Consider the following 72089-nt stretch of genomic DNA (forward strand, 5'->3'; position numbering starts at 1 on the left):
TGATAAGCTACCTCCACGGACTTAGCCTGGAAGGATTTGATGTTTGGGATTTTGAAGACTTGTCTTTAGTTATAAGTTTTATTTTGTTATTTTTGAGATTTCATGTAAACATTCAAGCCTAGGGCTTAACTTGTAAATGAGTTAGTACTCATCCTTTTTGTGTCCAAGTGTTAGCTTGGAAATATGTAAGCCCTTAGGGCATTTATTTTGATGTTGCAGGATGTTACATGTAATGTCTTTCAATAAGAATACTCTGATGAATAACTCAAATGATTCATTTTCTTTTATCAATGCATGTTAATGTTATGGTTATTATGGGTTTATTTTGAGGGCGTGACAACTTGGTATCAGAGCGTACCGGGTTTGAATACTTTGGGTACGTGGGAAGTGATTAGTATCACATTGGGTTCGTCTCGTTTGATAGAGACTTAGTGTAATGTTATATGCTTATGTGATAACATGTTAATGTGATTATGTGGGTATGGAATGTAGTTTCTAGGATGTTGATTGGACCCTTGAGTTTCTAGTAGTCTTGTTGGAAAGGCACTTGATCACTGCTGCTTCCAACCGGAACTATAGTAACGCATTGGGACTATCATTATCCGGGAATGAAATTCGTAGGTGCTTATGTGACTATGTGCTTACGTGGAATGAATTATTGTTGTCCAATGCATTAGGACGTGAGTGTTTAGCTTCAGCACATTTATTAATGTGCTAATGTCTTTGTTTCCTTTATTAGGATGTCAGGACGAGGACGAGGACGCGGTAGGCGTGGTAGGCCGGGTAGGCAGGAGGTGCCTGTGCCAGAGGAGATTCCGGCAGTTCAGGAGGGAATTGGCCAGGCTAATGTGGCCGAGCCAGTAGGCCAGCAGGCCATAGGCGCTTTAGCTCGAGAGATAGCAGGGGCATTCAGGGAGTCAGTAGGCATCCTCAGAGCTGAGAATCAAGCTCGGGATGTTGCTGCTGATGCAGGACCTTCCTTTCTGAAGAGGGAGTTCTTCCGGTCTAATCCGGATGAATTTGTGGGTGATCCTAAAGAGCCGCTTAAGGCAGATGAATGGCTCGAACAGACAACGAAGACGTTTGAGATGCTTGGCATCGAAGACGAGGGGTTGAAAGTGACCTTGGCATCTTTCCAGTTGAAGGGGGATGCAGGTCAGTGGTGGAAGTTTACTAAGGGGCGTATAGGAGGTACGTGGGAGGCTTTTGTGAATGCTTTCCAGGAGAAGTTCTTATCTCCAGCAGTCAGGGAAAAGCTGAGAGACCAGTTTTGTCAGCTTAAGCAGTCGAGTTCTTCAGTGGCCGAGTTTGAGGCTGCATTCACTAGTTTGTCCAGGTTTGCACCTGAGTTGGTGGCGTCTGAAGAACGCCGTTGTATTGAGTTTGAGAGGAAGTTGAGGCGTGGCCTCAAGCTGAGAGTTGGGGGAACTATGATTCGGGATTATGGGCGTATGGTTGATGCTGCAGCCCACATGGAAATCATGATGCAGGAGGAGGAGGAAGGACAGAAGGGCTCCAAGAGGAGTCAGGATGGTCAGAATGATGGTAGGAGATAGAAGGGTTTTAATCCCCAGCAGTCTCAGGGTAGCTTTTCTAGATCGACTTTTCCTGTATCGAGTGCTAGTTCGGGGAAAGGCAGTCAGGGAGACATTACCTGTTTCAAGTGTGGCCAGCTGGGCCACAAGTCTCCAGTTTGTCCTCAGAAGGGAGGAGTTCAGAGAGCAGCATCTTCTTCGGCTCGATCTCAGAGCCAGAGTCAGGGTAGAGGTCAGCCACTCTCGTGTTATCAGTGTGGTCAGCCAGGGCATATGAAGAGGTATTGCCCGCAGTTGGGTGGCACATCTGGTGCATCTGGCTTGAGGCCGATTCAGGGTCAGCAGCCAGCTCAGTCGGGTCAGGCCTCGAGGGCCAATCAGGGGGCTTCATCGTCCCAGTCAGTGCAGCAATCTTATGCTCCTAGGGTTGAGCAAGTTGATCAGAGGTCGTCTGGGCGCGTGTATGCTGTTACCGCGCAGGATCTTGTGCCAGCACCATCAGTTGTGAGAGGTACCTTCTTGTTTTGCAACTCGGTTGCTAATGTTTTGATTGATACGGGTGCATCTCATTCCTTTGTGTCTGCTGCATTTGCATCTGTTTTGGAGTTGGAGTTAGCACAGCTAGCATCTCCTATTTGTGTAGTGTCACCTCTTGGGGGTGAATTGATTTTGAAACAAGGCGTTAGGGGTTGTGATATAGAGGTTGATTATCATAGAATTCCATTTTCCTTTGTAGTTATGCCTATGAGGGGTTTCGATGTTATTTTGGGTATGGACTGGTTATCGTCATACCGAGCAGTTATTGATTGCTACCGTCAGAGGGTCACTTGTTGTACCGTGAGCGGAGAGTATTTTCATTTTCTGGGGGACCGGGTTGGTGATGTGTTGCCACCGGGGTATGTTCCGCGAGGACGGAGTGAGCTTAGTGGGCTACTTGCTAACCTTTCGATTAGTGAGGATAATGAGACTCAAATTGTGTTGCCAAGAGTGGTTTGTGAGTACTCGGATGTCTTTCCCGAGGATCTTGTTGGTTTGCCACCGCATCGGGAGATTGAGTTCTCTATTGACCTAGTGCCCGGCACGGCGCCGATTTCCATGGCACCTTATCGTTTTGCCCCAGCCGAGTTAGTTGAGTTGAAGATCCAACTCCAGGAGTTACTAGATAAGGGCTTTATACGTCCTAGTGTTTCGCCGTGGGGAGCACCGGCCCTCTTTGTTAAAAAGAAAGGTGGTGCTTTGAGACTTTGTATAGATTACCGGAAGTTGAATCGGGCTACGGTCAAGAATAAGTACCCTATGCCCCGTATAGATGACCTGTTTGACCAGTTGAAGGGTTCCCGTTGTTTCTCTAAGATAGACTTGAGATCGGGTTACCACCAGTTGAGGGTCAGGGAAGAGGATATTTCGAAGACGGCATTCCGTACGCGGTATGGCCATTATGAGTTTCTGGTGATGCCATTTGGACTCACCAATGCACCGGCAGTCTTTATGGACTTGATGAACCGGATCTTCCGGGAATTCTTGGATCGGTTTGTAGTCGTTTTTGTGGACGACATCCTTATCTATTCGCCTTCTGAGGAGGAGCACGAGGCACACTTGAGGGTGGTGCTTGAGTTACTTAGAGCCCATAGGCTGTATGCCAAGTTTGGGAAGTGTGAGTTCTGGCTGAGAGAAGTCAAATTCTTAGGCCATGTGGTATCCGGTGAAGGAGTGTCTGTTGATACATCCAAGGTAGAGGCAGTGCAGGATTGGGCACAGCCTAAGAGTGTATTTGAGATTCGCAGTTTTCTGGGATTAGCTGGGTATTACCGTCGGTTTGTGAAAGATTTCTCCAGATTAGCTTCGCTTTTGACTAGATTGACTCGGAAGGGAGTCAAATTTGTTTGGAGTGAGACTTGTGAAAAGTCGTTTCAGGAGTTAAAAGTTAGACTGACTACCGCTCCAGTATTGATTATTCCGGAGAGAGGGTTGGGTTATGCAGTCTATTGTGACGCCTCACGAGAGGGTCTTGGTTGTGTGTTGATGCAAGAGGGGAAAGTGGTTGCCTATGGCTCACGTCAGTTAAAAGTTCACGAGAAGAATTACCCTACGCATGATTTAGAGTTAGCAGCTGTGATATTTGCCTTGAAGATTTGGAGACATTATCTTTACGGTGAGAGGTTCGAGGTATTCTCGGATCATAAGAGTCTGAAATATCTGTTCACACAAAAAGACTTGAACTTGAGGCAGCGGAGGTGGATGGAATTTATTGAGGATTATGACTTTGAATTGCATTATCATCCGGGAAAGGCCAATGTGGTGGCCGACGCCCTTAGCAGGAAACCTGTTGGTGACATAGCTAGTATAGCCATCTGAGAGTGGGAGATGTTAGGTGCACTTGGAGAGTTTGATTTGCTTCTGGGTGAATCCGTTGAGACTGCGGCCTTGTTTTCTGTTGTTGCGCAACCTACACTTGTGACTCGAGTGTTAGAGGCTCAGAGGGGCGACCTTGAGGTAGAATCTCTCCGTGAAAAGATTTCTGGTGGGAAGGTTGAGAAAGGTTTGACGGTGTATCCCGACCTGAGTGTGAGATACCGAGACCGTCTGTTTGTGCCGGAGTCTCATCGAGAGGAAGTACTCCGAGAGTTTCATCATTCACGCCTTGCGGTGCATCCGGGAGGCACTAAGATGTATCGAGATTTGGGTCGCCAGTTCTGGTGGCGGGGTATGAAGAGAGATGTGGCAGCTTTCGTATCTAAGTGCCTTACTTGTCAGCAAGTGAAGGCCGAGCATCAGAGGCCAGCGGGTTTGTTGCAACCCTTGCCTATTGCCGAGTGGAAGTGGGAGCATGTCACTATGGACTTCGTTGTAGGTCTTCCGAGGACTCAGTGGGGTAGTGATGCTATTTGGGTGGTTGTAGACCGGTTGACCAAGTCGGTGCACTTTATTCCTATGCGCGTGAGAGATTCGGTAGATCATCTTGCCGACTTGTATATTCGGGACATAGTGAGATTGCACGGGATCCCAGTGACGATCGTCTCAGATAGAGATCCTCGTTTTACTGCCAGGTTGTGGCAGAGTTTGCAGAGTGCCTTAGGCACTAAGTTGACCTTTAGCACGGCTTATCATCCTCAGACTGACGGACAGTCCGAGCGTACTATTTAGATACTTGAGGATATGCTTCGGGGTTGTGTTCTAGACTTTAGTGGGTCGTGGGAGAGGCACTTGCCGTTGGTGGAGTTTGCCTACAACAACAGTTTCCAGTCTAGTATCGGTATGGCACCATTTGAGGCCTTGTATGGCCGACCGTGTAGATCTCCTGTGTGTTGGGCCGAGGTGGGTGATGCACCTCTGTTGGGTCCAGAGTTGGTGAGGGAAACGACGGAGAAAGTTGAGCTTATCCGTAAGAGGCTTGTTACAGCACAGAGTCGTCAGAAATCGTATGCCGACCGTAGGAGGAGACCTTTGGTGTTTGAGGTGAGTGATCATGTCTTTTTGAAGATATCACCAAGACGGGGATTGATGAGGTTTGGGAAGAGCGGGAAGTTGTCCCCTCGATTCATTGGTCCTTTTGAGATCCTTGAGAGGATTGGCGATACTGCTTATCGTTTAGCTTTGCCGCCGCAGTTGTCCGGAGTACATGACGTGTTTCATGTGAGTATGCTTCGGAAGTATGAGCCGGATCCATCACATGTATTGGATTGGACCGATTTAGTAGTTGATGAGGATGTCTCGTATGAGGAGAGACCGGTTAGGGTCTTGGATAAGCGGGATCAAGTCTTGCGAGGCAAGACCATTCCTTTGGTGAAAGTTTTGTGGAAACATCACGGGGTGGAGGAAGCCACATGGGAATGTGAGTTGGAAGTCCGCGAGAAATATCCGGACATGTTTATTGATTTGTAATCTTGTAGTTAGATTTTGTAATATTGTCGAACTTTAAAGCTTTTTATATATGCCTTAAGCTGTAAAACATTTAGAATGTTTTGGTTAATGGAAATATTTTGGAACTTGCCTCGAAATGGAAGTTTAATGGAACATTGTATATATTGAATATATTGAAAATTGTTGAAATTGAAAGAAAATTGCATAGTGTTAATGCAGGTTGAAATATATGGTTGTTTTGCATAATTGTGGCATGCCTCTTTGTTAAGAGATGGAATGGCCGGTGTTGGGTCAAGTTGTTTATTAGTGAGTTATCATATTGTTGGAATTTGAGAAAAACTTGTTTTCGAAACCTTGTGCTTAATTTCGGGGACGAAATTCTTTTAAGGAGGGGAGGTTATAGCGACCCCGGTCTTTTCTCTTTAAATTATTGTATCCGGACTTAGGTTCCGTGGATCCTGTCATTACTTATTGGTTGTTGTTGTCCTTTAATCTCTTTGTATTTGAAGTATAGGTTGTGTTGGGCGGGTCTGTTACAGGTTGGTTGATTTTAGATGCCGATAGGTGATGTCCAGATTTTGGTCTTCACGCTCGAGCGGAAGTTTTAACGCTCGAGCGGTCCCTTCGTTGTTGCTTCTCCGCTCGAGCGGAAATTTTGACGCTCGAGCGTGATTTTCCATCTTCCAGTATTTTGCTCTGCAGTTCTTCCGCTCGAGCGGTAGTTTTTACGCTCGAGCGTGATCCCTTGTTTTTGCTCCTCCGCTCGAGCGGGGAGTTTGACGCTCGAGCGGGTGCCAGCGCCTGCAAAACTTCTGGAAGGGTGCAATCGACGCTCGAGCGGCTTTCTTCACGCTCGAGCATGATTCTGTGTCTTACGCTCGAGCGGGGCTTTCTACGCTCGAGCGTAGAGTCGATTATATCAGTCTGTGATTTCACTTTTTGGATCACTTTTTGACCTACTTTTCCTTCATAACTTTTTAAAAACCGCCCCTGGAGTGTTTTTATCTCTCTCTCTCCCTCTACACACCTTCTCTCTTACGATTGATCTACTTAGAGTGAGTTTCTCCCTTAGATCCTTTATTAAAAAGTTAGAGTGAGTTGAGGGCTTCGTTTTAATCTGAGAAACTTGGGATTTGGAGCACGTTGGTCTTTGGTCTTCATCTCCATCTTCTCCATACGGGTTATTTTCTTCGAGGTAGGGATTTTCCTACTCCATTTTATATGCTTTGTTCTAAGTTTGGTATTTTGATAGGTTGGGGACACTTTGAAAATTTTGGGAAAAAACCCTAGTTGAATTGCTAAATTGATTTGAGTAATTAATTTAAGGAAATTGGGGAATTTGGTTAAATCCATGAAATTGGGGAATTTATTGATTAAATGGTGTAGTTGGATAATATAAATCACTCGCCTATTGAATTGTTGGTATATTTATTTTTCGAGTCTAGAAATAACTGTTTTGGGCTATCGGTGGAGGATAGTCGTGCTTGTTGTAGACATTGCATGCGGATTAGGGAAAATTGAAATTAATCAATTCGTTTAAGTCATAAATTTAGACTATTGAATTAATACAGAAATTACATGTATTGAATGAGCATTGCATATGCATATTGTTTGGGAGGAGATAGGGGATGTACTCCACGGTTTAGGGGAAGATAGGGGATGTACTCCACGGTTTAGGGGAAGATAGGGGATGGACCTCTAAACCGGATTTTTGTTTGGGAGGAGATAGGGGATGGACTCCATTAGCACCATTTTTATGTGTGCTTATTATATTGAAGTGTTTTTACATGATTATTGATACAGCACTAAAATGTGTATCAAATGGGAAGTATGAAGTGTTTTGATATGAGCATGAGTCTCATTTGTTTTGTTGATATTGGAAGTAATGTGAATATGATATATAATTCACTGTTGTAAGTTTGGCCAGGTTCTGAGTCATGTTGATAATAATGGAAAGTGAAATGTGTCTTAGACATTAGTGTCATGAGACTGTTTAATGATAAAATTGATTATCTTGGTTAACCATCTATTGAATGCTATAGCTTTATTCAATGCTTATATTTGGTTTAGTATTTTTCTACTGGGCTGTGGCTCACCCTTTATGGGAACATCATTTTCAGGTTCAGGTGATAAGCTACCTCCACGGACTTAGCCTGGAAGGATTTGATGTTTGGGATTTTGAAGACTTGTCTTTAGTTATAAGTTTTATTTTGTTATTTTTGAGATTTCATGTAAACATTCAAGCCTAGGGCTTAACTTGTAAATGAGTTAGTACTCATCCTTTTTGTGTCCAAGTGTTAGCTTGGAAAGATGTAAGCCCTTAGGGCATTTATTTTGATGTTGCAGGATGTTACATATAATGTCTTTCAATAAGAATACTCTGATGAATAACTCAAATGATTCGTTTTCTTTTATCAATGCATGTTAATGTTATGGTTATTATGGGTTTATTTTGAGGGCGTGACATGATTAAAGTTAGATAAATATAAACTCTTACAAAAATAAAAATGTGATTGTAATTAGTTGAATGATTCTTTTTTTAATGTGATTGTAGTTAGTTTAATATTAATGTTATTTAATCTTTTTATTTAATTTTTTAATTTTATTTTTAATTTTTTAATATGATTAAAGTTGGATAAATATAAACTCTCACAAAAAGAAAAATGTGATTATAATTAGTTGAATGATTCTTTTTTTTTAATGTGATTGTAGTTAGTTTAATAGTTAAAAAATGTGATTAACTAATTTTTAATGTTATTTAATCTTTTTATTTACTGTTTTAATTTTATTTTTAATTTTTTAATATGATTAAAGTTAGATAAAAAAAAATGTGATTAACTAATTTTTAATGTTATTTAATCTTTTTATTTACTATTTTAATTTTATTTTAAGAATATGATTATAATTAGTTGAATGATTCTTTTTTTTAATGTGATTGTAGTTAGTTTAATAGTTAAAAAAATGTGATTAACTAATTTTTAATGTTATTTAATCTTTTTATTCGCTATTTTAATTTTATTTTTAATTTTTTAATATGATTAAAGTTAGATAAATATAAACTCTCACAAAAATAAAAATGTGATTGTAATTAGTTGAATGATTCTTTTTTTAATGTGATTGTAGTTAGTTTAATGTGATTAACTAATTTTTAATGTTATCTAATCTTTTTATTTACTATTTTAATTTTATTTTTAATTTTTTAATTTTTTAATATGATTAAAGTTAGATAAATATAAACTCTTACAAAAATAAAAAAGTGATTGTAATTAGTTGAATAATTCTTTTTTTAATGTGATTGTAGTTAGTTTAATATTAATGTTATTTAATCTTTTTATTTACTATTTTAATTTTATTTTTAATTTTTTAATATGATTAAAGTTGGATAAATATAAACTCTCGCAAAAAGAAAAATGTGATCATAATTAGTTGAATGATTCTTTTTTTTAATGTGATTGTAGTTAGTTTAATAGTTAAAAAAACGTGATTAACTAATTTTTAATGTTATTTAATCTTTTTATTTACTATTTTAATTTTATTTTTAATTTTTTAATATGATTAAAGTTATATAAAAAAAATGTGATTAACTAATTTTTAATGTTATTTAATCTTTTTATTTACTGTTTTAATTTTATTTTAAGAATATGATTATAATTAGTTGAATGATTCTTTTTTTAATGTGATTGTAGTTAGTTTAATAGTTAAAAAAATGTGATTGACTAATTTTTAATGTTATTTAATCTTTTTATTTACTATTTTAATTTTATTTTTAATTTTTTAATATGATTAAAGTTAGATAAATATAAACTCTCACAAAAATAAAAATGTGATTGTAATTAGTTGAATGATTCTTTTTTTAATGTGATTGCAGTTAGTTTAATGTGATTAACTAATTTTTAATGTTATTTAATCTTTTTATTTACTATTTTAATTTTATTTTTAATTTTTTAATTTTTTAATACGATTAAAGTTAGATAAATATAAACTCTTACAAAAATAAAAATGTGATTGTAATTAGTTGAATGATTCTTTTTTTAATGTGATTGTAGTTAGTTTAATATTAATGTTATTTAATCTTTTTATTTACTATTTTAATTTTATTTTTAATTTTTTAATATGATTAAAGTTGGATAAATATAAACTCTCACAAAAAGAAAAATGTGATTATAATTAGTTGAATGATTCTTTTTTTTAATGTGATTGTAGTTAGTTTAATAGTTAAAAAAATGTGATTAACTAATTTTTAATGTTATTTAATCTTTTTATTTACTATTTTAATTTTATTTTTAATTTTTTAATATGATTAAAGTTAGATAAATATAAACTCTCACAAAAATAAAAATGTGATTGTAATTAGTTGAATGATTCTTTTTTTATTGTGATTGTAGTTAGTTTAATAGTTAAAAAAAATGTGATTAACTAATTTTTAATGTTATTTAATCTTTTTATTTACTATTTAATCTTTTTTTTAAAATATGTTTAACATAACTATGAATGGTTTTTTTTTTATTTAAATTTAATCCCGTGCATAGGACGGGTGATATGCTAGTCTATACTATATATTAAGCAAAAGGGGGTTTTTAACTCAACGCCTTGTGGGAGCTCCAATCTCCCAATCTAAATTTTTTGATTTTTTTATTTAAAAAAAAAATCTTGTAGCATTTATTATTTATAATTTACCCAATAAATTAAATATAATAAGCACACATTTATGCATTATATTTGTTTGAAAAATGTATATATGTTCAATAAATTTATTCCCTTAAATTTTAAAACTCAATAATTAAATTATAATTCATTTGCATTTTATTCCCTTCAACTTTAAAACTCAATGGTTAATCATTTCAAAGTATTATCTTATTATAGTTAATCTTTTTTTGTTAGGATTCTATTACGAATTTACACAATTAGCTAATGTGTAAAGTAGAAGTAGTGTTTTTTTTTTTTTACTTAGGTGACATATTCTAAAGGTTTACTTTATTTTAAAAAATCTACATCAACATGCCTTTTTTTATTTATATATAAAATTTTACACAAACTCAATTTCAATTATAATAACTAATTTTATATGTAATCTATTTGCGAAATATTTATTTTTCACATATATAATTATAATTTAATTATTATAATATTTGAAAAATATTATCTCGATATACAAATAAATAAGACAAAATGTACTTAATTATGTGTATTGTATGGATTAAATTAATTTTTTTATATATTTTTTATTTTTTCCCTATCTTATTGATTTTTTTTAAAAAAAGTGGCACGTAACATACCTTATATTTAATTATTTCTAAAATATAATATTTATTTATTTTTTACTTAATCTAAATTACCCATAAATAAAATTTAAAATAATTATATGTACTACAAAATACTTTACGAATTAATTTTCTTCTACTTTTTTCACTTTTATTCAAGTATTCAATTTTTATATTAAAATTAATTATATATTTTTTTTCTATGTTATTTATATTTTATTAGTAATTTATATTGAATTTCCTATTTAACATGAAGTTGTTTATTATGAAAAATTTATATTTAATTTAAAATTTATATACATATATATAATTATATATAAAATGTGTAAACAATATTCAAATATGTATTAAAGAAAAATTAATACTCAACATAATTAATTTATCTTTTTTTTTTTTGTTAATCTAACCATAGCATACTTATATTTAATTTTTTAAAATAAATTTTTTTATAATTTTTTTTTTTGATTTCCAACTGAATAAAAAAAAATAATAATTAGAATCACTTTGAATCGTATGTAAGGGTGTAATAATGGCCCGGGCTGGCCCATTCGAGCTTTGTGGGCTTGCGATTTTTTAGCGGCCCGGCCTGGCCCGTGGGCTAAAATGTGGGGCCCAGGCCCAAGCCCAAGCCCAAGCCCACTCATAAATAGGGCCTAGGGCTGGGCTCGAGCCTAGGGCCGCAGGCCGGGCCTAGTCGGGCTTTTTTTTTTAATAATAGAAATAAAAAATTAAAAAAAAATTATACTAAAGTATTTTAATTACGATTAATGAGATATTTTGTTTGGTTATGTAATGTTTTATAGTGATATTTAAATTTAATTATATATGACTTATGTTTTTTTAATTGTGAACTTATAACTAAAAAAGTATATAATTATGTAAATTTTTTTCTTTTGAAATGAATAATTTTATATATATGAAATTGAAACTTTCAATATTACAATATTAAATTATTTATATAACATTTATTGAATGAATAATTTTTATTTCAAAATGAAATAAAATATTACAAAAATTGATATTATTGAATAAATTAGGTGTAGATTACTGATGATTGTATAGCAATTGCATCACTATAGGTCAAGTACACCCCAACAAGGTTGGCACCTACTAGCCTACCAATTATTTGCATTATACTCCACTTCAATAATCTAATACAAAAAAAATAAATAAAAACAAAACAAAAACAAAAACTAAGAAAAAAACGAAATGAAATGAAATAGTAAAAAATAAATTGTTGATTAATTATCGGAGGAGACAGACATTTCAGTCGCGTTGCTCGATGATATGTCATCCAAATCATATCGAATTCGCTCATTTTCACTAAAATTTTATCTTCTTGTAAGCGAGTACATATGATCCTTGGATATCATCAATGTCTCAACCATTTCGGATGAAAGCCTGCTCCTATAGTCACTCAGCACCCGTCCACCTGCACTAAAAGCTGTTTCTGAAGCAACTGTAGAAATATGAACGGTTAATATATCACGGGCCATCTGTGAAAGCATAGGCAACATAGATTCATTTTGTTTCCACCATTCCAAAATGTCAAAATTATCGAAATCATCCACTGACGGGCTTTCCAAATAACGTTGCAGTTCAGAACTACTTACACTTGTATGTTGAGATATTCTTCTACTTTTTATTGCTGTGAAAATACTTAATCTTCCGCCTCGAGATTGTTGGACTGCTAGTGTAGTGTGTGTAGGTGTATTAATAAATGCAGATGTAGCTGTAGCTGCAGCTGCCCTGTATTCTTGAAATAATCTGTTGTATGTTTGCATAATAGGAGAAAACTGTATTTGATCATCAAAAATACGCTCTAAAAATTCTTGTAAACCAACTTCTTTACTCAAAGGATTAATTATTATAGCTAAACCTAATAGATGAGGCAAATGATGAAAATATTTATCAAATTTTTCTTTCATTGAAGTAATAATGGTTACATAAAGTTCATTACCCATATATTTTATGAAAACTTTAATTATTTCTGCTAGCATGTGTAAAACAAATGGTGAAGTAGGAATATATATATATAAAAATAATTTTGTTGAAGTATCGAAAACTTTTAAAAAAAAATCTTTATACAAGGCTACTTGGCGCCAGTTAGGTTTAGTGGGTGTCAGTACTCCTCCTATTGATGTTGTTGCAAAAAATAAATCTATTGCTCTTCTTTGTTTACAAGCTATTTTTAACATATTTTATGTTAAATTCCACCTACTATCTACATCTAAAATTAATTTTTTAAATGACATATTTTCTTGTTGACAAATTTTTTTATATTCTGAAATTCGATTACCAGAAGACATAATAGTAACAACTGTATTTTTTATTACAAGTACAGAAGTTTCGTATACATGCATAGCTTCTTTAACAATCAAATTTGAAATATGGGCACAACAACGAACATGAAATAAATCACCATCAACAAGTAATTGTAAAGTTAATTTTAAATGAGTTACAGTTTGATTATAATATGATGCATTATATAAACTAATCTTAAATATTTTATTTTGTAAAGCCCACTCATATAATACATTTCTTATTTTTATACCAAGCGAATGACTAGTGTATGGAAGTTCAATTAATTTAAATGAAATAATTCTTTTATTTAATTTTCAATCATTATCAATAAAATGTGCAGTGATACATTGATATTCAAAACCATTATTTGACCATAGATCAGATGTTAAACAAACTCTTCCATTCAAATTCTTAAAGATATCAAATAATTAACTTTTAATATCCTCAAATTTCTTTAAAAACCTGTTTCTAGTAGTATTTCTTAAAAACTTTGATATTGCGGTGCAAAACTTTTGTGAATCATTTCGGTAAAATAAAGACATTCACTAGTACTAAAAGGTTGTTCTTTTTTTAATAATATAATCAACTACAGAATTTTGTGCACGTGTAGGATCATATGAAAATGTTTACAAATTACCAGTTGATGAAGTCCCCTAATTGCATTTGACTTCGAATATCAGGTTGTTTACTTTGTAAATGTTTGTCAGAATACCTTTTTAAATGACTAGTACCCCCTGCAGATGCAGCACTAAGTAAACGTGCACAATATTTACATTTTGCTTTAAACGTAATTGTGCCATCAGGATTATTTATAGATATTTTTTCAAAATGTTCCCAAACACTACTACTTCTGCTCCTAGATGATGATGCAACTGTTGGAACAGGGATATTAGAAGGATAATCAACTGATTCATGTGGTGTAGTATATGTATCAACATTGACATAAACATTAGGCATATTAGGATCCATAGTAATGTAAGTAAAACAATATATAAGAATTAACAATTAATTTAAATAATGTGTAAATTCAATCAGTAAAAAATAATAATTAATATATGTACATAAATTTAATTAAACTAATTAATGTTACCGACTGGCGAATGCGATATAGAAATTTTCTTTTTCTGTTAAAAGTTTCTTGTTGCACAATTGCAATAGCCACTTAGGGATGGCGCTTCAAAATTAATTGAGAGTCGAGAGAGATTGAGAGAGTTGAAGAGAGAGAGAGAATGATTTGTTGTGAAATATATTTTGAAAACTAAAATATATTTGTACTAGTTTAAAATCTATATATCCGTTTGAATTATTATGACCGTTTTATATATATCCGTTTGAGTTTGCAACGGCTTAAAATTGAGGCTACGCTAGGAAATGGTTGCCTCCTTCTTGGGCAACCATTTGGACGGTGCTCTTTGGCTAGTGGGAGCCATCACGGGTCCCGTTTTGTTAATCGGAACCGTTCAATGTGTATAACTCGTCGAGTATTATATGTTTGTAAAAAATCACATTGATCGGATATCTATAACTATCTGATCGAATTAGTTTTTTTTTGTAAACCATTAACTGTAACACCATGCATTTTTATACCAAATTGATTTGATCATGTAGTTAGCGATATTCGATTAACGTTATTTTTTTACAAGCATATAGTAATGGAAGAGTTCTACACATTGAACGGTTCGGATTATCAAAATGGGACTCGTGGTGAGCCCCTACAAGCCCAGTATTACCTTCCAACTTAGTATATATATATATATATATATAATTTTTTTTTCTTTCACGTGAGCTTAGGACCTTAGGTGCACTTTCCTATATATATTATTAGGTGCACTTTCCCACTTTCCCAGCCACACACATAGACTGTGTTGCTGTGCACACAGTGATACATCATATCATCATTTTCCATTAAATAATTCATAATTTGATTTTAATTTAATAAATTATTATTAATTTTTTTTTATTTTTAAATTATTAATGTTATTTATTTAATTATATTAATTTTTATTTAATTTTTTTATGTTTTTATTTTTATAAGATCAATCTTTTTATTTATTTATTTATTTTATTTTTTATTTTTATAAGATCAATTATTTTATTTTTTTTATTTTTATAAGATCAATCTTTTTATTTATTTAATTATTTTATTTTTTTATTTTTATAAGATCAATTATTTTATTTTTATAAGATCAATCTTTTTATTTATTTAATTATTTTATTTTTATAAGATCAATCTTTTTATTTTTTTATTTTTATAAGATCAATTATTTTATTTTTTTAAGATCAATCTTTTTATTTATTTATTTTTAATTATTTAACTATTGTAAGTTGTTTTTTATTTTTATTTTTTGAAATTTGCTTGGCCAGGCCCCAAAATGGAAGGCCCAGGCCCAGGCCCAAGGTACTAGGCTGGGATCGGGCCAGGGCTTAACCGGGCCGAAACGAGCAGGGCTCGCCGCGGGCTTCGGCCCGCCCACGGGCCTCGGTCCATTTTTACACCCCTAATTGTATGTTACTATTTTTCTTCCCAATTTAACTATTATTATTAATGTCAAATTAAGTGTTGATTTTACTATGTTATAATTTAATATCATATAAAATTATTATATATTTATTTTAATTACACTTTTATAACACGATAGGATTAAGATTATTAAATTACACATAAATAATTTAATAGATCACATTATTCATATATTGTTATTATATTTCATGATAAAAAAAAATAAGTGGAACATTATTCAAACTATTTTCTATGGGACCAAAAAAAAGAAGAAAAAATAGTAAAACGAAGCAAAACGGTGCCGCATTAGCTCACAGTAGCGTCCCCTAACCCAGTCTATTCACGTTAGATTATATATATATATATATATATATATTGTGGAGAAGTGGTTCGGAAATACTCTTTAGATCCTGTGGGACACTCGTGATCCTCAAGAAGTCACCTGAAAAGGAATGAACACTCTGGTCGGGGTGGCTAGAATTAGCACTCCAACGGATAAGTTAGTGTATACTCTCTTGATTGCTTATAACTCAAGTTAGACTTACTTGTACTCACATACCTCTCTTTGGTTGCTGTACTTTTATTTATATATGCTCCTGGTCCTCAGGGTAGGGCCCACTATTAATCCGTCGTGTGATTGTTCACTCGGCCCTCCTTTTGTTGTATTCCAACTTTCAATCGGCCCTTCGCTCAACTGACTTTGTGGCCAATTAAGATATTCCGCATCCAGAATCGTACGAGACGGGGCTGAGTATAATATATACCGATTGTCTAAATATGTACTTGGCCTATCTGCGTCCCCTATTATTCGGCTCCCACAATTGCCCCCTAAACACCCCACTAACACTAGTTAGTCGACGTGTTTGGTTTCGAACTTGAAAAGTCAAAAATTCGGCGGTTAACCTCATTCCAATGTGTGTCAGAACGCACACGTTTTCTGGTCATCATTACAAGTTCCCGCCTCTTCGTACGCTTCCTCCATTTAATGTGATTTAAAACTTTGTCTCTTCGAATGTATATTTTGAATGCTCAAAGTTTCTGGCTCGCCTTCTAGTACAACTCCTTCACTTCGCGACCTCTGCAACTTTCTCCTGTTTCTCATTATCCCTTCTGCTTCCTGTAAGTTTTCTTCTTCTTCACTCCCAATACCATTTCCTTGTTTACTTTTAGTTTTGCATAATCCTTAGGCTGGCTACGATGGAAAAAAATTTGAAAGAGCTCCTTTCTGCGGATCGAATTTCCGGCTTCCAACGCCATTATTCCATCCCCGATGACGTCCATTTGTCACTTGTGGCGGATAGCACCACTGATATGGAGAGGATCGATTAGAGTACAATCATCTTTCCTCTCCTATCGATTGTTGAGGGTGGAGTCCGTTTTCCCTTCACCCATTTTTAAGGGCCGTCCTTCGACACTGGGGTCTAATTCCTTCCTAGCCTAACGTGAACTTTTTCCGTATCATAATGGGGATTATAGAGTTGAACCATTGTCTTAGGATTAACCTAGGTATACCTGCAATTCGGTATTGTATCCCTTAGCCAAGTCCACTGGCCGACTGGGACGCTATTTTCTCAGGGCCAAGGATACCGATCATCATTTAGTGACTATGCTTGCCAGTTCTGGCAAGCGTGTTGACGACGTGATGGTCGTTGTTCGAGGCAACTAGAAATTCGGCGAGGTTGAAGATTGCCTAGATCCAGTGCCAAGGCGAAAAGGTGAACCAGGTGGTCGTATAGCTCACTCTAGTTGCTTTTATTTCCATATATGTATTCGGCTCTCCTTTCATGTACTTACCGTTTTGTTTATGCAGGCAACGATTTGAAAAAAGTGTTAGTTTCAGCCAATGACGCTATACTTGCAGAAATTAAAATCGCTCTACAGTTCGCTGGCCGTCCAAACCTTCAGAAACAAGGGAAGGCAGCCCACAGTCTCTTGCGATACGCGCTGACTTACGCAACGTTTTCGGTGACAGACCACATTCCAATTCCAAGAGGCGAAGATCATCTTACAGCCCTTATCTTCCCCAGCTTTAAAAGCCTAAAGGAGATTGGTTTAGAAGCCTCTAATTCGGAACACGTGGAAGAACAAGCTGCCGATCCAGTCACCGAGGACCCGAACCAGTTAGAAGCCAAGGTAGATGAAGCTCTTAACTCGGCGTTTGAGGAAGCTAGACTGAATTTGTCCGACCCTCCATCCACATCAAGCCGAGGGGATGTCTCTTTCGAAGACACTTTTTTGAGCTTAGGAGACCTTCCCGGCACTTATCCTGAGGATATGGCTGGGGAATCGCTGTAGCAACTTGCACGGAAGAAAAACGCCAAAATGATGGCCGCCAGGAGGAGAGCTGAGGTCGTTCGATCGGAAACTCCACCCGCCATGGTCGCTAAGTCTACTCCTCCTGTTATTGCGAAAGAAACGACTTAGATCGAAACGGCCGAGATGGAGCAGGTAAGACGGGCGGATGAGGTTAAGCAAAGGGGAGAAAAGTGCCCCGCCAAGCAAGAAGCCGTGCACAATGAGGACCAAAGCGACAAACGACCATGCGTTGAGGAATCAGACTTAGTTGTTTCGTTCACGATTCAACCAAGGATAAGGAATATGCCGATTGCCTCTGATTCGTCAGCTTTGAAGGACCCGGCTGTGGCCTTGTGTATGGCCTCCTCAATATCCCTACCAGTTGCCTCTAATGCTAATTGCTTTGGCCGCTCAATCGGCCTTATTGGTACATTACTTGCCTTATCTGTAGTCTTCCGTCTAAATACATATATATGTATAAATATTTTTCTTATTATTTGTTTGATGTAACTCTATTTCCTTGTTCTATAGACGGTGGGCAGGATAGCCGAGATCAGCCGCCGTCAACATGACGCCATAGAACAGATCGGCCTCTTAAAAACCGAAATTAACAATGAAAAGAACAAGGTTGTGGTAGCCTCTCAAAGAGCCGATTATGAGGCAGCGCAAGCAGCGGAGGAATGAGCGAGAGCCGACTTTGAGGCCGAGCGAGCGAGGAATTCTGACCAATTAAGGCTGGCCGCCAAGGAGAGGGTAAAGGCAAGCGAGGATGCACTCAAGGTAGCCCAGGAGGCAATCGCCAAGCTAGAAGCCGACTTGGAAGAATCGAAGAAGGCAAAGGAAAAAGCCGACTTCGAGGTTTCCAAAATGTTCTAAGCTGGGAAGGATGCCGCCGTGGAAAGCTACGTGGTAGAAGTGCCGAAGTTCGAGAATCGGGACTTCAAACACGGCTGGGTCAAAGCCCTCACTGCTGCGAATGTGACATTGGCACAGCCGATTCCATACGAGCAGGTGGACGTTGAGCCGCTGGCGTCTGACCCTGAAGATTGATTAAGGCATATTTTGGTTTTTGGTAGGCATCTTAGATGCACAGTTTTTGTAGGTTTTTGTTAGTAGATTTTCATTTCTTTGAATGTAAGCTAATTTTCATGTGTAAAATGACTGCTATTAGCGCTCAATATATTAATGAAAATTTTCTATGCTCTCGAGTTTACTACATATACTATTTGTCTTTAATTCATTAATGACAATTCCTTATGCTCTTCTATTTGTTAAATGAGTAAATAGTATATCCGATAGGTTAACCGAATCAATTAAACATCCTCTGCCTCTTTGCTCTTTAGCCGAATAACTAAAAGAATCAGTAGTTAACAATTTGTAAATGTGTATGAAAGTTCTACCAAGTAAAACGGCTTAAGTCTTCAGCATTTGGCCGATTCTAGCTGATTAGATTAATGAATCTGCCCTTGCCCTAGCTGGTGCATGAATTGGGGCGCCGAATGATATTAGCTCATGGAGCGGCTGGGGCACTCAACCTGTTTGGCCCAAGGGCTTGCCCTATGGCCGATTAGATTAATGAATCTGCCCTTGCCCCAGCTGGTGTATGAACTGGAGCGCCGAATGATATTAGCTAATGGAGCGGCTAGGGCACTCAACCTGTTCGGCCCAGGGGCTTGCGGCTGGGGCACTCAACCTGTTTGGCCCAAGGGATTGCCCTATGGCCGATTGGGTTAATGAATCTGCCCCTGCCCCAGCTGGTGCATGAATTGGGGCACCAAATGACATTAGCTCATGGAGCGGCTGGGGCACTCAACCTATTTGGCCCAGGGGCTTGCGGCTGGGGCACTCAACCTGTTCGGCCCAAGGGCTTGTCCTATGGCCGATTAGATTAATGAATCTGCCCTTGCCCCAGCTAGTGCATGAACTGGAGTGCCGAGTGATATTAGCTCATGGAGCGGTTGGGGCACTCAACCTGTTCGGCCTAGGGCCTTGGAGTTGGGGCACTCAACCTGTTCGGTCCAAGGGCTTGCCCTATGACCGATTAGGTTAATGAATTTTCCCCTGTCCCAGCTGGTGCATGAATTGGGGCGCCGAATGATATTAGCTCATGGTGCGGATGGGGCACTCAACCCGATTGGCGTGAGGGCTTGCCCTATGGCCGATTAGATTAATGAATCTTTCCTTGCCCTATTTGGTGCATGAATTGGGGCGTCGAATATCGGTGGCTCATGGTTGGGGCACATGATTCAATCGGCGCCAGGCTATTGAAGTTTTAGCATTAATGAGATCGCCTCGGAGGTGCTGCACTTGTAGGGAATAAATGTAGTGAGTGCTGGGTGCACGTAGGTCCCATTAGTGTGTTCAAACTCGACTTACCCCAGTCTATTGAGGAAGGTTAGATAACTGTGAATGTCAAATAGACTATTCTTCAACAGCAGAGGAGAGGGAAGGACATTGGATGAGCTGGACGCAGAGATGAATCGAAGTGACGAGCCCATGCGCACGGGCAATTGGATGTCGAGGGAGCGGGAGAGACGCTAGTCCCCATGTCGTCGAAGTAGGTCACCCAGAAGGGAAAAACATCAATGGGGCAACTCCCCTCAGCCGCGCTCAAGGGGAGAATCTGGTGCTACACCTCGCCCGTTGAGTTTTACGATTTTTGTGGGGAACAAACCTATGACGGAAGCGGATTCAATTGTGAACGACCCAAATGTGGCAGTCGAGTTCGCTCGACAGATTTTCCCACCAGAAGTCCAGCAGTCGATGGTCAGTCGACGGGATTTCGAAGTGTTTTGGGAAGGCATCCATAGAGCATTGAAAGGGCGGTATACCACCTATGAAGTCGACATGCGTCTACGTGCCATACGACAGGAGATAGAGCAGAAGGATGAAAGCATTCGGAACTTAGAAGCTCGCGCGGAGAAGGCTAAGCGTAAACTGAGGAAGGCCAAGATCGCCGAGACACATTCGGCCGGCCCAGCTAACCCAATTGTGGAGGAAAGGATGACCCAACAGTTGATAAGTCCTGTGATTGCCGATCGAGATACGGCAAGTATGTTTGCAATAGAGACTGCGAAGGCCACGGCCTATGAATGAGGCTTCCACGACGGCCGAAAAGTTGGGATTGACAAGACGAAGGAAAAGCTTGCCGAGGAGGTTTACCAATGCGAGAATCAGGGGTTCAAGCACGGGTGGGTTAAGGCCCTCTGTACCGCGGAGGCTCTCCGGGCAACAGGCGTTGACTCGGCGTCGCCGTTATACCGGTGTAACGATTTTCCTTTTGCGGCTTACGAAGTTGAAAAAAGCGACGACGAAGGTGACGTCGAATAAAGATGAATCTATTGTAGCGTTTTTAACGCAAGTTGAATGTAAATTATGTAATCTCGATCAATTTTATAAAACGTATCATTTTAATTATTAGAATGTTGTTTCTGCTATTTACCATTTTTCGTCCATTGCGTCTATGCTCGTTAATCATAATACAAATGAAAGAAATGCCGAGTTCCGAGGCTGTAACGACCCCACCACATATAATGATTAGTACTTAATTAATTAAGAAGATTTGAAATTTAATTGCCGAGTATTATAATTTAATTTGAGATTTATGAGAATTATGGAATCTGACTTGTATATGATTCTATTAAAGATTTATTTTGGAATTAGAAATTAAGGGTCCAAATGGTTTAAGGAAGTGAAATTAAGAAGTTGAGTCAATTTAATTTTAACTACGGACCCATTTGGGAGTTTAATTAAATATTCGATTCAGTTTAGTAACATTGAGATCCGATTAATTAGGTCCGAATTGGATATGTAATTTATTGACGGAAATTTGAAGCCTGATTAGAAATTGAAGGCCCAAATGGCTTGAGAAATCAAAATTGATAATTGAAATATGTTTAACTTAATATATGGAACCTTTTGGGAGTTTAATTAAAAATCTGATTCAGAATGATAAATTAAATGAAATTAATTGGGCCCTGATGGAAGTCAAATTAGACTGATTAAATTATGTGGGATTTATGATTAGTCATAATTAATTTAATGATGTGCTAATTGAAATTTATTAAGATTAAGTGTTGCTTAATTAAATAAATCCTAAACATAAATTGAATCTAGGATTAAGAATGTGTGTGGGTGTGGGTGTGCAAAGAAACTTCTGTGGGTGTGTGCATGTGTTGTGCTGGAAGTGTTACAAGAATGCATGTGTGCACGTGTTATGAGGTCAAAAATAGGAGATGTGAATAATATGTGTGTGATGAATTGAAGAGTAGAGTACACCATTAAGTCCAAGAAGTCAAACAAAAAAGAAAAAAAAAAAAAAAAGAAAGAAAGAAAACCGGGAGAGAGAGAGAGAGACACTACAAGAATTTACACATTTGGCGACCACTTTTGCCGACCAAAAAGTTTTTGGTCGCAAAAAAATGACATTTGCCGACCAAAATATTAATTAGTCGCGAATGATCAATATTTTTGGCGACCAAAATGAGTTAGTCGCAGAAGGTCACATTTTGGCGACCAAAAATGAGTTAGTCGCAGAAATTGGTATGCTTTTGGCGACCAACTTCAAATTTGGTTGCGGAAGGTTACATTTTGGCGACCAAAAAATTTAGTCGCCAAATTTGTACTTTTAGCGACTAATATTTTAGTCGCAATTGATTGAGATTTAGCGACTAAAAAAATTTGTTGCCGAAGGTAGTTTTTTTGCGACTAATATGGTGTTTTGGTCGCCAAAAGTGTTTGGGAGGGAAATTTCAAACAGGGAGGGGGGAAATGAAATTTTTTGGCGACAAAAAAAAATTGGTTGCCAAAGTAAAAACGACGTCGTTTTGTACCTGGAAAAAAAAAATAAAAGAAGGCCCTGATCTCGTCTGTCTCCTACTCTCCCTCTCACTGTGTTCTCTCTCTCAATCGGCTTGCAACTACTCAAGAATTGCAGCCAATTCCAATCCAGATTCCAACATTTCTTCCTCAATCTTCTCTCTCGTCTCCTGATCCTCGGCCCTGGCTAGACGAGTACACCACACAATCTTCAATTGGTTCTGCAACAAACACTTAACAAGGCTGAAATTATCGAATTGGAGATGACCCAAAAGCTTGGTCTCAACTTTAAGATCATCATCATCAAAACCATTCTGTTCTTCTTCCTCGTCAAACACAACTGTAAAACCCATTCTCTTCCTCCTGTTCTTCTTCCTCGTCAAACACAACAGTAAAACCCACATTATCATCAATCATAACATTGTCTTCTTCTTCTTGGAAATCAGTGATTAGGTTCCCAAAGGAAACCATCTGATCGAAATCATGATTCGACATAGGGTTCAACAATTTCTCAATCTCCTCCCTCTTTTTGGGGTTATTGTTCTTCAAAACACCCAAAACCTCATCAGCGGCGGCGGCGACTGTTCCGGGAGGCTGACCACCGCCCAATTGCTGCTGTACGAGGCTAAGGTTACGACATGACTTATTTTCATTTTGTTTTGTTTTTCCTCAAATTTTCATTTTGTTTTTTTGTTTTTCCTCAGCAATCAAACAGAGGGTTATATTGTCTTAAGGTTCTTGGGAAATTCTTGATTTATCAATTGTTTATGTTGTTTTATTTTATTATTGTTGCTGGTGAACAACTTCTTTCACTTGGTAAATTGTTTAGAAATAGCAGGTAGAGTGTTGTTTTTGTATTTAATGGACAAATTCATGATAGAGCCTAGCTTTGGCAGATTATACATCTAGAAAGTAGAATTAGTGGGAAGGTGCTTAGTGCTCACAATTCGGTCATTAGCCAACTGCGATTTCTTTTTATATGTTGTGTAGGTGCATAGAGATGAATTTTTTTACCTTGTTCTTTAGTGTAGTTAACAGTGTTGTTGGCTCCTCATATTGATGCACTTTATGGATGATTCATTAATTAAACAGGCTTATATAACAATCTTAACTCATGACATCACGAGCTTTGACGAGAAGACTCCACCATGGGGATGTCGATGGGAAAAATACTTGTGAAGGAAATTCGTTTGTTAAGGTAACTCATTAAGGTAACTCGTTAAGGAAATTCATATTGATGCACTTTATGGATGATTCATTAAGGTAACTCGTTTGTTAAAACTCAAATTTGAACATACTTGTGAAGGAAATTCATGATCGATTTTGGTATCACATCAGTAGGTGGTGAAAGATGTGAGGAATCTGTGACTTGCAATCTATCTACAAAGCAAAATGACATTAGGGTTCCAAATATCCTCAACTAACCTTTGGAAAGAATATTTGTTTGGGATACATTGATTTTGGTTTTTTGACATAAAATGTATGATTATGTAATTGAAATCTAGGTGGGCTTGCTGGTTTCTATTGTATGGAGTCATTGGCAATAATTATTAATTAAACTGCCTGGAATTTTGGAAGGACTATTAATTTGGATGTCCTGGATTAGACTCTCTTGGTATTGTGCTTGAACTTAATGATACACGTGATTTGTTGGTAACTGACTATTTGGGTTAGTGTTAATGGATAAGATTAACACTAAATGTTGGCAGAGATATGCTTTTAGGACGGTGCACAGTGAGCATTCCCTTTTGACATTGTTGATTAGTGCTTTTAATTTGTTTTACAAATTAGAGAGAGGTTGCTTTAGCCATTAGTTTATGCAATGTCCCAGGTGCTAAAAAGAGAAAATTGGACTAATGTGGAAGCCATTTACTTGGTACATAAGGATATGGGGATCTACACCTAGGATTGAGTAAAGCCATGTTTTCACGAAAAGTTTTGTCTAATGTGGCTCAGTTGTAAATGAGTTGAGTTTTGAGTTGTTTAAATGAAGTTGAGTTTGAGTTATTTGGGTTATTTATTTATATTTTTTAAAATATATATAGGTTTTCATTTTTTATTTTTTTAAATATATATACAGTTTTATGGTGAAAGTTAAGCTTAAAAAATTCATGAGTTTTAAAATATGTTCAAATTTGACTTAATTATATGATAAGCTTAAACGAATTTTTAACGATTTAATGTAAGTTGAACTCGAGTTAGCGATCCTACCCTACAGAAATGCTAATTGCACCATGGGAGAGATTTATAACTCTTAGTCTCATATGTTATTTTTACCAATCAAACATAACCATCACTTTAAACAGACTTGGAAAATTAATTAGTATACAAATAGATGATGTGATACAATTTTATAATTTTGAAATGATAATATTATAATATTGTGAAACCAATATATTGTGAACCAATATATTGTGAACATTCATATCTAAAATTGTCTTCCTTTTCTCTGCTGCTTCTTTCTCTAGCTATACTTGTACGACATCACACATCTCTACCGGTTGGCATAATTGAATTTATTAAGGATATGTGTTGTGCTTGTGTAGTTCAATATCATAATCATCATTAATCAATTTATATATGTTGTGTGTTGTCAATAAACTAAAGCTGCTGAATTGGCAGTATAAGTTGGGTAAGGTTATTGGACTCAGCGCCTACGGTATTGTTCAAAAAGGTCTTAATCTTGAGACTAATCAAATTGTAGCAATAAAGAGACTGCATACTTTTTTTTTACTGCAAAAATGGTGTCCCATATGCAACAATCCTGGAAATCTTTATGCTGACAGAGATGGATCACATAAATATTGCCAAGTAAGTTATTTCTTTGGAGTTCTGATTAAAAAAAACCCATTAAAAATCTGCATGAGCATGTAATCTGCCAATCAATGGCAAAGAAGCAGTTGAGGCGTCATTTAAAATATTTGCTCCTCGGGGTATTAGTAAGTACATGATTTTAATGCATGTTACCCTGTTTATCTGCATGAGCATGTAATCTACCAATCAATGGCTCTCAATTAGGACTGACCTTAAGCCTAGTGTGGGCCTCTGATTTGATCACTGAATTTGCTGTCGTTATGATGGCCCATGCCAATGAAGTTCAAAAAAAAAACACTAGAGAAACTAACATCAATCTTGCCTAACACAAAAGACAACTCTAAACTTCAAATGGTTTTGCTTGGGAAGTTTTCTTGTTCCACACAAGGGCAAAAAAATTAATTAAAGATCAGGATTTGAACATCTAACGTCTTCAGAATTCAGCTATAGAATGGTTTAAAAAATGGCTTGATACGGTACATATAATTAATTAACTTGCATCTGTTTGAAGTCAGTCATCTCAGTTAAGTTTAGATTAATCATGTCTTCATCTCATAACCTCACTGCCTATATATTTTTTTTAGCAACATCAATGTGGATTAAATCACTCCTTCTTATAGATGCATTAACTATTTATGTTTCACATTTCCATACCATCTCAAAGACTCAAAACAGATTTCGTCATAATAACCCTATATGCTTTTCGTAAGTGAATAAACACTATATGGAAATATTTGTTCTTTTCCCTATATTTTTTCATTAGTCGATTAAGTAGAAAAATAGCTTCCATAGTGGATCTTTGCGGCATCAAGCCATATTACTCATTTAAAACTATTGCTGCATATCCTAATCTCTGTTCAACTACTCTCTTCCATAGTTTCATGAGTAGTTTTAGAAGTTTGTGTGGGCGACAAAAGGGAGAGCAATATGGGACACTTTATCATTATTATTAGAAAAATAAAATGGGACATTTGGAGGATTCTATGACCTTTAAGGAAAAAGCGAAGAAAATTGTATTGTGCGGTAGATCTTATTGTTTCGATGTTATATAAATCTGAATTTTGTGTAAGCAAGATTTTCCTACATTTTGTTAAGTTGTGACTGATCTATCTACATTTTTCATATTTGATTTTCACACACTTTTTGATGAATTTTAGCATTTTGGAATCTAGCTTGAAAAGTTCCTTATTCTGCCCATTATTTAAGTTTATCTTTCCATTCATTTTCAGATCATATTTTAATGCGTGTTAATTGCAAATGATGTTTGGTGTTGGAAAGATGTTAGAAACAAAATATATAAGCACATGTTGCATAATCAACCATTTCTTTGTAAGTTTTTTATTTGATTCAGGTAACTATTGTTTCTGTACATGATGGTGAATACCACTGGTAATATAGAATTTCATTCCTTTGACAGGATATGATATTCCCCTGAAATGATTGACGGAAAAAGAGTTTGGAAAATTGATCGGTTAGTACCCTGACTAGTATTCTCAGCATCTTCATTATAAAGTTCGTCATTGGGTATTTTTCCATGCTGCCTTTCATTTATTTTTTGCAAGTAGAGACACTCGTGCATTTGCAATATCAGTGGGATGTACCAGTTTATGTATTCTTGGTGGTACTTTGGAAATTTGTTGTATACATGAGAGAAAATATTGCAATTCAACTAGTACATTTTCTATGGAATAAACTTTAAATCTGTTTGGTATCATTTTCATTTTTCTGTTTTCATATTTCGAAAAATATGGAAAACTTTTTTTTTATTAAAGAAACACTAAAAAGAGTTTGCTAGAGAGTGTGAATGCAAGATGAACAACTAAGAAAGCAAAGGAGAAATAAAGAAAAGAAAGGAAACTCAAGAACTTGTGAAGAGCTTCAATCATTCAATAACTCTAGGTAAGATTTCTAACTCCAATCTTGTAGTAAATCCTTCCTTACATCTCAAATCAAGATCAAATATAATTTAATTGTATGTAAATCTACATATAATGAAAAGAAAAGAATTAAGTCAAGAACTAAGAAATTAATTTGGAAAATTTATCATGTGGGTTTAATTTGTGTTATTCCTCATGAATTTGGACTTCATCTTTACATGCATCAATGAATTTTAAGAGATTTGAAGAATTAATTTCATGTTTGGGTATAAGAAGAACAAGTTTTGGTAAATTATACATTCATGAACATTTTGAGCTTAATTTTGAATTAAAGGGATTTTGATGTAGATGGTTTGATTTTGATTATAATTTCACACATGCAAATACTTTTTAAGAGTTTTATAATTTCAATTTAATAATTTGAGGAGAATAGAAAAGAGTTAGAAATCAATTTTATGGGATTAGAAGGAAATTGACAAGAAAATGATGAATTGGGGCTAAGATCAAGTTTATGAAAATTAATTTAGAAATTAATTATCTTTGGCTTGATTTTGTAGAATCATCCTATAATACTTGAGATTTGAGATTAAATTCGTGGAATTAGGTTGAAATTAGGTTTTAAACATAAAATGAGTTACATGCATGTTCATGATTAAGGAAGCTAATTATTTTGGATTTGCTTTTGAATATCTTACATGAGTTAGAGTCTAGTTCCTACATGCATGAACAAATTCTACAATTTTGATATTCTAATTGTACATGCATCATGAATTAAGAAAGTTATGAAATTAGTCTCATGGATTTTGTAAGAAATAAGGTTTTAAGTAAGAAATTAAGTAGACTCATAGTTGCGGAAATTAATTTGGAAAATTAATTGTTTTTGATTTGATTTTATAGTATTTTCTTGTGATAAATGAGTTTTAAGGGAATTGAGCCATTCAAGTTCATATTTTGAAGAGATATAGGAAATGTTTTAAGAAAATCAAGTTTATGGAAATTTGGAATTAATCCTAAAGTTCTGATTTTATAATTAGATTTTTAATCCATGCATGTAATGTAATTTCAAGAGTTTGGAAAGTCTAATTCATATTTTAAAATAGTGGGTTTGATATAAAGAAAATGAGTTAAACTAATATTGGACAATTGGAGCATGATTTTGAATAAATGGTTTCTAATTGAAAGTGTTTACTAAATTATACAATGGTTCTCCATATTTGTGTACCAAAAATGCAAGTTTTGAGGCTTTGAATATAAAATATGAACTTCAATTACAATTTTGAGGAATTCACACTGTCCGCTCGAGCGAGGAAAGTCTCACTCGAGCGTGAAAATCGAGCTCCCAGAAGTTTTTCAAATTTTACAGTCCGCTCGAGCGACCAAGTGAGCGAAGACCCTATTTTCAGCATATTTTGGAAAATTACATTTAGTTCACATTTTTATTCTCATCTCTTTCCAAGGCATTCTAGACATGATTTATGGCTCAATAAAGATTAATAAGTTAACAATCAACCTTAATTAGTTGATTAAAAGAATAAGTCATTAACTTAGTAGTACTTGATTAAGAAGCCAAGTGAGAATTAGTTTATTCAGAAAAGAATGATTTAGTAATAAAAGGAGTTTATGAAATAAGAATCCGATTCATTTGACTAAAGAAATAATAAGCGTAGTGGACCTTCGAATTATTTAGGCAGAAAACAAGAAAGTCAAGTTTGATCAAGGGAGTAATATTGTGCTTCCATGTGTCTATGCTATGTGTTTGTGTAGGTCACGCGCTATTGTCTACTTGATCTGTCTGATCTGCTTCTGCTGCTAGCTGTGAGTAATAACTTTGTAAAGCTGTGTTCAATTATAAGTATTTTCTGAATGATATAAGATGATCTGTTCCTGAAATATTATTTTCTGTATGAATGAATGGTTGTCCAATGTTTCTGAAATGTATTCGTGGCATTCTTAGCTTCAAATGATATCCATTATTTGTTCTGTTACGTCCCACTTATGGGCCAACTACACATCTCATGAGCTAACTGTACCATCTCCGTGCACGTGAGTCAACTGTATGCCTTTATGGCCGTCCCTTTATGGGTCAACTGTATGCCTTTATGGCCATCCCTTTATGGGTCAACTGTTTCTGCTATTGCTAGTGCTATGATTAACAGCAAATTCTGATTATGAATATGATTCTGAATCTGTAACTGTTATGAACTATGATTTCTGAACATGATTATGAATCCATTTCTGATAACTACTGAATTCTATTTTCTGTAACTGTTATGGACAACATTCATTAAACCCTTTACTTTGTTATTATTCACTGGGCTCCAGCTCACTGTATTAATTATGTATGTAGGTGATCAGGGGTGTGCCCAGGCTTAGAGGCGTTTACTTGGAATCTGTTTTTGTCAGCCAACCTATGTGCCTCCCGTGGAGGTTCCGGGCATGTCTAGTGGTTATGGCTAAGTGCATCAATTGAAGTTTTGTTTTCCTGTTCAATTAGACAAGTCTTTGTCTATTTTGTAAATAGGGCTAGGTCCCTTTTTGTCTAGCTTATATATATGTTTATATATGATGATGTGTATATGTATATATGATGACGTAGGGATGATGTGTAGATATACATATAAAAATTTTAAAATTTTTCCATCTCATATAAGTCTGCACAGCTCAATGGATGTTGTATATTTGTTATTTGCTTCCGCAGCCCCTGACTTATATGTTATTCTGTTAAGAGGCCTTTGGTAATCCAAGGATTACTGGCTGGTTACGACGCTAAACCTATGGGGGCGGGTTTGGGTCGTGACAGAGGCGTCTTGTCTCGGTCAATCGTGACTTTTATGAAGGGTCTCCGCATCCGGTAGCTCATTCGGAGACTTGTTTTGGCCAATCGTGATACTCACGAAGGGCGCTCCGAATCCGGAGACTTATTTGGCCCAAGCGTGTCTTGCGCGGATGGGGTTCCGAATCCGGGGGCTTATATCTTGGCCAATCGTGATATCCACGAAGGGCGCTCCAAATTCGGAGACTTATTCGGCCCAAAAAGTGTCATTCACCAATGGGGCTCCAAATCCGGAGGCTTATATCTTGGCCAATCGTGATATCCACGAAGGCGCTCCGAATCCGGAGACTTATTCGGCCCAAAAGTGTCATTCACTGATGGGGCTCCAAATCCGAAGGCTTATATCTTGGCCAATCGTGATATTCACGAAGGGCGCTTTGAATTCGGAGACTTATTCGGCTCAAAAGTGTCATTTACTGATGGGGCTCCGAATCCGAAGGCTTATATCTTGGCCAATCATGATATCCACGAAGGGCGCTCCAAATCCGGAGATTTATTCAGCCCAAAAAGTGTCATTTACCAATGGGGCTTCGAATCCGGAGGCTTATATCTTGGCCAATCGTGATATCTACGAAGGCGCTCCGAATCCGGAGACTTATTCGGCCCAAAAGTGTCATTCATTGATGGGGCTCCGAATTTGGAGGCTTATATCTTGGCCAATCGTGATATCCATGAAGGGCGCTCCGCATCCGAAGACTTATTCGGCCCAAAAGTGTCATTCACTAATGGGGCTCCGAATCCGGAGGCTTATATCTTGATGAACTAAATTTCACAGTGAGGAAATAAGAGACTTTGCATTGCAAAAATGAAATTTGTACACGGTGAACACTCAAAACAAGTATCATGCCCCACAAGTCGGGTTAATGATAGAATTTACGCAAATGCGTGGAATTCCAAGGGAGTGGCAGACTCCTCCCAGACATGTCTTTGAGCCGATAGGCCCCTATGCCGGCGATTGACACAATCTGATAGGAGCCGTCCTAGTTGGGACCTAGCTTTCCGTCGGCGGGGTTCATAGTAGCGGGAAGAACTTTCTTCAGGACCAGTTCTCTGGGTATATAACGTCGCAGATGCACACGTTGATTGTATGATTTAGCGAGCTGCTGCTGATATCGTGCTATAGAAGCGAGGGCTTGGTCTCGCCGCTCTTCAATCAGAGTTAGATCCAAAGCTAGCATCATGTCGTTACGACCTAAGTCAAAAACCTTCATTTTCAGAGTGGGTAGGCCGATCTCCAGGGGGATAATTGCCTGAGTCCTAAAGCACAGAGCGAACGGCGTTTCTCCAGTTAATCACCTTGGTGTAGTGCGATGAGCCCACAATACACTAGGGAGCTCTTCAACACACTTTCCTTTAGCTTTCTCCAACCGTTGTTGATGCCGTCCAAAATAGCTTTGTTGGAGGCTTCAGCTTGACCATTGCTCTGTGGATAAGCCGGGGTGGAGAAATAGGGCCGCATACCATACTTACGGCACAATTCTCAGTAGACGCCACAGTCAAATTGGGTGCCGTTGTCTGAAATAAGTGCTCTTGGAATGTCGAATTGTGTTATGATATTTCTCCATACAAAACGCTTCACATCAGTATCTCGAATGTGCGTTAGTGCCTCCGTTTCAACCCATTTCGTGAAGTAATCTGTCACGATAATCAAAAATCACTTATTGCCCGAGGCACGAGGTAATGGTCCGACGATGTCAAGTCCCCATTGGGCGAATGACCAAGGACTGGTTATGGAGCTTAACTCTTCAGCAGGGAAATGGGTCAAAGGGGAGAACTTCTGGCACTGTTCACATTTCTTTACATAACACTCGGGATCAGCTCTCATTGTTGGCCAATAATACCCTTGTGTCACAGCTCGATGAGCCAAAGAGCGTCCGCCAGAATGGGCACCACAACTACCTTCATGTATTTCAGTCAAGAGTTCCTCGACTTTATCCGGATGAACGCATTCGAGGTACGGACCAGAAAGGGATTTTTTTGTAGAGCTTTCCTTGTGGATCCAACTAATATCGCAGGGTTTTATTTCGCAGCTTGTGTGCTTCTTTCTTATCCGTCGGGAGCTGTTCGAAAGATAGGAATGAACCGATAGGGCCCATCCAACTCGGACCTGATTCTATGACATTGATCTAGGCCGACTCCGAAGGGCCAATGCTTGGCTTAGGGATGAATCCTACTTCAATTGTCCGTTTAATCTCTGAGTTGATGTCAGAGGCTAGGCAAACTAGGATGTTTGCATGTGTGTTCTGATCTCGGGTTATTTGGTTCAATTTATGATGGTCCAATTTTGCCAGCAAGGAACTCGCCGTTTTCATGTAAGCTGCCATATGGTCGTTTTTGGCCGCGTATTTACGTTTAACTGATTGATGACTAGCTTTGAGTTGTAAAAAATAAGCAGACACCGAGGGCCCAAGAGATGTGCATTCTGTAAGCCAATTAGCAGTGCTTCATATTCGACCTCATTGTTCGATGCTTCAAAGCCGAGTTTGACTGCCTGCTCAATTATTGCCTCGTTAGGAGCCATGATCACAATGCCGGCCCCACTGCCATGTTGGTTGGATGACCCGTCACAGTAAAATTGCCAAATGTCCCCAACGAATATCCTCTAGTTCGGTTTAGGTTGAATTTGATCGGACTTAAAGTCGGCAAGACACTCGGTGAATTCGGCAACAAAATCGGCGAGCACTTGCCCCTTGATTGAGGTTCTGGGTAAGAACTAGATATCATATTGGCCGAGTTCTAGAGCCCATTTTGAAATGCGCCCCGATGCTTTTGCACTACAGAGTACTAACCGGAGGGGGTAGTCCGTTAGTACCCCAATGGTATGCCCCTAAAAATAATGCATCAGTTTTCTTGCTGCCATGACGAGGACTAGGACGAGTTTTTCCAACGGAAGGTAGCGTGTTTCGGCGCCAACCATTGCTTTGCTCACATAATAAACTGGCCGCTGCTCCCCAAGTTCTTTTTTTAACAGTACAACGCTGACGGCCCGGTTGGAAACTGCCAGATATAAAATGAGCGGATCACTTGCTGAAGGTGTTGTCAAGAGTAGAACTGACCGGAGGTAAGTCTTCAAACCTTCCAAAGCGGCTTGACAGTCGGGGGTCTATTCAAAAGCTTTACCTTGCCGAAGGGTGTGAAAAAATTGCCGGCAGCGATCTGTGGAATGGTTGATGAATCTATTGAGTGCGGCGGCCATTCCCATCAGGTTCTGAACCTCTTTGGTCGACCGAGGAGAGCCGAGTTATAGAATTTATGTGATTTACCTCGGGTTGGCTTCGATGCCGCGGTGGTTAACAATGTAGCCAAGGAATTTACCAAATCCGATGCCGAAGGCACACTTGGAAGCATTCAGCTTCATTTTGTATTTACGAAGAATGCCGAATGTCTCTTCCAGATCGGCTAGATGATTTTTCTTTTCTTTGGACTTGACCACCATATCATTGATGTACACTTCCATAGTGTGGCGAGTTGCTCTTTGAACATAGCAGTAACTAGTCTTTGGTAGGTTGCCCCCCCATTCTTCAGCCCAAAAGGCATAACCTTATAGCAATAGGTTCCTCTTGGGGTGAGGAATGTAATTTTATCTTGGTCCTCTGGATGCATGGCAATTTGATGGTAGCCTCTGTAGGCATCCAGGAAGCTCATGCGTTAATGATGTGCCGTGGCATCGACAAGTTGGTCTATTCTGGAGAGAAGAAAATAGTCCTTGGGACAAGCTTTGTTTAAGTCCGTGAAATCTACACAAACACGCCAAGTCCCATTTTTCTTATTTACAACCACCGTATTCGACAGCCATGTAGGATAGGTCACTTCCCGGATTGCCCCGGCATCAAGCAACCGGTCAACTTCTTCAACGACGGCAGCGGTATGTTCTGCGGCTAATCGCTGGCTTTTCTGAATAATCGGCTTGCATTTGGGGTCAACGTTTAAACGGTGCTGAGAAACAGATGGATCCACACCCGACATCTCATATGGTGTCCACGCAAATACATCAAGGTTGTCGAGCAAGAAGGAGATTAGCTGCTGCTTGTCGGCTTTATTCAGGGAGGCGCCGACCATGAAGAACCTGTTTGGATTCCTGTCAATTTCAACACGATCCAGGGCTTCCGTTGCCTTTTCACTTGGGAGAAAGCTTGCTTGAGCGGAGAAAGCCACGCTCGAGCGAGGCCCCTGTTTTCAGCAAATTTTGAAAAGTGTTTAAAAGCACATTTTTGCATCATCATTCTATCTTAGGCATTCCTAGGCCATGTTTAAGGCATCTTAATGAGGATAATGTTATAGAACCACACCAAGTCAAGTTAAGGGGCTAAGTTATTAATCCCAAGTGTGTAACTTAGTGTGTGTTCGTTCTGCAACTGTGTAGGGTTGGCACCCGAGGACGCTGATTAGCCTGTCTATAGCCCAGTAATCTGTGAGTAACAATGTTGTAAAGATATGTTCAATTATAATTATTTTCTAAGCAATTGACTGTACTGCTTTCTGAAGTGACATTGTTTACTGAATGAATATTCGTCCTATTTTATGAATTATACTCGTGGCATCTGTAGCAACTTATTGTTACTATTACTGCTACTGCTACTGTACTGTTACTGTTACTGCTACTATTACAGAGATCTCTGTTGGCTCCAATGTTTAGAACCAATACTGTATACTGTTTGATGGCCATCAACTGACTATTCGGTCTATTAAGACCTACTGTACTGTTTTGCTATTGGATGTACCACATATGATTGCTATGATTTTCAATTGACTGATATGTCATGTAATATGAGCCACTGATTGGATAACTGATCTACTGATGCAAATGACTGTTTTAATCACTGAAAGGACATTCATTCTTAACCCCTTTACACAGTTGTTATTCACTGGGCTTTAGCTCACTGTTTATATATGTATGTAGGTGGCCAAGCACCGGACCGAAGCTAGAAGCGTCAAGTTAAGCTCATGTTTTGTCAAACCAATTATTGTGCCTTACTTCGAGGTCTCGAGTTCGCTCAAGCCAAGGCTATTTTTGGGGTGCTTTAGATTCACCCTTTTGTCCCTGTTTTGTACTGACTGAATAAGACTTGATTGCACAGTTATGGTGAAGGGATTAGGTCCCTAACCTGGATGTTATGTGTATCTAATATGTGCATATGTTTTCTGGTTGTGAGTGTGGTTTTGTCCATAAAAGTCTTTTTCCATTCAGATTTTCTCAACTCATTGGACATCTTTTATTTATTGTTTGGCTTCCGCCAGTCCCTTACTCTGTACTATTGTTATTACTGTTAAACAGGCCTTTGGTAATCGTGGATTACTGGCCGGTTACGATGCTAAACCCTTAGGGGTTGGTTTGGGTCGTGACAACGGCAGATGTTGAACTTTAGTCATAACCGTGCTGATCGGCTCCGACAACTCTGTATATTTTTTGTTCGCATGCCTTGTGCTCCTGCTATCCATTTGAAATTGTTCGTTAGCTCGGTGGGAACATTGGTCATTTGATCGGCGTGAATCTCGCCTCTTATCTCATTTAGCCCGATTTCGCGGTTCATGACTCCGTGACGGTACAAAATTTATCGGCTGGACGATTTCAGATGGGGTCGTCTTGCTGGCCTTGTGCCCGGCTTTGACCCGCAGGTTGTTATCTTCCACTTTGCAATATTCCTGGACTTTCTTCATTAACGACTAGACTGTTTTAGGGGGCCTTATGGTCAAGGAACTACGGAGGGCACTATCAGGATGCAACCCCATTTCAAAGGCGATGATGGCCACAGAGTCATTGCAAACATCATCTACGAGATTAAAACATTCCCAATAGCGTGCTGAATACGCTCGTAAGGTTTCCCTGGTTGGATTTGCATCGCCCAGAGAGAATCGGCCTGCTTCGGCTGGACCTCACTGGTGATGAACCTTGCCTTGAAGGATTTTTGGAGTTGATGGATGCTCTTAATCGATGCCGGTTCTAATTTATAATACCATTTGACGGCCAATGGTCCCAAGCTGCTCGGAAATATTCGGCACATGAGGGCCTCGTCGTCCGCATGCAACGTCATGGCTTGCTTATAATGGCGAATATAATCAGTGGGGTCCAATTTCCCATCGTACAGGGTGAATGATGGAGCTTTGAACTTTTTTGGGTAGTACTGCCTTTGCGATCCGTCGCACAAAGGGATCATGTGGGTCCTCTTCGTCTGAACCATTTTGTCTCCGCTTATTCTGCGCATGTAGACTCTCTTCGGAGGAACTGGAGGTTTCGACTCGTCCCTTCATTTTGGGTTCTGGAGATAATGAGTCAGAATCACTGTCATTATCTTGTCTCCGAACTCGAGGTTGTCAACCATCCTTTCTCAGAGGTCGTCTCGGACCTTGGCGTGCTGTTGGTTAGGATTTTGCCACTTCTAAGGCCAAATCCTGATGAAGGCGCTCATTCTCATCGATCATGTTTTCCAACCTCTGTTCGTTTGCTTTGCCTGTTTTATGATCGCTTGCATTGTCTCATGTGCTAAAGTCAAGGGTGAGGTCTGGGCAGCTGAGTCGAAGTTCAAGGCACGTCTTGCGGCAATATTCTCCGGTCCCAACATGTTGCTTGGAGTGAGGTCATCTCTCGGTGTAGTTTCGTCAGCGACTATCGGAGGATCTTCCGCTACACCCGCCATGGATGTAGTTGAGTATTCCCACAGACGGCGCCAATTGTGGAGAAGTGGTTCGGAAATACTCTTTAGATCCTGTGGGTCACTCGTGATCCTCAAGAAGTCACCTGAAAAGGAATGAACATCCGGTCAGGGGTACCGGAATTAGCACTCCGATGGATAAGTTAGTGTATACTCTCTTGATTGCTTATAACTCAAGTTAGACTTGTACTCACATATCTCTCTTTGGTTGTTGTTGTTCTATTTACATACACTCCTGGTCCTCAGGGTAGGGCCCACTATTAATCCGTCGTGTGATTGTTCACTCGGCCCTCCTTTTGTCGTATTCCAACTTTCAATCGGCCCCTCGCTCAACTGACTTTATGGCCGATTAAGATATTCGGCATCCAGAATCGTACGAGACGGGGGCGAGTATAATATATACCAATTGTCTAAATATGTACTTGGTCTATCTGCGTCCCCTATTATTCGGCTCCCACATATATATATATATATATATATATATATTCCCTTTTTTAATATCATGCCATTAATGAAAAGAAGAATTTACCTTAGAAGTACTGCTCCACTTGAAATGGTCATTTTCATTTGAGGTGCATGTTTCAAATTTGCAAGTCAATTCACGTTAGATTATATATGTATAATTTTTTTTTCCTTTTTAATATCATGCCATCAATGAAAATGAAAAGAAGAATTTTCTTTGGAAATACTGCTCTACTTGCAATAGTCGTCTTCATTTGAAGTGCAGGTTTTAAATTCGCAAATCTATTCAAGCGTTTATGTTAGTCTTCATCTTCATTTTCACCAAGTACTTGAATGAAAAATCAAAAGAAGATTTTTTTGTTAAAGTATTATTTGTCACGGCTAGCAGATTTTCATATTTTTAGGTTTACTTTTAAAAGTCATCATTTCCTTGAATTATTTGTTAAAAATTTTTAAAATTAATTTTTTTGATAACAAGAAAATTGAAAAAATTACATGTATATCTTCTACTCTAATCACATCTACTTCAAATATATATTTATGAAGATGAATATGTATTCAATTCAAAAATGCATGTGAATGTTATTGAACCCCCGGAATATACAAGGACTAAATATCGTTCTAGTAGGCGAAAGAGGCTCTTAAATTCATAAGAAAAATAGAACCTTGAATCCACAAAGAAGAGAAAAAAAAACAAAAAAACTTTAAAATATTATTGATTGAATACCCTCCATTACATATGCTTGTAGGTTTATTTATAATTAACTAAACCTAATACTTGTAGGAAATGTAATTCTAAAATAAACTAAGAAATTTAAAACAACACAAATTAGGATACCTAAGAAAATAGGAAACTAAAATTCTAAACTATTTAAAATCCTAGTCAAAATCTAATTCCAAAATAATAAAATTAAGAAATAATATATCAAAAATATTAAAACTAAAAATATAAAAAAATTTAAAATCTTGTCCTACATCAAGATTGCTTTACCAAAAAGTTAATTTAAATTTTAAAAAAAGGTTGCATAAAAAATAGCATCAGTGTGTTTAGTTTCAGTTTTCTGAAAACTGAGGCTCTGTTTGGTTTAGATTTCAAAACATAGTTCTACCACTGATTTGATTGTGGTATTTGGTTGCAGTTTTCAAATCATAATTCTACACCTATTTCTCGAAACTCATTTCAAATTATAAACATTACTTTTCAAAACTCATAACCAAACACACAACTCAAAACTCTTTTCAAAACTAAAAAACAACTTAATTTTTATATTAAATATTTTTTATCTTTTTATTTTAAATATTTTATAGGAATATTTTTAGCATTTTAATTTTCATAAAAATATTTTGATATTTTAATTTTAATATTTTGATATTTTAATTGTAAATATTTTGATTTTCGGAATATTTTTAATATTTTGATTTTCGGAATATTTTTAATATTTTAATTTTCTAAATAATTTAAAAATATTTTTAATGTTTATACAGGCGTAAAAATTAATTGACATAAAAACTAATTAACATAGAAGTTATTTGAAAAAAAAAATTATTCAAAAAAATTACTTAAAAACATTTAATTGAATAAAAAAATCATTTTTTTATTTGAGTATTTTAAAAATAGTTTGGTTATGACTGATGATCAAAAATACGGATATCGAGTTATGAGTTGTGTGTTTGATTATCAATTATAGGTTGAATTAAGTTTTGAAAACTATTTTGAAAACTCATCACCAAACAAATTTTCTTATTTCACATGGCACATCAAACTTTCAAAACTCAATTCCACATACAATTCAAAACTCAATTCAACAGTCTATTCAAAAACTATAACCAAACAAATTTTCTACACTCAAATCATAATTCCACAACTCACAAACTCAAAATACAACTCATACTCTCAAAACATATTTACAAAACTCTACTAAACGCAACCTGAGTTTTCTTGTTTTTCGTATTTTTTTTGTTTTTAGTGAATATTTTTTAATTTTTAAGTAATTTTTTTTTAAATTTTTTAGATGCACCTTACTTAGATGTATTTAAAATAGTAAAATATTTGTGAAAAAATATTTTAAAAAATTAATAAATACACAAAAATATGAAAATGTACTGAATTTTCATATTTTTTTGGGTATTTAGTGTATTTTTTAAAGATTTTTTTTTTACAAATATTATATTTTTTAAGTGTAATTATGTTAGGTGTGTCTAAATTTTTTTTTAAAAAAATACTTAAAATATTAAAAAAATTCATTGAAAACATTAAAATACGAAAAAAAAAGAGTAGAATTTTCTAAAAACTGTTTTTCTTAAAACTTAAACCAAACAAGCTACTCAAATTAAAGTTTCAAGAGACTAGATGATCGACATGAAAATTGATGTAGACCATACCACGCTACAAAATTGGCTTGAACTGTCAAAATTGAAGAGCATTGTACATAATAGTTCCCAACTTTTATCTATCAAAATCAAAGGGAAAATGATCTACAAACAAAACTGTTATACAGAATTAATCTAAAAAATGATGTGGCAAGGGCATTCTTAGAAATAGAAGCTATTCTGATGGGCTTTTTCGATTTTAAAATGAGAGGACCTAAAGCTGCTACATCATTCTAGACGAAGATTCTGTATGTTTTTATTTTATTTGTATGGCGCTACTTAGATCAAACAGACAGCTCGATGCGTCTAAAAACTGCTTGGAAAGTTTGTCCCCCATTCCGAGCAACCTTCTGTCCTTCCTCAGTGGCACCACTCAAAGAGCTTCACAACTGGATCAGCTTCAAGTTCTTCATCTGTAAGAGCTTCAAACATAGGGTGCCCTCCAAACAGGCCTTCATCCACTCCCCAAGTTCTTCAACATCCGTAATCGTATATATAATCCCGCCAACTCCAAGAACATAAGCATATTCATCTAGCAAGTATGGGTTTATCACACGACGCCGATGATTCTTCTCTTTAAAGTGAGGATCAGGAAACAGGAAAAACATCTTCGATAACTGTCCTTTCTCAAAGTAATTCGGAATGTATTTCATGGAATTAGTTCTAACCACTGATACATTCTGGTACTGACCAGGATGTGCTACCCTCAAAGCTAAAACCCGTTCCTTGACATAATCCGTCACTTTGTCCCTCAGCTCCATCCCGATCATCAGGGTGTTGGGGAATAGGATTGAAAGACTTATTAGGAGTCCTCCAAAACCACACCCGATACCTGCAAATTGGATCTTCTTGGAATTGTCAAATTGATCGGATGATGGAAACAGTTGAGGGAAATGAAGGGAATAGTCAACATGGCAAGGAGAGATAGGCACAGGGAAGTGGGAATCACTTAGTGGATTGCTGTGAGCTTGTGCCCGATAAAAACGTTTCCATGGAAAACGAGTTGTCTTGCCTCTACAAGGGTTTGCCTCATTCTCCATCATCTTCTTTTCTCAAAACTGCATAGCAGCAGCAACTCATAATTTACAAGATAGGGGGGGGGAACCCAAAAAATAATTACAGGATGCAGATGTGAAGTTTAAAGCAACTCTGTTGTCTTAAAGAAAGAAAATTATAACTGGATATTGTTAACAAAGGCTTCTCAATGGTCTCATACAAATTTTCGTTTTCCAAAATTATGACTTTTTTTCCACATTAAGCAATGTTAAATCAAAGTATCATATTAGGGTTCAATGTTTCCTTTTTCAAGTTTTTATTTTTTTTCCCCTTTTCCAAAATCTGGTTAAATATAAAAAGTATGTCAGATTCCATGACATGTTTTAATGAAGAAGATAATGAAAAATTGGAAGAACTTTGTCATCTTCTCTCCCCCATCATTTCTACAAGCAAAATATGGAAGTTTTAGTTTGCAGACCTAATACTCCTTAGTTATGCTTTCATATTGCCAAAATTAAACTACCTGAAGGTGTGGCGAAAACTATTGATAGGTTGCAAGCAGCATTTCTGTGGGGGAGCTCTGAACAAAAAACAAAAGTACATCTTGTTAAGTGGAAGGAGATTATAACTAGCAAGCAGCAAGGAGGTCTAGGCATTGTGAATCTGAAAGAAATGAATTGCAGTCTTCTATTGAAATGGTGGTGGAGATATGGGGAGGAGGATAAGGCATTATGGAAGAAGGTGATTAATAGTAGGTATGGAGCCATTGGAGGGGGTTGGCTACCTAAGATGGAGCCTTCTGGTCGGGTGTCTGCTGTGTGGAATGGTATTCTATATGGGGTAGAAATACATCCAGATTTACTTAATTTTTTCCTCTCAAAAGCAGAAATCAATTTGGGTGATGGTAAGCGAGTGTTCTTCTGGCTGGATAAATGGTTGAGGAATATGAAGCTTAAAGATGAATTTCCGAGACTGTTCAGTTTGTCTACTGAGAAGGAGGTCTCCCTGGAATGTGTTGTACAGAGAAAGGAGGGTGTAGGGGGCTGGCATTTAAATTTCAGAAGGCCTCTAAGGTCATGGGAAGAAGTTGAGGTTGTTAGATTATATGCTTTGCTTGCTGAGGTACCACCTCTGAGACCAACCATCTCAGACTCTCTTAGGTGGCTGAGGTCTTCTTCTGGGAAGTTCACAGTTGCTGCAGTAAGAGAGTGGTTGGTTGCTCATCATGGGCCGAAGTTGATGATCCCTACACTTTTATGGGGTAATGTGGCCCCTCCCAAAGTTCAATTTCTGGGCTGGTTGATTGGGAAGGGTCGAGTTAAAACCACTGATTTTTTGCAAAGGATTGGTGTTCTTAGCAGCAGTGTAAGTAATGTTTGCCCCTTTTGCAAAGCTGAACCTGAATCTTTGAACCATATATTTCTGATGTGCAGGGGCAGTTGGGAGTCTTGGACTGAATTGTTAAATTGGTGGGATGTGAAATGGGTATTACCTGCTATAGTAGTAGATTTGCTCCATTGGTGGATGGGTTTAAAGGTAAAAAGATTATTATGAACATTTGGAATTTAGTACCAATGGCTATGTTCTGGTATATTTGGAAGATAAGGAATAATTGTATTTTCAATGGGGGTCAGCCTAACCTAAAGGAGCTGAGTGAATCTGTCAAGTGGAGAGTGGCCCTATGGGCCAAATCCAATCTTCCAGGTATTTCTTACTCCAGGCATGATATTGTGCATAACCTCAGTCAGATTATAGCCTGCTGTTAACTGTGCTTCTATCTGCGTCTGTTGGTATCTGTTTAGTCTTAGTCACTAGTTCTGTTTGCTCTGCTGTTGGAATCTGAATGCTCTGCTGTTTGTATATGACTATATCTGATCTGGTTGTATGCCCATCAGTGATGTATGCCTTCAGTTTTGCTTCAGATTTGATCTGGGCTGTTTGTATGCCGTGTGAATCTGCTGTATGCTGTATGTATCTGATCTGGGCTTCAGCTGTGCTTCAGTTGTTCTTCAGTTTTGTATCAGTGTTGGTCCCTCACCAACAGTTTTGTTTGTGGTGCTGTGCACCATCCCCATCCCTCCTATCCTTTCTTGTCCCTTTATTGATGTACTTTCTCCTTCTTGGAAGGCTTTTTCATCAATGAAGTTTTTGTTGATCAAAAAAAAATATTGCCAAAATTAAAGTTTTACTATGTTATTCTCTCTTCCTAACCAACATTATTTCTTCTAGAACACAATATTTGTTCCATTTTCTTGGCAAACACATAAGCTTTCCATTTTCCAAAATAGAATCTGAATAATTAGCCTCTCACACAAACATTGTCTCTCTCCATATAAGAAATCACCAACGTAAAGTCTCTTATCATCCTTGCCAAAGGTTCTTGCATTTTAACAAACAACAATAACATGACTGAATAAAAAATTTCAACTTCTTTAGAATCCTCAGACACAACCTGCTGATGCATACTAACACCTGCTGAGCTTCACTTTGATTACTTTACAATTCACGATTCACTAATTCAATCGTTGGGATAATTGGATTGAACTGTAACGTCATAATTACATCTATTGAAAATTATATAGAAATAAAAATATAATCATTAAATTCAATATATATATACTAGCGGCTGAGGCACACGCAATGCATGTGCAAATTCAGCAAAAAATTATATTATTCTTTTATTATATTTTTTAATAATAATATACATATGAATTATAAGTGTAATGTAATGCAAGCTAAAATATTTCTAACTATGTGTAATATAACATTTACTTGGTATATATTTCAAACAAAAATATGAACAATATAATATACACAAATCTTTTAAAAATATACAATATTTCCTAATTTTCACCACCAAATATATATATATATATATATACACACACATTATGAATTCATAAAATTATGAGAAACATCATGAAAAAAATTAAATATCTATTTTTAATTTTAATAACTTTATTATATATCATGAAAAAAGAAAAATGAAAGAAATAAAAAGAAATTGAGAGAGAACTGGAAAGAAAGATCACAAAAAAAAAATAAATAAATATCTATTTTTAATTTTAATAACTTTTGGTGTCCTCCTTGTTATCTATAAATTTATTTTTTATTTGCTGAATCAAATTTAAAACTATACTCATACATAATTTTTCAAGGTATCTTAAATTATTATTTTTTCAATTTTAATATTTGTTGAAACCTTCTTATTATCTACAAATAATTTGTTAATCAATAAGTATAAAAAATAAACAAATAAATTGAACCTTATCTGATATAACAAATAAATTGAAATTTTAATTTTAATAACTTTTGGTGTCCTCCTTGTTATCTATAAATTTATTTTTTATTTGCTGAATCAAATTTAAAACTATACTCATACATAATTTTTCAAGGTATCTTAAATTATTATTTTTTCAATTTTAATATTTGTTGAAACCTTCTTATTATCTACAAATAATTTGTTAATCAATAAGTATAAAAAATAAACAAATAAATTGAACCTTATCTGATATAACAAATAAATTGAAAATTATTTGTTACTCGTGCATAATCTTATAGCTATCCTATATGTTTTCTGTTGTTAATTTTAAAATATTTTAAAATTTCCTTATCTTATAATATAACTTCTTATTGAGAGAAAATTGGAGAAAAAATTTTAGCTAGTAATACATATCAAACACAAATAAGAGTTTGAGAGAAGGAGAATTGGTCAATCAAAATTGATATATCATAATAAAAAATATAATAAATTAAAAAGAAATTGAGAAAGTGAAAAAAAATTCAGTCAAAAAAAAATTGAGAGAAAGAAATGGAAAAAATAGTGGAGAATTGATTCATCCCAATTGATATTTTATAATAAAAAATACAATAAATAAAATAAAAAGAAATTGAGAAAGAAAAAGTTTTAGTCCAAAAAATTGAGAGAAAGAACTGAAAAAAAAAATGAAGAATTAATTCACCACAATTGATATATAAACACAACTCTAGAATCCAAATAACAAATAAAGACTTTAAGAGAGAGAATTGGTTCATCCATCAAAAAATAAATAAAAAGAAAAATTGAAAAATTTCACATCATAATGTCTACATGTTTCCATCAATAAAACTTTCAAAAAAAAAAAATCACATAATAAACATGTAGATTTTTATATGGCGGTTTCTATGAAAAAAAATTCATAAAAATATAAGTTTAAAATTCAAATTATAACGTCTACAGTTTTTTTAATTTTGTTTTATTTGTTATTTTTTCAGTCAACATGATCAACAAAATAGAACAAAAACTTCTATGACTGAGAATATAAAAAATTCAAGACTCTTAAACAATTTAAAAAATATATCTGAAAATAAATAAATAAAATTAATAAAAATATTAAAATTGAAAATATTTAAATAATTTACCATCAAAGAGAAACAATAGTCTTGTTTACACTTTCTCTGCCATCATTCTTGAGAGAACAAAAATAGTTTTAAAATAGTCTTTTTATATTAGTTTTTAAAAAATAAATTCTAAAAATATTGTTAGAAAATCAAACCGGCACACACAACAATCCAACAACCATTCTTCGTTGTACAGCAACCTCCCCGCCCGCTCTCTCTCTCTCTCTCCCTCTCTCACACACGCCACCACGCAACACCAGAAACCATTCGAACTATCGAATTGATTTTGATTTGATTTGGAAAATAAAAAATTTAAAATTCTTAAACAATTTACAAAATATATAAACAAAACATATATGGCAAACGAAAAAACAAAAATTTCAATCAATGAAAATATAAAAATTAAAGATTCTTAAATTACTTACCATCAAAGAGAAACAATAGTCTTGCCCTGTCTTCTTTTTTTTTTTATTTGTGAAAAACAATAGTCTTAAATATGTTAAAGATGAATATGTGTTTGAAAAGGTGTTTGTGGATCGTGTAACAAAAAAAAAGGTGTTTGTGGAAGTTCAGAATTGGTTTGGTTGAGATATGTGAGGGAACGTGGGTGGGGTGGGGTGGGGTGGGGTGGGGAGGATGTGGATGTATTTATTTATTTATTTTTATTATCTAATTACAGGTGGCAAAAGCTTCTGGAGACAAAAGTTGGGCTTCATGACACCAAAATTAGTGTTGGCTTTTAATAATAGAATAGATATATATCCCCTCAAAAAAAAAAAACTTAAAAAAAAACTTAAATAGCACCAGCACAAAAAATTGGTCCCCTGTTTTCGGGCCTTAAACAGAGCACAACAACATAAACAAAGAAATCCCTAGAACACCAGCCACTAAACCCAAAAGACAAGAACACTCTTGGACTATATTATCAAATGAGATTATTTGGTTAGAGTAACTCTAATGGTTTGCCAAATCCTTAAATCAAAGCCACTTCGTTATAATAAAAAATGCCTTCCAATGGTGTCCCAAATCTTCAGCCAAAATTTGTCAAAAGGCACAAGATTTCCACACCAATTATGACCACCATATGCTCTTTTTTGTTTCCCTTTGAAAAATAGATCAAACGGTAGCAAAATTGATAGAATTAGGCGTGCCAAAATAACATGAGAACCATTTTGAGTGGAATAAAAAATAAAATACAATAAAATAAAAAAGTGGCCTTTTTGTACTGTATCAAGCCAATAATAGTTTGGCAAATCCATGTGACAATGGAGTTGATCTTACTTTGATAACTCATTGTTGTTTGTAATCATATGTGTACATTCATAATGAGGTTGATTGCATGACTAATTTACTAATTGAAGGAAAGATATCTAATTCAATGACATAAAAACAAGGATTTTTAAAATCTGAATCTATCGATTAAAATTAATAAAAAAATTAATAAACAGTACAAGATTAGAGGGGATATGAGGAAGAGAGTGAGTACAGTGAGCTGAATCGCAGGACTGAGAGAGAGACAGAGAGAGGCCACTGGAATGTGAAACTGAAACTTTGCCCTAATTTGGAAAATTTTATACCGACACCGGTTCTTTTGGTTTACCGGTTGAATCGCCAGGCTGAGCGGTTTTCCCAAAATACATGAGTTTGTTCTTTTTTGAAACGGTTCCAAAAGCTGCCGATCTGGACCCCATTCGTTGTAGGGCTGAGCAAGGAATCCGTGAAATCCATAATCCGATCCAGTCCAGTCCAATCCGATAGGTTTAGATTGATTTTTTGAATCCGTGGTTCGGTTCCGGATTGAAGAATTAAAAACCCGTAGTCCACAGATTGGTTCCGGATTGAACCCCACGGTTCCGGATTGGAACCGATCCGAACCGTATACAAATACTCTATATTTTTATTATACATCCTCTCCCATAATATCTTCTTTTATTCTATATAAAACCTAAACTCAAACCTAAACCCGTATTATATCTTCTTTTATTACTTTTATTTGTTAGTTTTTAGTTTTAATTTGTAATGGTCTAAATACTTATGGTGAAACTAGTTTTCTTAAGGTTGTTTAAATTCTAGAACAGTATGCCGCTATTATGAAAAACATGTTGCTATTGTGGAGTTAATATAGCACTATATTTATGTTTTTATGAAATTAAAGTGTTATATATATTTTTTTGTTATTTAATTATGTGAATCCGTGGTCCTAAACCGATCCAATCCGTGTTTAAATAGATTGGTTCAGATTGGTTCCATGATTTAAGCGGATTGGATTGGTTCCAATTTTTTAAGAACCGCAGATAACGGATTGGTCTTGATTTTACCTCAATCCGGTCCAATTCGGACCATGCTCACCCCTAGTTCGTTGTCCATTCCATTCCATTCTCTTCTTGGGCACTCAAGGCCGCATTTGGATTAGTGAATTTGGGTTCCAACAGATTTCAAATCCTGTCCTCCTCATCCCTTTCTTGTTCTGATCGAATCCTAGTTTTTACGAGGCTTCTTGGTCTGATCTTTGCCCCTGAGGTAATTCCATCTCACACCATCATAATAATCATCATATATCAGGTTTTTTGTGGGTTTTTTTTTTCCCCTAATCTCACACAACCTGTTCTTACTCTTTCTGATTCAAGTTTCTCAATTTTCTCTAAACATTACAATTCTTGAATAATTTCTATTACGATTGTATCTTATTTTATTTTATTTTTGATTATGTTTTATGTTCTGCTTGGGATTTCATTTCAACAAAATTATTGCAGAGAAACCCAAAACCAATCTGGGCTTGAATATGAATATCATGAGTGAAATGATGATCATCGATCAAATGCATGTCAAAGATTCAATTTTTAGTCTTGTGAAATAGTTTTGAGATTTCTTTTCTCAATTGCTTATTTTTTTATCTTCTTTATTAGTTTATGTAGTTTAGTTTGGTGGTATGTTCAAGAAGGCTTCAAAATTACACCAAGGATCCTCTAAAGTGAAATTTCTCTAAAGTTTCCTAGAGTGCTACATTGTGTGGTTGAGATTAACTGGCAAGTCACATCAGAAAAATTGATGTGACTTGCCAGTAAATTTCAACCACACAATGTAGCACTCTAGGAAACTTTAGGAAAAAATTACTCTAGAGGATCCTTGCTCCTTCAATTAGGTTGATTCCATTACCAATCTGATGGTTTACTCTGATCTGGAATCTCAAGGGAACTAATGCTATATTTGGTTCCTGGAATGAGATAGAATTGAATGGAATGGTTATTCCTAAAACTCTATGGAATGATCTTTACCATGGTGAATGATGATTCCATTTGCATGTTTATTTATTTATTTATTTTAATATTTGTTTGCAATGTTTACTCTCAATCAAACATGAAATAAATATTTTAAAGAAATAATTATTCCATTCCACTTCATCCCTAGAAACCTATGAAGCACGGATACTTCAAATAGGTTGACGTATCCGTATCGGATACCGATACTCCTTGGATACTCACGGATACATATCGGATACTTATTAAAAAGTATCAGATACTTCTTAATTATTTTTTCATTAATTTTGGAGTATCATATACTTAATTTTGAAGTATCGAATACTTCCAGTCATGTTTACTTGTTTTATGAAATTATAATTGTAACATTTCTTGCATAATAACATAATATAATATAATTGCAAGTATAAATATAAGAATATTTTTCTAATACTTTGTTAAGTTCTTCGATAAGAAGAGCATAGTGAGTTAAATAATAGAATTTATCAAATTGATGTATCCTAATTATTTCATGCATGTCCCCTATAACTATATAGAAAGTAAGAATTAACAAGAGAATATAACAATGGTAAAATTAAATATTAATAAATAAATAAGCAGGTAAACTTTAATTTAATATTTTTCACTAGTGTCAAAGGAAAAAGCATAAGGACAAGTTGTGAATTGTTCTATTATTGTAATATAAATATATTAAACTTGATATTGAAATGAAATATTTGTAAGACCTATTAAAAATTTAAAAAGTAAACAAGCTATTAGTTGAAATTAATACAAAATTCTTAAAGGTTAGTATTTTGCATAATAAAATTACATTGTGGTTTCTCAACGTTCTTTATCTTATGTGTAAGGGGTACTTACATGTAGGTTCTAATAAGTGGACTTATTATTTAATAGGTCCTATGGAAAAAATTTATTTTTTAAAAAACATCACTAATTGTAAGTTTTAGCGACAATTTATAAAAATCATGACAAAAAAAGTTACTAAATTGTCAATTTTTAACGACATATGTAAAAAATTGTCACAAAAAAATTATTTTTAGTGATAATTTTACCAAGACTTATTTTCAATAGGACTTGATGGGAATTAAATCTAACTATTAGGACCTATTGGTAGTTTACCCTATGTGTAACTCACTTTTAATAATTTTAAAAAATATATTTTTCACAAACGTATCCTAGCCGTACCGGTATCCTATTTGTTTAAGTTTTGTCGTATCACCGTATCCGTATTGTGTCGTATCTGTATCTCGTATCCGTATCTATGCTTCCTAGGGAGAAACCAATCACTACCAAAGTCGTATCTATTAATATGAATATGGTCTAATTTAGACAGTTTTACTGAGGTTAATTTGGGAGTTTGCATGTGCTCTTATATTTTCAAAAGGAGATTTGCTTGGTAGCTCAAATTTTTGTGGCTCAAATTTGGCTCAAGTGATGTGGCTTGATGATGTGGCGATGATGTGGAAAAAGAAGGAAATTTTTTTCTTGTCAGAGTACTAAACCTAGTTGTTCTTGATAATATGCAATTTCTTGAGATATTTTATCAATTCATTTTCTAGTAAATTATATATCTTTAGCAACACCAGTATTTAGTAGATTTTGTAAAAATTCACAACGTTGGTGGTAGTTTACGATTAATATTAGTACTTGATTACGGTCTAGCAACAAGTCTTGGATATAGAAATGGTGATAAAAGCTCATAGAAAGGAAAAAAAAACTTAGATGTTTTGATTTTAGGCCCACTATGCTTCCAAAATAAGAACAGTATCTGAAGATTTTGACCGTTACCTAAACGTAATTGGCGTAGGGCTCTGGCATTAGCAAGCTTCCAGTTTACAATGGTGGCTAACCTCAACCTTTCCTTTCTTAGATCAGGCTCAGCACAGATTTGTTTCATTTCCTACCTCAGACTGTAACTTCAAAAATTGCTTCTTTGGTTATGCAAGAGACCTAAGATCAATAACTCGACATATAGTAGTAACACACTAGAAATGAAAGACTTTTTTATTTATTGAACAAAGATTTACAAGAAAAGGGGTGTCTGTAGACTATTGGATTGCTAGAGTATTGTTTGCTCTAAGAAGGCCTGAAAACCATACTTCTTTCTTAGTTTCAAGTATACTCTCAATCATCTGTCTCCTTTTTCTCTCCCCTAAGGCCTTTATATAGGCACCTTGTGGACCTCAAAGTTTGGATTTCAACCAGCTCATACAATATTTTATATTTTATCTTTTATTGTTACTAGAAGACAAACAAGTAGGTGGCATGGCTATATGATGATTTATTTATGAACAAGAGACATCTGGTGGGGTGGTCACATGGAAGTGTAGTTTTTAGCCCATGGTTTTTCCAAACAGCCCATGGTTTTGTCAATCCATTGCATTGTCTAGATTCCACACCCCTTCATCACCCATAATATTACTAGATCATAGTTCTCATCATATTCTTCAAACATCTTATCTTATCCTTCCAGATCTTGTTCCATCAAATATTTTTCTAAAATTTTATATCCTTTTTCAGATAAATATGTCCCTGATTCTACCTGTTCCAAATAATCATATATTGATTCATAAGGTAGTCTTGGAACAATTAATTTTTCTGCCAAGGATGGTGTTATTGCAAACGTAGTTCTTCCATAATGAACTAATTTGAATCCAACCCTTATTAATTCTGTAGTTTCGTGAGATATTAGGAAAAATCCTCTCGCTCTTGCTTCTGTTAGATCTAATATAAAAGGTTTGTCCCAATCTTTGAACCAATCACATTTGTAGGGGATTACGTCTTTCTTGTCTTTGACTTTTATCAGATAATGAGCTATATTTAGACGTTCATCCTTTACCTTTGTTTGGGCAGTTGTAAATGTGATGGGTGCCATGCTTGGATATTCTTCAAAGACTTTATAAATTATTGAACGTGAATTATTGGAATTTGGTGAGCTGAGTGAACATAGTACTCTATGGGTGAGGTGGAACGTCGAATGTATTGATTATTCCCAATTTCCACATTTGAACCACAAGATCTTTTGGGCTGATGACCTTATCTGGATCGAATGAAACTTTTAACATTTTATAACTGTACAAGGCGGTTCGTCTGTTGAAGTAGCACCACTAAATTCCCAAATAGGTGACACATTCTTTATACCATTTCAGAAATAACTTAATAAACGTATATCTTTTTATTTTATCTTGGATGTCATCAGGGAGTTGCAGAATAGAATATAATACTTCTAATCTTAAAAAGGTTTTTTCTACCAAATGCGTTGTTCTAATAAGCTCGTTCACAGAACGACTCTTTTCTACAACCTGTATTTTTCTGATAACTTCAGCACTGTCTTGTGTCACCAAGTCCAGCACTTCTTCAGTTTTTGCCAAGAGTGTTTCCTTCTCTAGTGGTGTAAGTCTTGTGGATGCCATCTCCAAGTTCTCGAGTTGGAGTATCTGCTAAACTATTTTTATTATCATTAACATGTTCTATGTCAAAAGTAAATTGTTTTAACCAGAGTTGTCATCGTAAAAGCCTCCCTTGCTCCTGTATGTTAGATAAATTCTTATTTATGTAACTCAGTAGGCCTTTGCAATCAGTTCTTATTAAAAACTGTTTTGGTGCCAAAAATATTTAAAAAATTTATATTCCTTTTACTACGGCTAATAATTCTCTTTCCATGGTGGAATAATTACATTCAGCTTGATTGAAACTTCCACTACAATATCTACATAATTGATTATTTTCTTTTATTTTTAAAACTGCGCTCCAGTGATTGTTACTTGCATCAGTTTCTAGTACTAGCTCATCATTTTCATTAGGAAGAGTTAGGGTAGGTAAATCTTTACATTTTTCTTTTAAGAATTTTACTAAAGTGGAGTCGGCTGAGTTCCAAGTCTAACTCTCATCCTTTTTTAGTTTCTTTATAAAGGTTTTCTTATTCTAGCTAAGATTCTTATAAAATCTGAGGCATATGTTAAGTATCCTAAAAATCTTTCTAATTGTTTTCTTTCTGTGATTTTATCAAGAAATTTATTAATTTTCTTGAGAACATGACTTTGCATTTCTATTGTTCCTCTTTTGATTTGAAGTCCTAAAAATTTTATTTCATTTTGTGCATACACGCATTTCTTTTTACCTAATACTATTCCATGTTTGTCACATTTTTCTGTTATTATTTTAACATCTATTCTATGTTGTTCTATGGTCTGGAAAAAATTAAAATATCATCTATATATACAAGACAAATATTATTCAATTCTTTAAAGATGTTATCCGTTCTTTGAAATATTTGAGGTGCATTTTTTTAACCTGAATGGCATTACAAGCCATTCATAATGTCCTTGTGGTGCACTAAGCCTGTTAGTGGAATTTTGTCTTTTTCCATTTTTATTTCCCAGTATCCACTTTTGCAGTCCATTTTGGAGAACCAGGAGGCACCCTGTATTCTGTTAAAAAGGACTTGCTTATTTGGAATAAAACAACCATTTCTTTTAGTATTTTCGTTTAATTTTTTGTAATTTATTACCATTCTCTCCTTTCCTCTTTTAATCTCAACATGATTTATGACCATAAATGTTGGACTACTATGTGGACTTTTACTATCTCTAATTAATCCTTTTCGTTTGAGATCTTCTATTTCTTTTCTAAATTCCTCTATATCATTATAAGTATATACCATTTGTTACTCTAATTATTTTATTAGAATCGATTAAGTCTATTTTAGCTATACTTTTATCATTATGCCAAAATTTTAACGAATCTTCACTATATAAATTTTTGCATCTTTATTGTTGTTCTATTTGAATTTCTTCTTGAATACTAATTTCTTTAATACTTTAGTGCAATTTCGCACCCAGTTGGAGAGATTACCTCTTCACCATGCTTGCTGCGTACGAAATCAATATTGTGATGTGTAATAGCCTGTAGTGATCCCAGTTTCAACCCTTCTTTCACGTTTTGCCACTTCGACTGGGCAGGTCGGGGGTCGAGCATAGCATGGTATGTGCATTTCATCTCTTAAGACTTGTATAAAATGTATATACATTGTTAAGAATTTTCTACTAGGCTTTATGCTCACCCTACGGGATTTTTGTGTAGGAAAAGATGTGGTGATTCCACCCAACTAGGGGCGTGAAAGTATGTGTGTTGGGAGTACAATGCTCTGATTTTGCGTGACTCTATTTTGTAAGCCAAGGGCTGTATTTGTGTGGGTTTGAATAACCGTTTTGTGTAACCGGGCTTAAACCTTGGAAATTTGTAAACCCTTTGGGGTATCTATTTGTTTATTTACTTATTGTTGGATTGATGTACTGTTGCATGAAGAACTATTGTTTCATGTAATGTAAGTTTAGAGATTTATATTCGGTTTTCTTTGAAAGAGCCATGATTGTTGTATTATCATTTGGGGGGCTAGAAATTTGGGGTGTTACAACTTGGTATCAGAGCTATCGGGTTCAAATACTTGGAGCCCGTGGGAAGTGGTTGTTTTACCACATGGGGTTCATGCTGCATGATAGGTTGCATGATAGGAAGATGTTATGCATTTTATGACTATGTGATAACATGCTTATGTCGCTATATGGGTATGGGATTGGACTTTTGGGATGTTGTTTACGCCTGTTAAATTCCTTGAGGTCTTCTTAGAAGGGTACTTGATCAATACTCGTTCTTTTAAGAATTCTTGATTTTTTGTGGGACGAATTTCATCATGAAAGAATAATCCGTATGTGTTTACATGACTAAGTGCTTATGTGGAGTGAAGTTAACTTGTTTATATGATAGAGATATATATAGACTTGTTAAGGTCGAACGTGTGAGGTAAATTGCGGGCACATATGAGTTAGTGTGCTAAATTATTTCTTTTGTCCTTTATAGGATGTCAGGAAGAGGTTAAACTCGGGGTGGTAGAGACGAGAGACGTGGTAGACCTCGTCAGGGTGTACATGAGGTACTGATTCATGGAGTTCCGGTACAAGAGGAAGGGACAGGCCAAGCTAATGTGGCTGAACCAGTGGGTCACATCACAATAGGGACCCTAGCTCGAGAGATAGCAGGGGCTATGAATTTGTTGAGGGCTGAGAACCAAGTCCGAGAGAACGCTGCAAGTTTCCTTACTTGGGAGTTTTTGCGGGCCAAACTGAATGAGTTCCTTGGTGGCCATGAGCCCAAGAAAGCTGATGAGTAGCTAGAACAAACTGTGAAGACATTTGAAATGCTTCACATTGAAGATAGTGAACTAAGGGTGACTCTAGCGAGTTATTATCTTAAAGGAGATGCGGGTCAATGGTGGAAGTACGCCAAGGGTTCAGTGGAGCCGACATGGGAAGCTTTTGTGATTGCTTTCCAAGATAAATACTTACCTCCTACTGCTAGGGAGAGATTGAGGCAAGAGTTTCTGGACCTCAAACAAAATTTCATGTCCCTAGTCGAGTTTGAGGCGGCTTTTTCTAGTTTGTCCCGGTTTGCACTGGAGTTAGTGGCAACGGAAGAGTGCCGTTGTCTCGAGTTTGAGAAAAAGTTAAGAACCAAAATTTTGTACAAAATTGCTGGAAATATGATCCGGAACTATAACCATCTTGTGGAGGCGGTGGCACATGTTGAGACTACAATACAGGCTGAGGAGGAGAGACAGTGGGGTTCAAGGTCTAGGGGGCAAAAACCATAGGGGGACTATAGGCAGAATAAGAGAAGCAGGGGTAACTTCTCATCCCAGTCCTAACCACAGCAGTCTAGATCTACTTTTCCTTTCCCTAATTCAAGCTCGGGAAAGAGTACACAAAGTGGCATCTCTTGTTTCAAGTGTGGCCAACCGGGTCACAAATCCTATGAATGCCCACAGAAGGGAGGAGGGCAGTTGATGTTACCACCGTCACTACCTAACCGATCTCAAAGTCAATCTCAGTCTCGAAATAAAGGTCAAGGGTTTAATTGTTATCAATGTAGTCAACCGGGGCATATGAAGAGAACTTGCCGATAGTTGGGAGGCGCATCTGGCGCAGCAGGGTCGAGGCAGACACAGAGCCACCATCAGGCTCATTCTACATAGACCTGATGAGCTAACCAGGGAGCCACTTCGGCTCAATCAGTACATCAGGCCTATGCTTCGAGAGAGGAGCAAGTTCATCAGGGGCCACAGGGGCGTATGTATGCTGTTACCATGCCAGAGTAGTTACCGAGAACCTCAGTTGTGAGAGGTATTTTTGTTGTGTGCAATACTTTGGCTAATGTATTGATAGACACGGGTGCATCTCATTCATTTATATCTATTGCATTTGTTTCTACATTGGGGTTAGAGGTGGCACAGTTAGCGTCTCCGCTCAGGTTAGAGTCACCTGTGGGGGGTATGATTTATTTAGACCGAGGGTGTCATGATTGTGAGATAGAAGTTGCAGGGCGTCGACTTCCATTTGCTTTTGTATTACTAGACATGTTGAGTTTTGATATCATTCTAGGCATGGACTGGTTATGTTCGTACCGAGCTGTGATAGATTGTTACCATCAGAGAGTTACAGTTTGCACCTCAGGTGGTGATCGTTTCTATTTTCTGGGGAACCGAGTTGATAGAGCCTTGTCGCCAATTATTGACCCTCGTAGTAGGAGCAAGCTTAGTGGACTTCTTGCAACTCTCTTGGATAGTGAGAGTGACGAGGCTCGTGTTAGGTTACCAAGGATAGTTTGTGAATACCTGGATGTCTTTCCAGAAGATCTTACTATTTACCACCTCACCGGGAGATCGATTTCTCCATTGAATTAGTGCCTGGCACGGCACCGATTTCCATGTCACCATATAGATTTGCACCCGCCGAATTGCATGAATTGAAGATTCAACTCCAACAACTTTTAGACAAGGGCTTCATTCGCCCTAGTACATCGCCTTGGGGAGCGCCGGCTCTCTTTGTGAAGAAGAATGATTGGTCATTGCGGTTGTGTATTGATTACCGCAAGTTGAATAGAGTTATAGTTAAGAACAAATCCTCTACCCAAAATAGATGATTTGTTTGACCAACTTAGAGGGTCTCGTTGCTTCTCAAAAATAGATTTGAGGTCAGGGTACCATCAGTTAAGAGTCCGGGAGGAAGACATTCAGAAAACGGCCTTTCGTACACGTTATGGCCACTATGAATTCCTTGTAATGCCTTTTGGGTTAACCAATGCACTTGCTTCCTTTATGGATTTAATGAACAGAATTTTTCGGGAATACTTGGACCATTTTGTGGTCGTCTTTGTGGCGGCATCTTGATTTATTCGACCTTCGAAGAGGAACACGAGGCCCACTTACGAATAGTGTTGAGTTTACTTAGTGAGCACTAATTATATGCCAAATTTGAGAAATGCTAGTTTTGGTTAACCGTGGTGAAGTTTTTGGGACATGTAGTGTCTAGAGAGGGAGTAACTGTAGACTCCTCAAAGATAGATGCCGTACAAGATTGGGAACAACCCAAGAATGTTTTTGAGATCCGGAGTTTCTTGGGATTAGCGAGGTATTATCGACGATTTGTAAGAGACTTCTCTAGACTGGCCGCACCTTTGACTAGATTGACTAAAAAGGGTATCAAATTTGTGTGGAGTGAGGCTTGTGAAAAGTCATTCCAAGAACTTAAGACTAGGTTGACTACCGCACCGATTTTGATAATTCCAGAAAGGGGTTTGAATTACACTGTCTATTGTGATGCGTCCGGGGATGGACTTGGTTGTGTCTTGATGCAAGAGGGAAAAGTTGTGGCCTACGGATCACGACAATTGAAAACTCATGAGAAAAATTACCCCACCCATGATCTAGAATTAGCAGCGGTGATTTTTGCTTTGAAAATTTTGAGGCATTACTTGTATGGTGAGAAGTTTGAGGTTTTCTTCGATCATAAGAGTCTAAAGTATTTGTTTTCTCAAAAAGACTTGAGTTTACTTCAACGGAGGTGGATGGAATTTATAGAGGATTATGACTTTGAGTTACACTATCATCTGGGGAAAGCCAATGTGGTGGCCGATGTTTTGAGTCGAAAATCTGTGAGTAGTTTGGCAAGTGTGACCATTCGGGAATGGGATATGCTAGATGTTATTGGCAAGTTTGATTTACACTTGGGTGAGTCCGGAGAGAGTGCTACCTTGTTTACTTTGAATGCTCAACCTACCTTGGTTAGTAAGGTCATAGAGGCACAACAAGGAGACCGTGGTGTGGAATCAATCCGTGTTAAGATTTCCAATGGAAAGGAAGCGAAAGGTTTGAACGTCCACCAGGATCTGAGTGTACGTTACCTAGACTGTTTGTTTGTACCAGAATCTTGTAGAGAGGAAGTACTTTGGGAGTTCCATTTCTCACTGTAGACACCCCATTTTTGACCGCCCTTAAGACTTGGGCGTTACTGATGATTTACTTGGTGATGAAAAGTGTGCAGTGCAAAGGTTCAATTTCTCAGGCAAGGAGAAAGTCAAATCCAAACCTCACACCCCATTTTTGGACCAAAAATATTTTAGATCTTAAACTCCTTTCTTTCAAAATATTTTGAAAAAGTTTCTACAATGTTCCAAGGCTCGCATTTTATCAAACGTTGTGCTTTTCGGTAAACCGAGCGAGGACAAAGTGGAATTGAATGAAAGAGAGATGAAATCTTTGAAAAATCTTTCAAAACACCTTGTTCAGGGGTTTGGAGTTGAAGAAAAGAAGAGTGGAGAGAAGAAACCTAGTTGAGGAAGAAGTTGGGTATAAATCGCTAAGAGAGAGTTGAGCGGTCCTCGCTAAATCAGGCCTATCTGTCTATGTACTTGGATTTAAGCTATGAGGCCACCACCGTTGGAAAGAAGACTTCTGGGGCTTCATTTTTCACTCAAGAATCTCCTAAAGCCGAGTCCGAATGGGGGAGATATGGTTGTTGGAAGTTGGGCATCAATCCGTTATGATCAAAACTGAGCAGTCTTCACTAAAAGAGGCATAACTTTTTGCATACTTGGAATTTTGATGCAAGGATGCCACTATTGGAAAACTTACTTCTGGGGCTTCAATTTGGATACAAGAATGACCTGAAAAGGAGTTCATATGAAGGAGTTATGCCCATTTGAAATTGGGCCTGAAAAGTAGATTTTGTTGGCCCATCAGCCAAAAAAGTAGCAGATAAGTGGCAGATCTGAACAAAAGATGGCCGATCGGCATAAAAGATGGCCGATCAGCCAAGAGTGACCCAAACTCAGATTTTTTGAAGATTTTTCATCTCTAGCTGTTCCACACAACCTCTAGCTGTCCCATATTTAGATATTTTCGACCAAAAGCTTTGAATTGCTATATATGAAGCCAAATATCTCATATTCAAAGGGGGAGAAGTTCTTAAGCAAGTTTGAGAGCTTCTCTCACAAAAACTCCCTCTCTCTCTCTAAAATTTTCAGGACTTGATCTCTACCCCTCTCTCTAAAGCCTCTCCCTCTTGCCTTTTGTGCATGCAAGTAAAGAAATACCTCTCTTTTGCCTAGACATCCTTGGTGAAAGTGGTCCATCTATGGGTTAAGGTTGCTTGAAGCTTACTTGGAGGCTTGTTTGAGCTCTAAAAGGAGGATTAAAGCTTGGTTTAGTGCCTCTTTTGTGCCTAGTGTGTGCTTTGCTTCAAAGGTATACAACTTACCCCATTTAAGCTTGTCTTGCACTATTGTTTTACCACCATTTAAAATTGTTTTTGGCTTGGTTTTGAAATGAAGAAAGGTCTGATTTTCAGTCCTAAAAATGTTGGTTTAAGCCTTCTTTGGCTAGGGGGTTGTCTCTCCCTTTTGTTCCTTAGCTTGTATAGCTTTTGAGCCATCTTCCAAGGCCTTTCAAAACAACTTTTTGTGCCCTTTTAACCACTGAAATCCAGAGGATTTGTAGTGGTAAAAACCCTGTTTTGAGGGCCCAAATAGGAGAGGGTGGTCCCCTCTCCTCTTGTCTTGCTTGCTAGTGTTGAGGGCCAACCAAATGAGCATGTATTTTTACTTCTTTATGGCTTTGTTTAGGCTCATTTTTGTGACTTATCAGACCTACCATAACTCTTTTTTTGGCTGTCTTGGTCACCTCTTGCATGCTTATTGCACTTGTAGTGTAAATCCTCTTTGCCAGCCTTGTTAGCCTTACAAAGTAGCATGCTTTTGTGGTTTGAATTAGCTTAGTTCAAGCATGTTTTTGGTGTTATTTTGACATATTATAACTCTAATTTTGATTGGTGGATTCACTCCTTGCATGGTTTATACACTTGTAGTGTATTTCTCACAAACTAGTCTTGTATGCTTCATGAAGTAGCATGCCTTTCTAGCATGATTTGATTCTATTTCAGTATGTTTTTGGTGATGTTTTGTCATGTCATACCTCTGTTAAGGTTTGGTTTGGTTGGCCCTTGCATGCTCCATGCACTTGTAGTGCAATTCCATGAATTAGCCTAATGTGTATCATGCTTTAACATGTCATTCTAGCATGATTTTGGCTTAACTCTAAGAAGCTTTTGGTCATGTTTTAGCATTCTTAAGCTCTGATTTTTGTTGTTTTGGCCATGCATGCCATGATTTGTATAGCTATGGTTCATCTTAGCTTGTTAGCTTTGTGCATCAAGTCCACTAGCATGCATTGCTTGACCTATTTGAATGATTTGGCATCATTTTTTATGTGATTTTAGAGCATGTTTCATTGCCATGAAGTCACATCTTTCACTTTTTCAATGCATTGAAGGGTTGGTCCTTTATGCCTTGAACATGAGCCTTTGCGTATGCCTTCATGCTTAAGCTTGCGAGCTATCATTTCAATGTGTATTTGGGGTTATTTTGCCATGATATAAATCTGATTTTTGTTGGCAAAGCCATCTCATGCTTGGTCTTGATAGGTGTAGTGTAATCCACCTTATTTGCCATGCATCCATCATGCCTTATGCCCTTCATGCTAGCATATTTTGGCTTCCTTCCATGCATGTTTTAGACTCATTTTAACATGTTTTAGGACTTTTTTGGGTTGCCCTTGCCATATGCTTCATGTTTTGCATAGTTTTAGTGCAAGTGCCTTGCTAGCCTTAAGCTTTGGGCACCATAGCATGCTTCATTTGTATCATGTACATGATTTGGCATCATTCCACATGACATTTCAGAGCATGTAGCATTGCCATGTTTCCACTTCATTCACCCTTTGAGTGCCTCTAAGGGTTGTGCATTTGTTACCTTGTTTGTGGCCTAGTGTGTATGCATGCATGCCTAGGCATTTGTGCCTCAATCTTAGCACATTTTGGTCTTTGTTTAGACCTATTTGAACTTTGTCCATGATTGGTTCATGCCTTTGTACCTTGTATTGCATGCCTCCTTTGTAGTCCTCTTTGGTAGCTTTATGCTTTAAGGACCCTAGCATGCCATGCTTGTATTGATTAAATGATTTGGCATCATTTCATACCTTATTTCAGTGTTTATAGTATTGCTACACTCTTACATTTGTCACTCCTTGAGAACTTTTGAGAGTTATGCTTTTATGCTTAGTTGGTGGGCTAGAGCATGTGCATGCATTGTCTTGCATTTCATGCCATCATTTCAACATTTTGGCCATTGATTTGGGCATGTTTGAGGTTAGCCCATTTTAGTTTAAGTCCATTTTGCATGTTGTTGCATGCTTGTCGCATTGCATGTTGTTGCATGCTAGTTGCATTGCCTGACATTGTTGCATATTGGTTGCATGCCATGTTGATTGCATGCTTGTTATTTGCATTGTGTTTGGCATACCTTGCATTGTATTGTGTTTGGTTTGGGTGTCAAGCCAAACATGAGGAACGAGGGACGTTTCATACTTGAAGTGATGAAACGTGTCTCAATCCTCGGTCGCCGACACTCTTGATCAAACATGATAGAGTTTAAGGCATTTGTGTGTTTTTGTGCATTCATGTGATATTGATTTGTGCAACTCGGCCTCTTTGGCCATCATGCATCGAAATGCGCGATTGATGGCTCGAGAGTCGAGCACTACACACCTTTGAGTCTTAGACATGATAAGGAGTGTGGTTACACACACATTTTCTTGCAAATACATTGCCATGCCTCTATTTGTGCTCTGTTGCAGCAAAAAGGAGAGTTTGCATGAAGAGATGGCCGATCGGCTATCTGGTGTGTCGATCGGCTACAAATATTTGGCCGATAGCCTCAAATTTGGCCGATGGCCATTGTTCTCTGGCCGATGACCACTTCTCTTGGCCGATGACCTCTTAGCATGTCCATGAGGTGGATTAGAGGTGTTTTGGAGATTTGCAGAGTTTTCAGAAGTCTAAAATAGTGCAAACAGAGGCAACATGAGCCACGACATTGGATTTCCGAGCGAAGCCGACCAAGCATGCATATGCCCCTTTTCTCGAGGCTATTTTAACTACTTTGAATAGTTAGTTAATTTGTAATTAATTAGTTAATGTGTTAGCTAATTTAATTCATCGTTGTAAATTCTTAATTAGCTTAGCTTAGCTAATATTCAATTTGATTATGTAATAATTAGTCTAATTAGATTATTAGATTAGTTAGAATAGCTTAGCGTAGCTAGCTTGTATTATTCATTCGGACCCTTCGCCGAGAGGGCCAACCTTTTGTAATAAGTGTGCGTGAGTGTGTGAATGTCTTCCAACCCCACGTCTTTCTCCCTTTTACTTAACCGCTTACGATGGTTAGTTCTAGGGCATATTTCAATTAGCATCCTTATGCTTCACATGCGTGCACCATTCATCTGTCTTGCATGCACTGAGCTCGGCGCATCATACTAACTGCATTGTATTTGATTCCTATTTGAATACATGTATCGAGTGTTGCATCCATATGCTATCTTAGAATAGCCGAGCCTATTTAGTTGCATTTTTGCACGTGTTGCATTAGGCATTGTTAACATAGCTAGGATCATGCATTGATTACTAACTAGCTATTGTTTTGGCTCGGAGTACTAGGTAAGCTTTTATGCTTTAGCATCTTACATGCATGTAAGTGACTGCCATGATAGCATGCTTGCCATGAGGCTATTTGCTTAAGTGATTAACTGCATGAATGCCTGTGGATGAAGGTTGGATTACTTGAATTGGAACAATTCATCGAAATACAGTTTTAAGCCCACTTGAGGGTGGCAAATCATGTTTTATAAGCCCACTTGAGGGTGGCAAAATCCACGTCTTAGCCTACTTGTGAGTAGCACCTTCAAACTATTTTCAAACAAACATGAGATGCTTTGTTCCAACTTAGGTGATCTAGTCTATACTTGTGTGCTATGTGCATCACGTAGTAAAGCTAGCTAATAAACTGGAACAAGAATGCATGTGTTTTCAAAAACAAGATATCATGTTAGTAAAGGCCGATCTTTGATCGGGCGAGCGGGGGTGCTCATTGCATGACCTTCCCCTCTCGTACCCAAGTTCCCGAGCCGAGGCAACTTTGGTGATGACGGACACGTGGCCTTAGGCATGAGTCAGGGTTTCCTAAATTTCTCAAAATATAACATTTAGGTGGCGACTCTGTATCTGGCAAAATAGTCCATGTTTGGCACTTCTTTATTAAAATTAGTTTTCCAAAACCATTTGTCGGATTTGGACTCTTTGGTGATTTATCAATCTTGCATTGCACTTTGCAAGATTAGATTCAGAACCGTGACATTGAGTCCGAACTATAGTAGCTAATGAACAAAACGGATTTTGCGCCTTCGTGCGCGGAGCCGTGACGTTCGGGCATGTTTACACTCACGCCTTGCGGTACACCTGGGAGGCACTAAAATGTATTATGATCTTAGTCGTCAGTTTTGGTGGAGGGGTATGAAATGGGATGTCGCTTTATTTGCATCAAAGTGCCTTACTTGTCAACAAGTGAAGACCGAACACCAAAGACCAGTGGGTTTGTTACAACCCTTACCAATAGCCGAGTGGAAATGGGAGCGTGTTACCATGGATTTTCTAGTTGGGCTTCCTAGAACACAACAAGGCAATGACGCCATTTGGGTGATTGTTGATAGGTTGACTAAGTCTACCAATTTCATTTCGATGTGCACCAGTGACTAAGTTAAACGCTTGGCAGAGTTGTACCTTAGAGAGATAGTTCGATTTCATGGAGTCCCAGTGACTATTGTATCGGATAGGGATCCTCGTTTTACTGCCCAGTTATGGCAAAGCCTTCAAGAGGTGTTGGGAACTAAGTTGACTCTTAGCACCGCTTATCATCCTCAAACCGATGGACAGTCGGAACTTACCATTCAAATTGTGGAGGACATGCTTAGAGCTTGTGTCCTTGATTTTAAGGGACCTTGGGAAAGGCACTTACCATTGATTGAGTTTTCTTACAACAATAGTTACCAAGCTAGTATTGGGATGGCACCATTTGAGGCCTTGTATGGCCGACCTTGTAGATCATCGTTTTGTTGGGAAGAAGTGGGTGATGCACCATTACTGGGCTTGAAAATTGTTAGAGAGACAACCGAGAAAGTTGTTCTCATTCAGAAAAGGTTAGCTACGGCCCAAAGCCGAAAAAAGAGTTATGCCGATAAGAGGAGACGACCTTTATCTTTTGAAGTTGGTGACCATGTGTTTCTAAAAGTCTCACCAAGGTGGGGTTTGATGAGATTTGGTAAGAGTGGTAAATTATCTCCAAGGTTCATTGGGCCTTTTGAGATCTTAGAGCGAATTGGGGAAGTGGCATACCGGTTAGCTTTACTGCCATAACTTTTGAGAGTTCACAATGTATTTCATGTATCCATGCTTAGGAAGTATGAACCCGACCCTTCTCATGTTCTTGATTGGGTTGACTTGGAGGTAGATGAGGATGCCTCTTACGAAGAACGACCGGTTCAAATATTAGATACCCGAGAGCAAGTGCTATGGGGCAAAACTATACCATTGGTAAAGGTGTTGCGAAGACACCATGGGGTTGAAGAAGTGACATGGGAACGGAAGCGGAAGTCCACTCCAAATATCCGAATTTGTTTGAAAATGCTTAAGTTGCTTTTCTTTGTAATATTCCCTAGTGTGAGGGAAATGTATTTAAAGTTGTTAATCACACATTGATATGTGCGTTGTTGTTTTAAGTATAAGGTTGTTGAGAGTTGCCATTATTTTTTTTAAAATTTTATGTTTATGCATATTTGGGAGGTTGTAGACACCACATTTTTGACCGTCCTCAAGACTTGGACGTCACCATTGGAACACTTGGTGATTATCCATGTTTGTGTTCGTCTTGAGTTCCCGGAAGCCTTGGCAGCGCGCGTCGTCGTAGGACCTCTCGACTCGACTGTTTTGTGCTTGGTTTGACACCAAACACTTGTGTTTTGCCTTTGAGAGGCAGGGTAGGGCTTGTAGACCATCCCCACCCATCACCGGCCGTGGCTTGAGGCCATCGGCTGTGTTTTGTTGCCACCGGCCAAATGTTTGGCTGGCCGGCACTATAGATGGCCGGTCGGCTATCTTTTTTTGGTCAATTGCATCTTTGGCCGGCCGACTACTGTGAATCTGCTTTTGCAGATATTTTGACACAGCTGTCTTGCATTTGGCTCCCCTCCATACACTGTATGGAGGGATCTCTCTCTTTAGAAGCTTGTCTTGTAAGCTTTACAAGACAAAAAAGCTCTGTAAGAGGAGGTCTTCTCTCTTGTTGAAGGGTTAGACATTTTAGACAGCCATTTTAGGGTTTTGAGTTCTAGGGTTAGGATTGATACATATTCTATCTCTATACCTCTCTCTCATTTGGCCTTTGTGTGTGTATAAGTGTGTTTGTGTCTTACTATTGCACACAAACACATAGTGTTACACCTTTTTTGGTTCTTGAAGGGCCAGAGGTTTGTTCTTGAAGCTTTGGAGTTGTTTTGAGCTCAAGGAAGGGGCTGGTCCACCATTTGTGAAGAGGGTCTTCAAGGGTAAGAAGTTTGTCCCTTTATTCCCCGTTTTTGCATACTGTTTTTGCCTATTTAGAACTGTTTTTGAGCTTAGTGTATAATATAAAAAATTTCTATTTTTAGGCCCTCTAAATAGTTTGTTTGGAGTGTTTTGTGGTTTGGAGGTGTTTGACCCCTCTTAAGCCTTGAGAGGCTCCATTTTGCGCCATTTTGAGTGAGCTCCGGGACTTTGGTGTTTGGGCCTCCTCACCACTGAAATCTTGAGGGATTTCAATGGTAAGGATGGTGCTTTGAAGTCCCAAGAAGGAGAGGGTCACCCCCTCTCCTTGTTGTCCTTGAAAAGGGCCATTTTTGCCTCTTTAATGAGCACCTAGCTAAGCCTCATGTTGACCATGCCTTGGCTATTTTTTATGCTTATTTCGCCATGGAATAGCATTGTTGTATGTTGGTTTTGGTACACCATGCATGCTTAGCATACCTACCTTGTAATGCCATGTTTAGGCCTTAACATGCCTTAGGTTGTAAACCATTGTTCAAGCATGTTTTAGGTCTAGCTTTGTGAAGCTTTTGTGCTTATTTTGCCATGCCAGAGGTCTGTCCTTAGTTATCTTGGTCGGCCATGACATGTTTAGTATAGCCCCTTTGCATTTTGGCTTGTTGGCCTTAAGTGTGTGAGTGTGTAGCATGCATTACTTGCTTTATTTTAATGGTTTGGCACCATTTATAGCATCATTTCAGTCCCCTTAGCATGCTTGTATGCTTGCCTTGAATGCCCCTTTGATGCCTTATGAGCTTGTGTGGTATGCTCCTTGAAAGTGCATTTGTGCATGCTTTTGAATTCAAGCCATTTAGATGCCATCTAAGTGGTCTTTTGGGCTTTGTTTTATGTGCTAAAACTCTGTTTTTGGTCATTTAAGTCTTGCCATGTGTGGTCATATCAAGTGTAGTTCAATACATCATTAGCTTGCCTTGAATGCTTGGGCCATTTGGTGCATGTTTAGCCTATCTTGTTTGCTTGGTTTGGCACCATGTTCTTACATGATTTTCAGAGCTTAATGCATGCCTCATGTCCATGATTATTCCCTTTTAAGTGTGCTTAAAAGATACCCTTTGATGCTTAAGTGTTTAGGCCTTAACATGTGCATGTGTGTATGTGTGTTTGGTCTCATCTTCTTAAGCTTTGGCCACTATTTTGGACCTAACTTAGAGCTGTCCAATTATTGTAAGTCCATCCCTTGCATGCCATTCAAGTGCTATTACATTATCTCATGTTTGCATGCTTTGGTTGCATGTGTTGCATGCTTGAAATCATTTGCATTTGGCATGCATTCCCTTGGTCAAGTTGCTAGCATGTCGCATGGTTAGATTGCATCTTGCATGCTATAAGTAGTTTGCATAGTTGTGGCATGTTTGTTTGCTTGCTTAGGTTGTGTACCTAAAGTGCATTTCATGTTTGCATGCTCCCTTTTATACCATGTTGCATGTTAGTTAACATGCTTAGGTTGCATTGAACATGCATGCCTTGTCCCTTGATTTGGTGATAGAGATTGGGCCCTTATGTGTTTGCATGCATTACATTTGAAATCAAAGTGCACACTTGATTCTTTGGGCCATCACGCATTGAAATGCGCAATTGATGGTCCGAGAACCAAGGAGCATGTCCCTTTGAGTCACTAACATGATAAGGGACATGATTGGTGCATACATTGCTTGAATTGCATTACCATGCTATGCCTTGCCCTCTGCTGCTGTCAATTGCAGATTCTGCAGGAACTTTCTGCCGACCGGCAGTGTTCAGTGCCGACCGGCAATCCTTCTTGGGCGGATAGCTTCACCAACAGCCGGTGATCACATACCACTGCCGGTGGCCATTCTACTCAGCCGGTGATGTCTCCCAATGTCCAGGGAAGCAATTCTGAGACTTTGGCAGTCTTCAAAGAGGGAGAACAGGGAAAACAGAGATGGCCTATGCATGGCAGTGTACTTTTGAGCAGGACCGAGCATGCTTTGCATTGGGCTCTCTTCCCGAGGCAGTTTATCTATTTTCCCTAGATAAGTTAATTTGCTTAGCTAATTAGATGGCCTGTAATATTTAATTAGCTTGTTGGTTAATTATCTGTAATATTTATTTGGTCCCTCCGGGCGAGGGCGAATCTGTAATAAGTGTGGGTGCGTGTGTGTGCATGTCTTCCAATCTCCGCTTCTTTCTTCCCTTTTATTTACCCGCTTATGATGGTAGACTAGGGCATATTTAAATTAGCATACCTTATGCTATGCATGCGTGCATCATTCATCAGTATTGTATGCACCGGGCTCGGCGCATCACTCTAACTGCATTTGTATTTTAATTTCAAATTGAATACGTGCATCAATTGATTGCATTTCACATGCCATGTTTAGGTTAGCCGAGCCTACTCTAATTGCATCCTGTATGTGTTGCATTAGTCAATTTGACATGAACTAGGACCATGCATGTTGGCTAACTAGTTTATTGTTTTGGCACGGAGTACGATGTAAGTATTTTCATGCTTTAGCATATCGCATGCGTGTGAATGCTATCATGACGGCATGCTTACTATGTGGCTAGATGCTTATGTGATAAACTATTTGAATGCCTGTGGGTGAAGGTTGGATTGTCTCAGTTGGAAAAACTCGTTGAAATCCGTATTTTAGCCTACTTGCAAGTAGCAAATTCCAAAGTGCTTTTTAAGACAAACGGATATGCAATGCTTATTTCCAAATTAGGCAATCTAGTCTATACTTGTTTGTTGTGCGCATAACATAGTAATTCTAGGCTAATAACTGGAATAAGAACACATAACGTTTTCAAAAACGGATATCATGGTTAGTAGAGGCCGATCTTCGGATCGGGCTAGAGGGGGTGCTCATAGCTGACCTTCCCCAATCGTACCCTAGCTCCCGAGCCGAGGCAACTTTGGTGATGACGGACGCGTGGCCTTTGGCACCAAGTCAGGGTTTCCTAAATTCCCCCTTATAAAATATTTAGGTGGTGACTCTGTATCTGGCAAAGCAGTCCATGCTTGGCACTTCTTTTTCTAAAAATCTGTTTTCTCAAAACGATTTGCCAGATTTGGACTCTTTGGTTCAGATTAAGAACTGTGACACAAATCGAGTCCGAACTGTAGTGAGGCCCGTTCGGGGACGTCTACAGTTTCTGGCGACTCTGCTGGGGATTTAGAGAGCTTGACTCGAACTCGTGATATCCTGTTTTGATTTCATTTATGTGTCTCTTTGCATTGCATTTGCATTGGTGCGCCTAGGACACCGTGTTTGCCATCTGCCATTCCTGAATGGTTTGCTGGAGGCTTGTCTTGTCAAGGCATGACCATAAGGCTGACCGGTTATGGGCTCTGACAGTATGGGAACACAAACCCCGGTTTTACCGGGGCACCCTTTTCGACCATTCGACCTAGTACATATCGAAATCCATAGTGACCATTCCAAGCTAGGACAGGTTGCTTACCCGATGTTAGGTTGTTTGAAAACTGCTGCGTGCATAGTGGAACCCTAGCTCCTGACAAAATAGGACAGGGAAACCCTACCCCAACATATGGGTGTTTTGGCTCTCTTTACTTGCTATGTGCTTTTAGAGTGTATCTTTACAGGAACGTACATATCGGTTTGCAAGATTGAGTATTAGACCTGAGGGCATCAGTATCAGTTTACGAGAATCAGTTATCTGCGGGTATCAGGTTCAGTTTTGGGGATAGTGATTCTGGGGAACAGTGATTAGTAATAGAGTGCAGTTGTTCGGCTACACCTGTGGTTGATCTGTTTGGGTTGAAATGCTGTTTGTTTTTCCTTTCAGTTCAGAGTATCCAGAGGATTGGTACAAAATAGCTAGTGTTCCCCTTTGATTGAGGCAGGACTTATGACGACGTAGAATTCAGAAGAGATTGTGGTTATGACATCTATGCTAGATCAAGGGATCACCCTGCGGGAGAATGTTGATGTATTGCATCCGTCTAGGTCGCCTGTCGCACACCCAGTCTGGACCCCCCAGTTGTATCAAGCTCGCGAGCCCACCACATTTGAATTGATGGGAATGATTGGTGACCTCCAGAGATCCGTGGCCGATCTGGCCTATGGAATGTCGACTTCGCCACCAGCGGCACCGTATGCCGGGAATTTCATGCCACATGAGCCCCCACTACTGGGGCAGATTGTGATAGAGCTCAGCCAGCCAGAGGTGGCTTCCAGCTACAGCCACGACATGTCAGCAACAACCGAGCTTCGCTCTAAAGTAGTAACCCAAACCCTTGACCAGGCTGAGGCCAGAGATAAGAACAAAATGAAGGCAGATGCTGATCCCATTGAACAACTGTTGCGGGCAGTCGAGGCTTTGAAAGTCGGGGGGATGAACAAGCAACAGATATCCGCAGTTGTGGCAAAAACAGTGGAGGATGCTTTCCCTACTCCACCTGAGGGTAGCTCAAGCCAATCAGAAAATCGGGATAGGCCCCGTCATGCCAGAACAGTTCCTCCTATTCCTAACCCTGCACCGGGAAAGGATCAGAAAGCCAAGGTGGCGCTTGCCGACCCTTTCGCTTGTGTGTCTAGTAAGAACGCTCAGACTTCAAAATACCTGCCCCGAGGGCGCAGGGTCTTTCATGCTCTCTACATGCCTCTGTCTAAGGCACTTCAGATCCTTGTCGAGAGGGGGCACCTTAAACCCTTGGAGCCTCGGCCTCTCCCAAAGAATCTTCCTGCTACGCATGATGCTGCTCAGTACTGCGCGTACCACCAACAGACAGGCCATGCTACCGACAATTGTTTTCGCCTCCGTCATGAGGTGCAAGATTTGATTGACAACGAGGTTATCCTCCCGCCCACCTCAGCCAAGTCCGTTACCACCCAGTTATTGGATTTTGAGGACGCAGATACTGCAAGTATGTAATCAGAAAGTGAACCACCTGCGGGCGGCATTCGGTATATTTTGGATGTGGCGTCTGGCACGCATTTTTTTTTGAGCATCTGTGAACACTAGCTTTGTAAATTCTGGCTTGGGTATCGAGTCAGTCTTTTGTTTTGAGTCTGTCTCTTTGTCTTGAGTCAGTCTTTTTACTTAAGGATCTGTCTTGTTGTAGCGAGTCAGTCCCCTTTGTACAGAATACCAGGTGATTCCGGGGTTGTTGCCTCGAACACCGTTTTGTCTTATAATTACCTGTTTTTGTTTTTGAGTCTGTTTCTGCCAAGGGGCCAGTTATACCAACAAATCTGAATGAAACAGCTATGGTTATCTCACTTTCATGCTTGCTTTCAGTGTAAGTTAGTTGTGCCAGAGGATTTGAATGGGCTGACAGTACATCTCGCCTGCTCTCCTGTGCGCCAAACTCATTGCATTAGCCTAAGTTTTTCAAAAACCCCTTTTGAACACTGCGGTGATAAAAACAAAGAGGAAGGAATTCCTCCGATTTTGCAAAAATTTGATCAATTGAGAGAAAGAGAAGCATGCTAAGCCCTTAATGAATGAAATCATGCTTGTCAGCGTGAGTACTGGGAAAGACCCTGGCTTGATCCAGACCGGTTCCACACCATCTTCAACGCGAGCGATTTGTCGCCTTCTTAAAAAACTTTTAAAAATAAATGTTTTGCGCGGCCCTGTGAAGACCCGTGTGGAATCGCTCTTGAGATTGCGCAGCCTAGGATCGCTCTCAGCCTCAAGATTCGACCTGTTTGTTTTGAACCTCGAACTCATTCGGAACATTCAACGGTCAACCGTTGGAGGAGGCCCGTGTGGCCAGTTTTGAAGCAGCCCTCGAGCAAGAGGCACCAAAGCCGAATCAAAAAGATTAGATCTCACCAGAAGAAGCTCGTGGAGCAGCCATGATGGATTCTCCTACAAATCATTGCAACAGCCGTTCTCCTAGATACAGAGAGGCTTCAACTTCAAAAACCATTTGGCATGGACTTGTTACACTTTTACCCTTTGAGAGGCTCGCTGGGCCGAAAACCCGGAAGGGCGACCGAGGCAAAAGTTAGAGCAAGAGAAAAATACAAAAAAGCAAAAAATACAAAAAAAAAAAAAAAAGAAAAGAAACGAAAAGAAAAAATGGGAAAAGAAAAGAAAAAGAAATGAACAAAAAAAGGAAAATGAAAAGAAGCTCGCAAGGTCGAAAACCCGCATCGGGCACCTTGGCAAAAGTTAGAGCTTGAGAAAGTGAAGGTTAAAATACCCGAGTGTACCTTAACCGGAACTACGTAAGGCTTGATTCCCATGTTTGGGATACGTAGGCAACTTCATTCTGAAGTCCAGCCCCCAACGCTTTCATAGCGTCTCGGTCCATACAATGGTTCCGATTTCATCCCAAAGTCCAGTCGCTAACTCCTTCAAAGTGACTGTGTCCATATATTGGTTTTGACCATCTTCGTCTTATCTGTATCCGAGAAAGTTCGGTCATGATCATCACTAGTGAGAACTGTTTACAATATACTGCGGCATCATCCAAACAAGGGGCAACTTTTCGTTGCCGTGAGTCGCCGTTCAAACCAGGGGCAACTTTCCGTTGCCGTGCAGCATCCTTCAAGCCAGGGGCAATTTTCCATTGCCTCCGATCCGAGGTTGCGCATCTCAAAGAGTAAGTTCCATGCTCGTTGAGCATTGACTGTTTGTAATATAGTTTTTGAGAATTTTTACTGAGGTTGACTATTTTCTCGAAAATTATTTCATTTTCCCAAAACTGGACCATTTTCTTGGACCCAAAAGAGGAAAATTTTCAGTGCTTACAGTCTAACTGGCATGGTTTTCAAATCAAAAATCAAACAAGTACGTTAATCCGACTCTCATCTTGATCAAAACTGTTTTAATAGAAAACCAAAACGAAAAATGGTCAAAATGATGAACTAGGGGCACAGTTGAGTCAGGCGTTCTGTCTTTCCCCCGTCGTCAACATACTTTCCAGGAAGGCACTCTACCCACCAGAAGAAATAGCTGTGAGCTAGCGGCATCGGGCATGAACCCGCAACTTCCTATCGCCCTGGGGAGGGAGGGAAAATGAGAGAGTAAAGAATAGAGAGGTGTAAGTTGAGAGAAAAAGCGAGCCAAAGGGTT

The 72089-nt window shown here is 37.6% G+C and overlaps 1 long non-coding RNA gene and 1 pseudogene across 1 annotated transcript; one reads left to right on the forward strand and one right to left on the reverse strand.

The window, feature by feature from the left end:
* Positions 1 to 23478: 23478 nt before the first annotated feature.
* LOC145798460 (uncharacterized) lies at positions 23479 to 27102 on the forward strand. Its single transcript, XR_014339334.1, has 2 exons — positions 23479 to 23772; positions 26806 to 27102. It is a non-coding gene; the product is annotated as an uncharacterized LOC145798460 (long non-coding RNA).
* A 12534-nt stretch (positions 27103 to 39636) lies between these two features.
* Positions 39637 to 40873, reverse strand: LOC145798458 (tRNA (guanine-N(7)-)-methyltransferase pseudogene; annotated as a pseudogene).
* Between the last annotated feature and the right edge of the window lie 31216 nt (positions 40874 to 72089).

The sequence above is a fragment of the Camellia sinensis genome, chromosome 9 (assembly GCF_055761805.1).
Source record: "Camellia sinensis isolate YWXY chromosome 9, ASM5576180v1, whole genome shotgun sequence".
NCBI classification, from domain to species: Eukaryota; Viridiplantae; Streptophyta; class Magnoliopsida; order Ericales; family Theaceae; genus Camellia; species Camellia sinensis.